Here is a 72,089-nt window from a genome sequence, read left to right on the forward strand (position 1 = left end):
GCTTCTACATCAACACCATAACCTCTCCGATGATGTGTGAGTGGTTTACCTCAGACCTTCGGGTCCATAGTTATTAGCTAGATGGCTTCCTCTCTCTTTTTGGATCTCAATACAATGTTCTCCCCCTCTCTCGTGGATATCTATTCGATGTAATCTTCTTTTGCGGTGTGTTTGTTGAGACCGATGAATTGTGGGTTTGTGATCAAGTTTATCTATGAACAATATTTGAATCTTCTCTGAATTCTTTTATGTATGATTGGTTATCTTTGAAAGTCTCTTCGAATTATCAGTTTGGTTTGGCCAACTAGATTGATCTTTCTTGCAATGGGAGAAGTGCTTAGCTTTGGGTTCAATATTGCGGTGTCCATTCCTAGTGACAGTAGGGGCAGCAAGGCACGTATTGTATTGTTGCCATCGAGGATAACAAGATGGGGTTTATATCATATTGCATGAGTTTATCCCTCTACATCATGTCATCTTGCTTAAAGCGTTACTCTGTTCTTATGAACTTAATACTCTAGATGCATGCTGGATAGCGGTCGATGTGTGGAGTAATAGTAGTAGATGCAGGCAGGAGTCGGTCTACTTGTCTTGGACGTGATGCCTATATACATGATCATACCTAGATATTCTCATAACTATGCTCAATTCTGTCAATTGCTCACCAGTAATTTGTTCACCCACCGTAAATACTTATGCTCTTAAGAGAAGCCACTAGTGAAACCTATAGCCCCCGGGTCTATTTTCCATCATATTAATCTTCCAACACTTAGTTATTTTTATTGCTTTCTATTTTACTTTGCATCTTTATAATAAAAATACCAAAAATACTATCTTATCATATCTATGAGATCTCACTCTCGTAAGTGACCGTGTAGGGATTGACAACCCCTTATCGCGTTGGTTGTGAGGATTTATTTGTTTGTGTAGGTGTGAGGGACTCGTGCGTGGCCTCTTACTCGATTGATACCTTGGTTCTCAAAAACTGAGGGAAATACTTACGCTGCTTTACTGCATCACCCTTTCCTCTTCAAGGGAAAACCAACGCAGTGCTCAAGAGGTAGCAAGAAGGATTTCTGGCGCCGTTGCCGGGGAGTCTACGCAAAAGTCAACACACCAAGTACCCATCACAAACCCTTATCTCCCGCATTACATTATTTGCCATTTGCCTCTCGTTTTCCTCTCCCCCACTTCACCCTTGCCGTTTTATTCGCCCTCTCTTTTCCATTCGCCTCTTTTTTTTTGCTTGCTTCTTGTTTGCTCGTGTGTTGGATTGCTTGCTTGTCACGATGGCTCAAGATAATACCAAATTGTGTGACTTTACCAATACCAACAACAATGATTTTCTTAGCACTCTGATTGCTCCTCTTACCAATACTGAATCTTGTGAAATTAATGCTGCTTTGTTGAATCTTGTCATGAAAGATCAATTCGCCGGCCTTCCTAGTGAAGATGCCGCTACCCATCTAAATAGCTTCGTTGATTTGTGTGATATGCAAAAGAAGAAAGATGTGGACAATGATATTGTTAAATTGAAGCTATTTCCTTTTTCGCTTAGAGATCGTGCTAAAGCTTGGTTTTCGTCTTTGCCTAAAAATAGTATTGATTCTTGGAATAAGTGCAAAGATGCTTTTATCTCTAAGTATTTTCCTCCTGCTAAGATTATCTCTCTTAGAAACGATATTATGAATTTTCAGCAACTTGATCATGAACATGTTGCACAAGCTTGGGAGAGGATGAAATTAATATTGCCCTACGCATGGTTTGAATTTGTCGATGATTATACAAAATTTCTATGCCGGATTGAATTTTGCTTCTAGAAATCTTTTAGATTCGGCCGCGGGAGGCACTTTTATGGAAATCACTTTAGAAGAAGCTACTAAAATCCTAGATAATATTATGGTTAATTATTCTCAATGGCACACTGAAAGATCTACTAATAAAAAAGTGCATGCGATAGAAGAAATTAATGTTTTGAGTGTTTCTTCTGATCCTAATGATATGCCTTTGTCTACTTTGATTGAGAATAATAATGAATCTATGGATGTGAATTTTGTTGGTAGGAATATCTTTGGTAACAACGCGTATAGAGGAAACTTTAATCCTAGGCCTTATCCTAGTAATTCCTCTAATAATTATGGTAATTCCTACAACAATTCTTATGGAAACTTTAATAAGATGCCTTCTGAATTTGAGACTAGTGTTAAGGAATTTATGAATTCGCAAAAGAATTTCAATGCTTTGCTTGAAGAAAAATTGCTTAAAGTTGATGAATTGGCTAGAACGTTGATAGATTTTCTCTTGATGTTGATTCTTTAAAACTTAGATCTATTCCTCCTAAGCATGATATCAATGAGTCTCAAAGCCATGAGAATTTCCATTGATGAGTGCAAAGAAAGAACCGCTAGGATGCGTGCTAAGAAAGAGTGCTTTGTGAAAGCGTGTTCTTCAAATTTCTATGAAAATAAAGATGAAGATCTAAAAGTTATTGATGTGTCCCCTATTAAATCTTTGTTTTGCAATATGAATCTTGATAATGAAGGGACTGAATATGATCCACCTTTACCTAGAAGGCGTTCCAGAAATTCAGAGTTTTTAGATCTTGATGCTAAAATTGATAAAAGTGGGATTGAAGAGGTCAAAACTCTAGATATTAATGAACCCACTATTTTGGATTTCAAGGAATTTAATTATGATAATTTCTCTTTGATAGATTGTATTTCCTTGTTGCAATCCGTGCTAAATTCTCCTCATGCTTATAGTCAAAATAAAGCCTTTACCAAACATATCGTTGATGCTTTGATGCAATCTTATGAAGAAAAACTTGAGTTGGAAGTTTCTATCCCTAGAAAACTTTATGATGAATGGGAACCTACTATTAAAATTAAAATTAAAGATCATGAATGCTATGCTTTGTGTGATTTGTGTGCTAGTGTTTCCACGATTCCAAAAACTTTATGCGATTTACTAGGTTTCCGTGAATTTGATGATTGCTCTCTAAACTTGCACCTTGCGGATTCCACTATTAAGAAACCTATGGGAAGAATTAATGATGTTCTTATTGTTGCAAATAGGAATTATGTGCCCGTAGATTTTATTGTTCTTGATAAAGATTGCAATCCTTCATGTCTTATTATTCTTTGTAGACCTTTCCTTAGAACGATTGGTGCAATTATTGATATGAAGGAAGGGAATATTTGATTCCAATTTCCGTTAAGGAAAGGCATGGAACACTTCCCTAGAAAGAAAATAAAATAACCTTATGAATCTATCATGAGAGCCACTTATGGATTGCCTACCAAAGATGGCAATACCTAGATCTATCCTTGCTTTTATGCCTAGCTAGGGGCGTTAAACGATAGCGCTTGTTGGGAGGCAACCCAATTTTATTTTTAGGTTTTTGCTTTTTGCTTCTGTTTAGGAATAAATATTTGATCTAGCCTCTGGTTAGATGCCTTTTTATGTTTTAATTAGTGTTTGTGCCAAGTTTAACCTATAGGATCTTCTTGGATGATAGTTATTTGATCTTGCTGAAAATTCCAGAAACTTTCTGTTCACGAAAATAATTGTTAAAAATCACCAGAACGTGATAAAATATTGATTCCAATTGCTGATGATCAATAAACAAATTGTCTAGGTCGTCCTATTGTGGTAGATGTTTTGGAGTTCCAGAAGTTTGCGTTAGTTACAGATTACTACAGACTGTTCTGTTTTTGACAGATTCTGTTTTTCGTGTGTTGTTTGCTTATTTTGATGAATCTATGGCTAGTAAAAGAGTTTATAAACCATAGAGAAGTTGTAATACAGTATGTTTAACACCAATATAAATAAATAATGAGTTCATTACAGTACCTTGGAGTGGTCTTTTGTTTTCTTTCGCTAACGGAGCTCACGAGATTTTCTGCTGAGTTTTGTGTTGTGAAGTTTTCAAGTTTTGGGTGAAAGATTTGATGGATTATGGAACAAGGAGTGGCAAGAGCCTAAGCTTGGGGATGCCCATGGCACCCACAAGATAATCTAAGGATACCTAAAAGCCAAAGCTTGGGGATGCCCCGGAAGGCATCCCCTCTTTTGTCTACTTCCATCGGTAACTTTACTTGGAGCTATATTTTTATTCACCACATGATATGTGTTTTGCTTGGAGCGTCTTGTATAATTTGAGTCTTTGTTTTTTAGTTTACCACAATCATATTTGCTGTACACACCATTTGAGAGAGACACACGTGATTCGGAAATTATTAGAATACTCTGTGTGCTTCACTTATATCTTTTGAGTTATATAGTTCTTGCTCTAGTACTTCACTTATATCTTTTAGAGCACGGTGGTGGTTTTGTTTTATAGAAACTATTATTCTCTCATGCTTCACTTAGATTATTTTGAGAGTCTTAAAAAGCATGGTAATTAGCTTAATCCTTATATGCTAGGTATTCAAGACTAGTAAAAACTCTCTTATGAGTGTGTTGAATACTAAGAAAAGTTTGATGCTTGACAATTGTTTTGAGATATGGAGGTGGTAATATTAGAGTCATGCTAGTTGACTAGTTGTGGATTTGAGGAATACTTGTGTTAAAGTTTGTGATTCCCATAGCATGCACGTATGGTGAACCGTTATGTGATGAAGTCGGAGCATGATTTCTTTATTGATTGTCTTCCTTATGAGTGGCGGTCGGGGACGAGCGATGGTCTTTTCCTACCAATCTATCCCCCTAGGAGCATGCACGTAATACTTTGCTTTGATAACTTGTAGATTTTTGCAATAAGTATATGAGTTCTTTATGACTAATGTTGAGTCCATGGATTATACACACTTTTCCTCCTTCCACCATTGCTAGCCTTTCTATTACCGCGCACTTTTCGCCGGTATCATACACCCACCATATACCTTCCTCAATACAGCCACCATACCTACCTATCATGGCATTTCCATAGCCATTCCGAGATATATTTCCATGCAACTTACCACCGTTTCGTTTACTATGACACGCTCCATCATTGTCATATTGCTTCGCATGATCATGTAGTTGACATTGTATTTGTGGTAAAGCCACCGTTCATAATTCTTTCATACATGTCACTCTTGATTCATTGCATATCCCGGTACACCGCCGGAGGCATTCACATAGAGTCATATTGTTGTTCTAAGTATTGAGTTGTAATTCTTGAGTTGTAAGAAAATAAAAGTGTGATGATCATCATTTTTAGAGCATTGTCCCAAGTGAGGAAAGGATGATGGAGACTATGATTCCCCCACAAGTCGGGATGAGACTCCGCACAAAAAAAGAGGCCATAAAAAAAGAAAAGAAGAAAAGGCCCAAATAAAAAAAGGAAAAAAGAGAGAAAAAGAGAGAAGGGGCAATGTTACTATCCTTTTACCACACTTGTGCTTCAAAGTAGAACCATTATCTTCATGATAGAGAGTCTCCTATGATATCACTTTCATATACTAGTGGGAATTTTTCATTATAGAACTTGGCTTGTATATTCCAATGACGGGCTTCCTCAAGATGCCCTAGGTCTTCGTGAGCAAGCAAGTTGGATGCACACCCACTTAGTTTCTTTTATTGAGCTTTCATATACTTATAGCTCTAGTGCATCCGTTGCATGGCAATCCCTACTCACTCACATTGATATCTATTGATGGGCATCTCCATAGCCCGTTGATACGCCTAGTTGATATGAGACTATCTTCTCCTTTTTGTCCTCTCCACAACCACCATTCTATTCCACATATAGTGCTATGTCCATGGCTCACGCTCATGTATTGCGTGAAGATTGAAAAAGTTTGAGAATGTCAAAAGTATGAAACAATTGCTTGGTTTGTCATCGGGGTTGTGCATGATTTAAATATTTTGTGTGGTGAAGATAGAGCATAGCCAGACTATATGATTTTGTAGGGATAACTTTCTTTGACCATGTTATTTTGAGAAGACATAATTGCTTAGTTAGTATGCTTGAAGTATTATTATTTTTATGTCAATATTAAACTTCTGTCTTGAATCTTTCGGATCTGAATATTCATACCACAATTAAGAAGAATTACATTGAAATTATGCCAAGTAGCATTCCACATCAAAAATTCTGTTTTTATCATTTACCTACTCAAGGACGAGCAGGAATTAAGCTTGGGGATGCTTGATACGTCTTCAACGTATCTATAATTTTTGATTGCTCCATGCTATATTATATTCTGTTTTGGACATTATTGGGCTTTATTATACACTTTTATATTATTTTTGGGACTAACCAATTAATCGGAGGCCCAGCCCAGAATTGTTGTTTTTTTTGCCTATTTCAGAGTTTCGCAGAAAAAGAATACCAAATGGAGTCCAAACGGAATGAAACCTTCGGGAACGTGATTTTTGGAACGAACGTGATCCAGAGGGCTTGGACCCTACGTCAAGACATCAACGAGGAGGGCACGAGGTAGGGGGGCACGCCTACCCCCCCAGGCACGCCCTCCACCCTCGTGGGCCCCCTGTTGCTCCACCGACGTACTCCTTCCTCCTATATATACCTACGTACCCCCAAACTACCAGATACGGAGCCAAAAACCTAATTCCACCGCCGCAACCTTCTGTACTCGTGAGATCCCATCTTGGGGCCTGTTACGGAGCTCCGCCAGAGGGGGCATCGATCACGGAGGGCTTCTACATCAACACCATAGCCTCTCCAATGATGTGTGAGTAGTTTACCTCAGACCTTCGGGTCCATAGTTATTAGCTAGATGGCTTCTTCTCTCTTTTTGGATCTCAATACAATGTTCTCCCCCTCTCTCGTGGGGCGACTCCCTCTCCGCCGGTGGCCACCCCGGCCCCGGCGGCCACCTCTCCTGCCACTGGCCACTCCGGCGGTGACAGCCACCACCTCTTCATGGAGAGTCTTCTCCATTGGGATTTCTCCCCTGGTTTGGCAATTGAATCTCAGGTACGTGACAAGTTCCAATCTACGGTGCATTTTTCACCGGCCAACCCCAGATCTGCCAAGGAATTCTTCCTCGTGGTTTCATTCTCCTCGGCCTCGTTCCCGTTGATAGAAGAATCTGTGGCTCTAGCCTTACAATCTTGTATTGGAGGAATCAGTTCGGGGTTTAGGGTTTTGAGGTTAAGTGATCGTCGCTTTCGGTTTTCTGTGGCCTCCAATAGAGTTGGTCATTTCATCTATGGGCTTAAGGATCGCATTTGGCCATATTTCATTTGTCATTTTCACCTCTTCCGTGGTGATCTCTCATGTATGGACCACTCGGATAAGAGCTGGCATGTGGATGAGCATCTTCCTGAGGTGAGGTTACAACCGATTGCTATACAATCTAAATGGCTTCGGGATCAGCAGCTGATGATTAATTCTCATTCCACAAAGCTGCCGGCGACGAGTTTGCATATCTCCTCGGCTGCCGAGAGTATTCTGTTTGGAAAGTTCAACTTCCCTATTATTTCGGATCCTGATTTGCCTATTCGGTTGGGTGATTTTGTTATCAATCAGAAGGATATCTTGCCTAGTGCTCGAACCTTTTTTCAGGGCCCGCAGTTCAGAGATTTTTATTGGCAGTCTATCTCGGATGAAAAGTTGTTTCACATTATGGATGGCTGGCAAGCTGGGTATTCGGATAATGAGGTTAAATCTATGGTTCAGATCAAGGATGTGCCTAATCAAGATTATATCGATGCCAGGTTATTGAAATGCTTGAATTGCTCTCGGCATGGTCATTTGGTTGGGGATTGCCCCGGTAAATTTTGCCAAAGATGTGTTCAGTTGGTGCACTTATGCACATGCCATATGCCACGTTCGTTGGACGAAGCATGCATATTGGGCCGGTCTAATTTCACATGTTGAGCCTGTCGACGAAATGACCACCAAGTGAACCAATGCCCTGGCCTCAAAAGATGTGACTCATGTGGTTCCTTAGGCCACACAGCCCATGGTAAACAACAGCATTGGCCCAGGTATCAATGGCAACCCATATCCGCTTATGGACCTTTTGGGTTTACTACCAAAGTGGATGGGATTTCTCCGATTTGTTCCCATAAACAAAATCGTGGAAATCGTAATGGTTTAGAAGAAAATCGGAGGGCGGTTTGGCAAGTAAAACAGAATATCTCTCCACGTGATGACGTGGGGACTTCTCATTGCATGTCGATACGCCTCCCCCTGCTTCAGCTGTCAACTCCACTGCCCGAGGGACCCAATCCTGTCCAGTCTCCCCTGTTTCCAAAACCACCTCTGCCTCTTCCAAACTTGCTCCTCCATCGCCATCCAAGAGCACTGCTTCGCCGGCGATCAACTTCGGCAACAAGATGGCGAACTTTCTTGGAGCCAACATTGAGCGTGGGCCAGATCATCGGCTTCAGAGGAGTGTCATGGTGGTGGATGACCCGCCATTGAACCATGACAGGTATGCAATCATCTCGATCCAGCCCCCTGTTCCTGACCATCAGAAGATATTTTGGCTAGAAGAGATTTGCCGCATCATTAGGGAAGATCTGGAATATCAGATTTCAGATGAGTTTGTTTACCCGTTTGGCATAGGCTGTGTTGCTTTTGAGGATATGCAAAGCCGGGATGAGGCCATTAGAGAAGGTCCACATGCTATAGATGATGATTCCTACTTCACCCTCACACCCCATGATAAAGGCATTAATATGCGGATGCCCGCTTTTCAATATGAAGTTTGGATCATGATGCTAGCTTTTCCGATGGATTGCATGACAGAACACTATGTGCACAAGGCTATCTCCAATTTTGGGAAACTGATTTTTTGGCCTAGGACTAATGAGAACAAAGCTAGGGTTCTGGTTAAGTGCCATATCAAGGATGTGGCACAGGTACCTCATAGTTTGGTGGTTTCTAGGGTGGGCATGCTTCCTGGACTGGGCCGTTCTTGGTCGGTCCCTGTTTATGTTCTTAATGGCAGAGACACTGTGCCAGGATTGGTGGACAACGAGGATGCTCCACCTCTCCTCAATGCTTCCCCACATCCCTATGAACTACCATACTATACTGTGATGCAGCAAGCCAAGATCAATGATATGGAAGCCCAGCAGGCGGCCAATGAACAACTGTGGAATGCTGCTGATCAGGTGCAAGGTGAAGTTCAGGAGAATGGTTGGGCAGCATGGCCGATAATCCCACCACCTTATACTGGTTTTAGCTTCAGAACTTTCTTTGAGTATGATGGTCCCTCTCTTATGGATGGTGTGCATCAGGAACACAATGTCGATAATCTGTCAGATGTTTGGTCTGAACCGATACCATCGCAAGATGATAACTACCCGGTTATACAGTACGCCGACGACATGATTGTGGTGTTCCCTGCCTGCTCTAGCCAAGCTCAAGTCCTCAAGGGAATTATGATGGACTACGCCACGTCTGTAGGGCTGAAGATTAACTTCCACAATCAACCCTCGTTCCGATCAACTTGGATCCGGCAACGGCGTCGGAGATGGCGGCGATCTTTGGATGTGTTGTGGGACAAATGCCTTTCACGTACTTAGGGTTGCCTATGGGGAAAACCCGCCCCATGGTAACTGATCTTATGCCCATGGTCACAGGAGTACAGAGGAAAATTCCAGCAGCAGTATCCTTGCTTGACTATGGCTCCAAGTTGACGCTTCTAAACTCAGTAGTGACCTCATTAGCGATATACGCAATGTGCTCCATCAAGCTAAACCCAAAGATCATTGAGCATCTGGAAAAACTTCGCAGATCATGCCTGTGGTTAAAGAAAACCGATGATGGTACTAAAGGTAACTCTCTGGCGGCGTGGGACATGGTCTGCAGACCAAAAAAACAAAGGAGGTTTAGGGATCATAAACCTCAATATCCAGAACCAGGGTCTCTTGTTGAAATAGCTCCACAAATTTTACAATAAGCAGGATGTTCCCTGGGTTCATCTCATCTGGAGATCGTACTACAATGGTCAAACCCCGCACGCGGTAGAACCTTGCGGCTCGTTCTGGTGGAAAGATCTCATGCAATTGTCTGATATTTACAGGGGGCTTACCAAGGCGTCTGTTGGGACAGGTGATACGATTCTATTCTGGAAGGATGAGTGGAAAGATAGCTTGCTCCAAGATACATTCCCGAGGGCTTTTTCTTTTGCCAAGGAACCAGACATATCAGTTCAATCCTTGCTGTCCTCGGTGAGACTGGGTGATGTGTTCCACCTTCCCCTCTCGGTAGAAGCCCGACTAGAAGTAACAGATCTGCAACAGACCACATCTGATGTGGCCCTGACTGAGGGGGTGGATACATGGAAATGTGTCTGGGGCGGGGATGGATTCAAAGCAACCAAATTTTATGAGCACTGCTTCAGAAACATGTAGGTGGACGAGGCCTTCTGTTGGATCTAGAAAACCAAGTGTACAATGTAGTGGAAAATGTTTGCATGGCTGATGTTGGCTGATGTTGGCTGATCGTTTGAACACCAGAAATATGCTAAGAAGGAGGCACTACAAAATCCAAAATGACGATTACACCTGTCTGTTATGTCAAAACCCACCGAAGGAAGACATTACACATCTCTTCTTCAATTGCCCTTTCAGTAGGAGATGCTGGGATAGTATAGGGATCCAGTGGCCGGTTGGTGATTGCAGGCCCACGTTGCTGCACGCTGGCAAAAACTCTTAGAGTGGGCACATGTTCGTGGAGGTATTCACGGTGGCAGCATGGGGAATTTGGAAGGAAAGGAATGACAAACACTTCAGGGGGATCCAGCCAACCTTGAGATCTTGGAAGGCCAGGTTCAAGAATGATTTTGCCTTGCTGGTCCATAGGGCTAAACAGGAGCTTGCCCCATACATCTTGTCACTAGTTGCTGCTTTGTAAAAGAGATATCTCCTTTTGTAACCTCGTCTCTCACTCCCCCCCCCTCTCACACATGTAGATGTGGACTTGTATGTAGGCTGACTGAACTGTACTGGATTGCACTAACTCTTTAACAGTTTAATATAAAGTCAGTGGGATCCTCTCCCACTGTCATCAGCTCTCAAAACCGATGAATTGTGGGTTTATGATCAAGTTTATCTATGAACAATATTTGAATCTTCTCTGAATTCTTTTATGTATGATTGGTTATCTTTGCAAGTGTCTTTGAATTATCAGTTTGGTTTGGCCTACTAGATTGTTCTTTCTTGCAATGGGAGAAGTGCTTAGCTTTGGGTTCAATCTTGCGGTGTCCTTTCCCAGTGACAGTAGGGGCAGGAAGGCACGTATTGTATTGTTGCCATCGAGGATAACAAGATGGGGTTTATATCATATTGCATGAGTTTATCCCTCTACATCATGTCATCTTGCTTAAAGCGTTACTCTGTTCTTATGAACTTAACGCTCTAGATGCATGCTGGATAGCGGTCGATGTGTGGAGTAATAGTAGTAGATGCAGGCATGAGTCGGTCTACTTGTCTCGGACGTGATGCCTATATACATGATCATACCTAGATATTCTCATAACTATGCTCAATTCTGTCAATTGCTCAACAGTAATTTGTTCACCCACCGTAAATACTTATGCTCTTAAGAGAAGCCACTAGTGAAACCTATGGCCCCCGGGTCTATTTTCCATCATATTAATCTTCCAACACTTAGTTATTTTTATTTCTTTCTATTTTACTTTGCATCTTTATCATAAAAATACCAAAAATATTATCTTATCATATCTATCAGATCTCACTCTTGTAAGTGACCATGTAGGGCTTGACAACCCCTTATCGCGTATGTTGCGAGGATTTATTTGTTTGTGTAGGTGCGAGGGACTCGTGCGTGGCCTCCTACTGGATTGATACCTTGGTTCTCAAAAACTGAGGGAACTACTTACGCTGCTTTACTGCATCACCCTTTTCTCTTCAAGGGAAAACCAACGCAGTGCTCAAGAGGTAGCAGTGGCACTTTTCCCAATTCAAGACAAGACTAGTTTCTTCACATCTCTGCAAAACTCGATCAAGGTTGCTCAAGCAATCATCAAAAGAAGTTCCATATACGGAGAAATCATCCATGAAAACCTCAACAATCTTTTCACAAAAATCAGAGAATATAGCCATCATGCATCTTTGAAAGGTAGCTGGTGCGTTACATAAACCAAAAGGCATACGTCTATAAGCAAAGGTACCGAAAGGGCAAGTAAAAGTGGTCTTTTCTTGATCCTCTTTTGACACGGGTATTTGAGAGAAACTGGAATAACCATCTAGAAAGCAAAAATGCGTATGTTTCGATAATATTTCTAGCATTTGATCAATAAAAGGTAAAGGGTAATGATCCTTTTTAGTTGCTTTATTTAATTTGTGGAAATCAATTATCATTCTATAAACTGTAACAACTTTTTGTGGGATCAATTCATCTTTATCATTAGGAACAACAGTAATACCTCGCTTCTTAGGGACACAATGGACATGACTTACCCACTGACTATCAGCAACGGGATAAATTATACCTGCCTCCAGAAGCTTTAGTATTTCTTTCCTTACCCCTTCCTTCATCTTAGGATTTAACCGTCGTTGCTGATCAACAACTGGTTTAGCGTCTTTCTCCAATTTTATTTTGTGCTGGCATAAAGTGGGACTAATGCCCTTAAGATCATCAAGAGTATATCCAATAGCAGCACGGTGCTTCTTCAGAGTTATCAATAACTTCTTTTCTTCATGCTCCGAAAGGTTAGCACTAATAATAACAGGATATATCTTCTTCTCATCAAGATAAGCACATTTAGGAGTATCAGGTAATGGTTTAATCTCAAACACGGGATCACCCTTGGGTGGAGGAGGATCCCCTAGGATTTCAACAGGCCCTTGGGTGGAGGAGGATCCCCTAGGATTTCAACAGGCAAGTTGTGTTTCAAAATAGGTCCCTATTTAAAGAATACTTCCACTACTGGAATCAGCTTCTTTGCTGTCCGCCAGCAGACGGCAAACTTTCCGGATGAAAGGGTGCCAGCAAAGGCCTTCTTTGCCATCCTCTTTTCATAAACGGACGGCAAAGGATTGTGCCGTCCGCCATCCGATGCCAGCAGACGGCAAAGACAACGGACGGCAGTGCGGTGGCATGAGAGCCATTAGGGGGTTAACGACGCTCTTTGCCGTCCGCTAGCGGACGGCAAAGATTGAAATCACTTTGCCGTCCGCTGGCAGATGGCAAAGAGCTCAGCTAGGCAGTACTGCGAAGCTGCCACGTGGCCAGCTATGTTGTCTGCTGGCAGACGGCAAAGTGATTTGAATCTTTGCCGTCCGCTGGCTGACGGCAAAGTGACCAAATTGGCAACCAGTGTTCCCAGGTTTCACAGGTAGCTGCCACGTGTCCTCTTTGTCGTCTGCTAGCAGATGGCAAAAAGCTTTGCCGTCCGCTAGCAGACGACAAAGAGGTTATATATCCCCTGTTTTTATTTGAATCCATTTAATTTCACAGGAATTCACACACAGATATACATATATATATATTTTGTTCACAGGCACACATAGATATACAAATATGATGTATCCAACACACAGATATACATATACATATCTATCTCCATCCATGACAACATACATATATACATAATAAACATAGTTCCATCCATATATACATATTACATATCACAATGTTCATCCAACACATTGTTCCATGCATCCATATAACAAGTTCCATGTTTTTCATCGATTCAAACGAAAAAAAGATAAGGGAAACAAGCACTCCATCCATGCAAGCTTCCATATAGTGAATTAAATCTGCAAAATGGAAACAAGAAAGTTAGAAAACAAGAAGACTAGAATCAGAAGAAGAAGAAGCAGAAGAAGAAGTAAGCATACTTAGGTAAAATGGAGCTAACCTAGCTAACTGTGCCATTTTTTAGTGAACTAAGCATATTATGCCATTTTTGATATAACTTAGAGCTAACTTCATTTTGGAGAAGAAGAAGAAAACTAGAAGAAGAAGAAGATCTTCTTCTTTTCTTCCTATTCCTTCTTTTCTTCCTCTTCCTGGATTTTCTTCATCTTATTATGTCATTTGTGGACTAAATAGGCTATATTATGTCATAAATGGACTAAATAGGCTACATAAGAAGAAAAATGCCATTTTTGAGCTTACCTAGCTAATTATGCCATTTTTTACCTAACTATGAGATATACTTAGAGCTAACTTCATTTTGGAGAAGAAGAAGAAGATAACTAGAAGAAGAAGAAGATCATCATCTTCTTCTTCTTTTCTTCCTATTCCTTCTTTTCTTCCTCTTCCTTGATTGTCTTCATCTTATTATGTCATTTGTGGACTAAATAGGCTAAATTATGTCATAAATGGACTAAATAGGCTAAATAAGAAGAAAAATGCCATTTTTGAGCTTACCTAGCTAATTATGCCATTCTTTTACCTAACTAAGCATATTATGCCATTTTTGATATAACTTAGAGCTAACTTCATTTTGGAGAAGAAGAAGAAGAAAAAAAAACTAGAAGAAGAAGAAGAAGATCTTGTTCTTCTTCTAGTCTTCTTCTTCTTCTTCTAGTCTTCTTCTTCTTAAGCATATTATGCCATTTTTGATATAACTTAGATCTTCTTCTCCTTCTTCTAGTCTTCTTCTTCTTCTCCTTCTTCTTCTTCTTTTCTTCCTACTCCTTCTTTCCTTCCTCTTCCTTGATTTTCTTCATCTTATTATGTCATTTGTGCACTAAATAGGCTAAATTATGTCATAAATGGACTAAACATGCTAAATAAGAAGGAAAATACCGTCATCACGGAGGTGTAGGAATGTTCGGGGCTGCGCCAGTGCCAGACGGAGGTGAAGGACCGGTCGGGGTTCCGGCATTGGCAGAAGGAGTGGTCGATGCTTGTCGGGAGCCATGCTGCACCAAAGATCATTTCCAATAATGTCTAGTTAGCAAGTTCGCAAACTGAAATGTGAATAGTAGTAAGAAACGACCATTCAAATCAAACTCACCATGGTCGCCGGAGCAATCTGGGGCATCGGCGGAGGGGCCTGACCGTTTTTCTCGTACATGGTCTGCACATTTGGTACTCACGAGTCAGTCATACTAGATAGTAATGCGAACATTACGTGCATGATTGGGCTTATTAATATGCACGAGAAACGTACCACGATGAGCTCGTATAGGGCCCGGTTAGCGCTGTCGTTGCGGTTCCTCTCCTCCTCCAACAGCTTAGCCGTCTTTTCCTGCATCTCCCTCTTCTTCTCCTCCGCCTCCCTTTGTGCCTCCCTTTTTGCCTCCTCCACAAGCGCCTTCGTCTTCAATCTCTCTTTCTCAACAATAGTCTGCAACACACCACTCCTCGTTAGCATCATCTAATCATCGACGGACGCACAAACAATGTAATGGAGGATAGGTGAGAGAGTCCGTATAACTAACCGCCATGGCGATCTCCACGGGCCGTGCATGAGGCATAATCTCAGGATTAGAGCTACTCAGGCGCTTCTTGATCTGCGGGAGAGTCTTAGGACAACGTATCAGTCCATCACCAATGGCTTGAGAGCCATGGGACCTCCCGCCACCAGATATCATCACCAGCTCCGTATCAAAAGGATCTTGGCTCGGGTTAAAGTCCTCCCCTTTCATCGCCTTCCCCTTGTCTCCGTAACACACAAGCTTGTGGTGGGAGGTCTTGTTGGTGAAGATCTCTGGATCATCTAGATCAGACTCTGTGAATGGCTTGGCCTTCTTGTACGGGGCCATATGGGCCATGCCATAGAGGTCGAACAGACCTGGCACAGGCTTCTTGTGGTGGTGCGCCTAAGAGAGAGGAACAAAATATTAGTTAAGGGCTCAAGCTAGCATGAAGAATGATATTGCTATGTAAATAAGTCATTTTGGAGCTAAGAAAGGTTATTATGCCATTTTGACCAAAGTATTAGTTATGCCATTTTCAAGGAAAATAAGCTAAGTTTAGGTCATTTTCCAGGTAACCAAGATTATTATGCCATTTTTGACCAAAGTATGCTAATTATGTCATTATTGAGCTATCCAAGGTTATTATGTCATTTTAGAGCTAACTATAGCATATTAAGTCATTTTATAGAGCTATGTAAGGTTATTATGTCATTTTAGAGCTAAATATGGCATAAATGAACTATCCAAGGTAGTTATGCCATTTTTTAACTAAGTAAGCATATTAATTAAGTCATTTTGGAAGGGATAAATGCTAGCATGAAGAATGAATTGCATGAATCATGTAGCAAACCACATACCCAGTTATCCCCGTACTCAAACAGGTTGGAGCTCCCTTGATGGTGTGGCACACCTTCCATTTGGTCACGCTTATACTTGGCCTTTTGGTGTTTGACTTTCCATTGGTCAGAGCACCACGCATCCACTAGCGCCTCCCAACAGTCCATCTTATCCACACACCATCTCGGGGCACCTAAGTGAGTAAAGGGAAATTTCAGCGCTACGCCTACGAATCAAATCAAGAAAACTAAGTTCAAGGCCTTAAGAATAGGTAATTACCTGCATGTACTTCTCCTTACTCAGAAACTTGCCGCGACACTTCTGCTTGCCCCTCCTAATACCCTTCGAGGCGTAGTAGTCTCGAACGGCCTGCACCCGAGCCTCGTGCCTTAAGTTCTGAAGTAGGCGCTTGCACTCGTTTTCGACAACCATAGACACGGCCTCCTGCTCTCCCTCTGAAACCCTGTAGAAGGTCTGCAATCAAACAAGGCAACACTGATTAGTACAATCACTAGGTAGTGTTGATTTTTAATTCCGTAAAGGAGAAATTACCCGAAACCGACGGAACACAATGTCAGCCACCGTCTCGCACAAGACACGGTCGACCCTCTCCTCCGGCGGGGCCTGGGCAACCGAGTACATCTCCCAGGTCAGTGCTAGCTGTGGAACCTGACCCTCACCGGCCAACGTGACCCACCCAGGGAAGTGCTACCGGCAAAGCACACCAAGGACCTGGCTGGGCCTATGGGCACCAGGGGGGCGTACCCAGCCCCTGCAGTATGACAAGGCCAACTCATTAGATATTAATTTGAAGGAACATGAAGGCAAAAGGTTAAAAAATAGTAAATGCACTTACTTCAACCCTTTAGGCGCAATCAACCACCTCTGGTCGGGGGTCGTCGGCACGGGCGGGAGCTTTGTACAGCCACGCTTGTAGACCTTCTTGCCCTTCTCAACCAGCTCGTCATCGTTGTAGCTATCATCTGAAAAGGTGTCCTCGCTACCATCCTCCGGGCCACTAGCCTCCGGAGTCTCGTGGGCCGAAGACTTCGTGACCGGAGTCTTCTGGGACGAAGACCCCATTACCGGAGTCTTCTGAGACAAAGACTCTGGGACCGGACTCACGTGGGGGGAAGGATCGGCGACCCGAGTCTAGTGGGGGGAAGGATCAGCGACCGGAGGCTCATGGACCGGAGTCCGAGACGGGTCCACGTCAGACGGAGCACTCCTGTGGTCGGGTGAATCAGCTGAGGATGGCGGCGAGGAAGGCGTAACAGCCTTCCTACCTCTCCCGCTGCCACGTCCACCTCTAGCAGGCTTCTTCGTCCTCCCCTGACCTCTCCCAGCGGAAGAAGAAGCGCCCGCCGCAGTTGTCTGCATACTGTCTACGAGCGCTCTCCGGAGGGGCAGGGGTGGAATAATGGAACCACCCCTCCCAGTAGCGCTCGCAGGAGGATCGGGGCGCTCTGGACCCTTGCCCACCATCCTGTCAACACCTGCAATGACAAAAAGTAAACGAAATTAGTACAACACAAAAAATTTGGATAGCTGACATGAACATAATAATATGTATATAATTTAAGTGTATCATAATCATGACCATAATAAAAATACACCCGATCAACACAAATATATATGGGGTCGGGGTGTGGTGTCGGGGTGTTGGGGTCGGGGTATCGTGCCGGGGTGTCGTGTCGGGGTCGGGGTGTCAGGGCGTCAGGGTCTGGGTCGGGGTGTGGTGTCAGGGTGTCGGGGTGTCGTGCCGGGGTGTCGTGTCGGGGTCGGGGTGTCAGGGTCTGGGTCGGGGTGTGGTGTCAGGGTGTCGGGGTGTCGGGGTCGGGGTGTCATGCCGGGGTGTCGTGTCGGGGTCGGGGTGTCAGGGTCTGGGTCGGGGTGTGGTGTCAGGGTGTCGGGTTGTCGGGGTGTCGGGGTCGGGGTGTCAGGGTCTGGGTCGGGGTGTGGTGTCAGGGTGTCGGGTTGTCGGGGTGTCGGGGTCGGGCTGTCGTGTCGGTGTCGGGGTGTCAGGGTCGGGGTCGGGGTGTGGTGTCAGGGTGTCGGGGGTCAGGGGTAAGGGTGGGTGTGGTGTCAGGGTGTCGGTGGTCGGGGTGTCAGGTGTAGGTGGTCGGGGTCGGGGTCGAGGTGTGGTGTCAGGGTGCCGGGGTGTCGTGTCGGCGTCGGGCTGCGGTGTCAGAGTGTCGGGGTCGGGGTGTGTTGTCAGGGTGTCGGTTGGTTGGGGGTTGGGGTCGGGGTCGGGGTGTGGTGTCGGGGGTCGGTGTCGGGGTGTCGTGCCGAGGTGTCGGGGGTCGGGTCGGGGTCTCTTTTTTCCTTTTCTTCTTCTCTTCTTCTTCTTCTTCTTCTTCTTCTTCTTCTTCTTCTTCTTCTTCTTCTTCTCCTCCTCCTCCTCCTCTCCTCTTTCTTCTTCTTCTTCTCCTCCTCCTCTTTCTTCTTCTTCTTCTTCTTCTTCTTCTTCTTCTTCTTCTTCTTCTTCTTCTTCTTCTTCCTCCCCCTTTCTACTTATTCTACTTTTCTTCTTCTTTTTTCATCTTTTTTCACTTTCTTTAATTATGACTATTTAACTCAAACCTAACACTAATCTAATGTAATTAAACCTAAAACTAAACCTAAACTAAATAACCTAAACTAATTAAACCTAAACTATTTAAACTAAATAACCTAAACTAACTAAACTAAATAACCTAAACTAACTAAACTAAAAAAACTTAAACTAAATAACCTAAACTAAACAGAAAAGAAAAACAGAAAAAAAGAAAAGAAAACAGGGGCAGGGGCTCAATGTGGGGGGCGGCATCGGGTCGTGAAGGGGGCGACGACGGGGCGGCGGCGAGGCAGGGTGGCGACGGGGCGGGGAGCGCCGGCGACGGACGGCGCTCCTCGGGGGGGGGGGGCGGCGACGGCCCGGTGGAGGGGGAGGCCGCGGCGGGTGGGGGCGGCGGCGGCCCGGTGGAGGGGGAGGCCGCGGCGGGACGGGGCGGGGACGGCCATGCAGGGGAGGGGCGGTGCAGCTGGACGGCCGCGGCGCGGCTGGCCGGCACGGAAGGGGCGGCGGGGGGCGCGGTCGACGTCGGGGCGCCGCAGGGGAGGGGTGTGGGGAGACGGGGCGGGGGGCGAGGGGGCGGCGGCGGGTGGTGGGGCGACGGGGCAAGGGGGGCGGCGGGTGGTCGGGGCGGCGGCGGGTGGCTGGTGGCGGGAGTGACGGCGGTTGGCGGTGGTCTCGTCGGGGAGAGAGGACAGAAAGAGAGGGAGAGAGAGGGAGGGGCGGGGTGGGGAGCCGTTAGTTAGGTTATCTCTTTGCCGTCCGCCCCCCTTTGCCGTTCGCTTTTTTGCTCTTTGCCGTCCGCTCGCGGACGGCAAAGAGGGGGCCGTTAGGTTTTTTCTGAGCAGCTCGTTAGTGGGGCCCACCTCCCTCTTTGTCGTCCGCCTGCTGGCGGCAAAGATTCTTTGCTGTCCGCCAGCAGACGGAAAAGAACTGGCTGATGGCAAAGACCTTCTTTGCCATCAGCCAGTTCTTTGCCGTCCGTTTTTTGTAAGCGGACGGCAAAGACCTTCTTTGCCGTCCGCCAGCAGACAACAAAGAATTGGCAGACGGCAAATAAGCAAATTCCAGTAGTGTTCATCTATTTCCCTTCTTTCATTCATAAACATATCATTTTCATGGTCGAGCAAATATTGTTCTAAAGGATCATTAGGAGGCACGACAATAGAAGCAAGACCAATAATTTCATCTTTACTAGGCAGTTCCACATCACGGGGTTGTCTACGAAATTTAGCAAAATTAAACTCATGAGACATATCCCTAATGTCTACTACGCAACCTTCTTCTTGTAGACGTTGTTGGGCCTCCAAGTGCAGAGGTTTGTAGGACAGTAGCAAATTTCCCTCAAGTGGATGACCTAAGGTTTATCAATCCGTGGGAGGCGTAGGATGAAGATGGTCTCTCTCAAACAACCCTGCAACCAAATAACAAAGAGTCTCTTGTGTCCCCAACACACCCAATACAATGGTAAATTGTATAGGTGCACTAGTTCGGCGAAGAGATGGTGATACGAGTGCAATATGGATGGTAGATATACGTTTTTGTAATCTGAAAATATAAAAACAGCAAGGTAACTAATGATGAAAGTGGGCACAAACGGTATTACAATGCTAGGAAACAAGGCCTAGGGTTCATACTTTCACTAGTGCAAGTTATCTCAACAATAATAACATAATTGGATCATATAACTATCCCTCAGCATGCAACAAAGAGTCACTCCAAAGTCACTAATAGCGGAGAACAAACAAAGAGATTATGGTAGGGTACGAAACCACCTCAAAGTTATCCTTTCTGATCGATCTATTCAAGAGTCCGTAGTAAAATAACACGAAGTTATTCTTTCCGTTCGATCTATCCTAGAGTTCGTACTAGAATAATACCTTAAGACACAAATCAACCAAAACCCTAATGTCACCTAGATACTCCAATGTCACCTCAAGTATCAGTGGGTATGGTTATACGATATGCATCACACAATCTCAGATTCATCTATTCAACCAACACAAAGAACTTCAAAGAGTGCCCCAAAGTTTCTACCGGGGAGTCAAGACGAAAACGTGTGCCATCCCCTATGCATAGATTCCCAAGGTCACGGAACCCGCAAGTTGATCACCAAAACATACATCAAGTGAATCAGTAGAATACCCCATTGTCACCACGGGTATCCCACGCAAGACATACATCAAGATCGTGCCAAATCAAGAACACGAGAGAGAGAGATCAAACACATAGCTACTAGTACATACCCTCAGCCCCGAGGGTGAACTACTCCCTACTCGTCATGGAGAGCACCGGGATGATGAAGATGGCCACCGGAGAGGGATTCCCCCCTCCGGCAGGGTGCCAGAACGGGTCTAGATTGGATTTTGGTGGCTACAGAGGCTTGCGGCGGCGGAACTCCCGGTCTATTGTGGTCCTCGATGTTTTTAGGGTATATGGTTATATATATAGGCGAAAGAAGTCGGTCAGGGGAGCCACGAGGGGCCCACGAGAGTGGGGGCGCGCCCAGGGGGGTAGGGCGCGCCTCCCTGCCATGTGGCTTCCTCGAAGCTTCCCTGACATCTACTCCAAGTCTCCTGGATTGCTTCCGTTCCAAAAATAACGCTCCCGAAGGTTTCATTCCGTTTGGACTCTCTTTGATATTCCTTTTCTTCGAAACACTGAAATAGGCAAGAAAACAACAATTTGGGCTAGGCCTCCGGTTAATAGGTTAGTCCCAAAAATAATATAAAAGTGTATAATAAAGCCCATAAACATCCAAAACAGATAATATAATAGAATGGAACAATAAAAAATTATAGATACGTTGGAGACGTATCAATCCCCCAAACTAATAGTAACAACATCCTTTTTGCAGTCTATCCTAGCATTAACAGTATTCAAGAAAGGTCTACCAAATATGATGGGGAAAAAGCTATCTTGTGGGGAACCAAGAACAAGAAAATCAGCAGGATATTTAACTTTCCCACACAAGACTTCAACATCTCTAACAATCCCAACTGGTGAAATAGTGTCTCTATTGGCAAGCTTAATTGTAACATCATTTTCCTCTATCTCAGCAGGTGCAATATCATGCATAATTTCTTTGTATAAGGAATGAGGTATTGCACTTGCACTAGCACCCATATCACATAAGCCATGATAACAATGATCACCTATTTTAACAGAGATAACAGGCATGCCTACAACAGGCATGCCTACAGCAGGTCTATGTTTATTTTTAGTATCAGGTCTAGCAATTCTAGCAGCTTCATTACATAAGTAAATAACATGCCCATCAATATTATCAGCCAAGAGATCTTTAACCATAGCAACACTAGGTTCAACTTTAATTTGCTCAGGGGGTTTGGGTGTCTTAATATTACTTTTGTTGACCACAGTTGAAGCTTTAGCATGATCCTTTATTCTAACAGGGAAAGGTGGTTTCTCAATAAAATCAGTAGGAACGACAGGATCATCATAAGTGATAGTCTTTTCTTCAACTTTAATAGGTGCAACTACTTTTAGTTCAATGCGAGGATTCTATTTAAACCACTTCTCCTTAGGGAGATCAACATGAGAAGCAAATGATTCACAGAAAGAAGCTACTATCTCAGAGTCAAGTCCATATTTAGTGCTAAATTCACGGAAAACATCGATATCCATAAAAGATTTAACACAATCAAACTTAGGTGTTATACCTGACTCCTTACCTTCATCGACATCCCAATCTTCAGAGTTGCGTTTAATTCTTTCCAATAAATCTCATTTGAATTCAATAGTCTTCATCATAAAAGAGCCAGTACAAGAAGTATCGAGCATGGAGTGATTATTGAGAGAAAGCCGAGCATAAATTTTTTGAATAATCATTTCTCTTGAGAGCTCATGATTGGGGCATGAATATAACATTGACTTAAGCCTCCCCCAAGCTTGAGCGATGCTTTTTCCTTCGCGAGGCCAAAAATTATATATATAATTACGATCACGATGAACAAGATGCATAGGATAAAACTTCTGATGAAATTCCAATTTCAATCAGTTGTAGTTCCATGATCCCATATCATCACATAGCCTAAACCATGTCAATGCCTCTCTCTTCAAAGATAAATGGAAGAACTTCTTCTTGATAACATCCCCGGTCATACCTGCAAGCTTAAATAATCCACAAACTTCATCCACATAGATTAGGTGCAAATCAGGATGTAATGTTCCATCTCCTGTAAAAGGATTAGCTAGCAGTTTCTCTATCATACCCGAAGGAATTTCAAAGTAAACATTTTCAGTAGGTTCAGTAGGTTGAGGAGCAACTCTTTGCTCTACTGGTCGGGGTGAAGACACCTCGAGCAAGCCCCTTAGAAGATTACTTTCCATAGTAACAAGTGACAGTAAATTTCAGCACACTCTATAAATTTTTCCTTACCAAATCCCACCTACCAAAGGCGCTTCACTCCCCGACAATGGCGCCAGAAAAGAGTCTTGATGACCCACAAGTATAGAGGATCTATCATAGTCCTTTCGATAAGTAAGAGTGTCGAACCCAACGAGGAGCAGAAGGAAATGATAAGCGGTTTTCAGCAAGGTATTCTCTGTAAGCACTGAAATTATCGGTAACAGATAGTTTTGTGATAAGGTAATTTGTAACGAGTAACAAGTAATGAAAGTAAATAAGGTGCAGCAAGATGGCCCAATCCTTTTTATAGCAAAGGACAAGCCTGGGCAAACTCTTATATAAATGAAAGCGCTCCCGAGGACACATGGGAATTATCGTCAAGCTAGTTTTCATCACGCTCATATGATTCGCGTTCGTTACTTTGATAATTTGGTATGTGGGTGGAACGGTTCTTGGGTACTTCCCTTTCTTGGACAAGTATCCCACTTATGATTAACCCCTGTTGCAAGCATCCACAACTACAAGAGAAGTATTAAGGTAAACCTAACCATAGCATGAAACATATGGATCCAAATCAGCCCCTTACGAAGCAACTCATAAACTAGGGTTTAAGCTTCTGTCACTCTAGCAACCCATCATCTACTTATTACTTCCCAATGCCTTCCTCTAGTCCCAAACAATGGTGAAGTGTCATGTAGTCGACGTTCACATAATACCACTAGAGGAAAGACAACATACATCTCATAAAAATATCGAACGATTACCAAATTCACATGACTACTTATAGCAAGACTTCTCCCATGTCCTCGGGAACAAACGTAACTACTCACAAATCATATTCATGTTCATAATCAGAGGGGTATTAATATGCATAAAGGATCTGAACATATGATCTTCTACCAAATAAACCAACTAGCATCAACTACAAGGAGTAATCAACACTACTAGCAACCCACAGGTACCAATCTGAGGCTTTGAGACAAAGATTGGATACAAGAGATGAACTAGGGTTTTAGAGGAGATGGTGCTGGTGAAGATGTTGATGGAGATTGACCCCCTCCCGATGAGAGGATCGTTGGTGATGACGATGGCAATGATTTTCCCCTCCTGAAGGGATATTTCCCCGCCATAACAGCTCCGCCGGAGCCCTAGCTTGGTTCCGCAAAGGTCCCGCCTCGTGGCGGCAGAGTTTCTTCCCGAAAGCTTGCTTATGATTTTTTCAGGGTAAAAGACTTCATATAACAGAAGATGGGCATCGGAGGCCTGCCAGGGGGCCCACGAGGCAGGGGGCGCGCCCAAGGGGGTAGGGCGCGCCCGCCACCCTCATGGCCAGGGTGTGGGCCCCCTCTGGTTGACTCTTTCTCCAGTATTTTTTATTAATTCCAAAAACTGCCTCCGTGAAGTTTCAGGACATTTGGAGCTCTGCAGAATAGGTCTATAATATTTGCTGATTTTCCAGCCGAGAATTCCAGCTGCCGGCATTCTCCCTCTTCAGGTAAACCTTGTAAAATAAGAGAGAATAGGCATAATGTAACATCCCAAAATTCTAAATTTTGGAATGTTATATTAAATAGCTAGATTTGATTGATTGTTTGATTGTGGTGTGGTTGCTTGTGTGAATTGAGTGCATTTCGAAACTTTTTGAAAGTTAAATGAGAGGGAATAAAAGGACTTTCCCAAACTTTCATTTTTGCTTTTATGATCTATGTGAATTCAAATTCTTTTCAAATACAAAACCCTAGAGAGAAGATGACATGACTTCTTCCATTTAAATAAATGAAAAGGGTTGTTTTTTAATATTTGAATTCATTTGGAAATATTTTCCAATCAGAAACTTTGTGCAACTCAATAATTTTCACGAGAGAAGATAAAATGACTTCTTCAAATTATATGAAATATGAGTTGGGAGTTTCAAAGGATCAAATTCACAGTCCTTTTGGAATTATTTTTCAATTTGGAGTTATTTGGATTTTATTCAAATTATTTTTCTCCAAAAATAAAATATATGGAAAATAGGGTAACATGATTCCCTACATCAGAAAATTGGAGATAAATAAGTTTGAAATCATTTTGGTATTTTTAAAATGATTTATTTTGGATTTTAATAGGGCAGTAGCACTGTTTGAATTATTTGTATTTGTGTGGATTTTATTTAATGCTAGGAAAATGTCCAAGTTGTAGAAAATCTTTTTTGAAAATTTCGGTATACTATATGCCTATATAATATTTTTATTTATTTCGTTTTTATTATTTTTCTTTGTCTGGAAGAATGTTAAAAAAAACTCTTCGAACAGTGCCAGGCCAAAGCCCAGCACTGCTCTCTCTCTCCTCTCTCTCCCCGTCGCCGACTGGGCCAGCCCAGTGCCTGAGCCAGGCCGCGGCCCGCCAGCCCAGCGCGCCCTCGCTCGTCCCCGAGCTCCCGCTCGGGAGTCCGCCGCCGCCGCCGACGTGCCCGAGGCGGACACGCCTCCCCACGCCCCCTCGCGCACGCCAAGCCACCGCCTCGCCTCCCCTTATAAGCCCGGCCACCCCGGCCCTCTCTCCCCTCTCCTCCCGCATCTCGCCGCCGCCTCGCCGGGATTGCCGCCGCCGAGTTTCCTCACGGGATTGCCGCCGCCGAGTTTCCTCGCCGTCGCCCCACACCTCCCCGACCACCGCAGCCACCACCCACCTCACCGCCGCGCCGCGCCGCCCTCCCCAGCTACTCCGCCGCCGCCGCCGTGCCCCGCCACCGCTGGAGCCACTTCGCCCCACTGCCGCCGGAGACACGACTTGCCGGAGCCGCCGCCGCCGTAGTAAACCCTAACCCGATCCGCCGCCGGTTTTTAACAAAAAAACCATTGCCCCGATCCGATCTGGTTTTCTCGGTTTTGTTATTTTTAAACCGGTTTAGTTTTTTTTAAGTTCGATCCATTCAATGAGCGTTCTCTGTTTAGAACTGGTTAGCGAGCGTTTGCTCGATAGTTTTTTTTATTTTATTCAGGGACCTGTTAGTAGTTTTTCTTTTCTTTTACAGATTAGTCCCTAGTCTTTAAACGACCACATCTTTTTACTCGTTTGTCCAAATCCAACGAAACCAACGCCCACTTCTTCGTTATGATCCCCTCTTTCCAGTAAAAGAACTTAAACATGTGTTTGAAAGCATAAAATTTGATTTCAAATAGATTTGTATTTGAACTTCGTTTGATCGTACTTGAGTTTTACAACTCCGATTTAGTTGATTCTTTTTTCAAATCAAAGCTCTTGACCTAAACTTTCTGATAAGGCCAAATTCAAATAATTTTGGTACTATTAGAAATTGTTTTATGTTGCAAGAGTTATTTGCTTGGTTTTGATGTTTTCCGAAGTATCTTCTTCGTTCTTTCTGATCTTTTGAGTGATTGCTTATGTGTGGTTACCATTGCTTGCTCACGATAGATTGACCGGAGTGTGACGAGTAGAACTATCAAGAGTTATGAGTGCGAATGATCTTCATCAACATTGCAGGCAAGTTCACACTTTGATCATATCCCTTTCATACCCAGTTTTTATGCATTAGTATCACCTTCAAACATTGCATGAGTAGGATTGATAACATGTGGGTATTGGGAAGTAGTAGATGAGGTAGTACCTATTACCTGTTTTATTATCAACCTTTGGGAGTTACTTCTACGTTTCCTTATTGCTATGCGATGCTAGTACACGTGGATTGGGTGAGTGTATCCATGACAGATGTGAGATTGTTAATTAATGGTTTACTTAAGGTGGCAACTTAAACACACATCTGGGTGGATTGAGGCACTTGGGTATTCTAGTGATTGCCTTTTTTCTATGGACCGCCACCCAGGCTCAAAGGGATCATGAGATTATTCATGCTAGAAACTTCCGTGTGCAGCCACATGCTATTATGGGCTCTAGCATAGTTGATTAAGTCGTGTGAACTCTTACAATGGTAGACTAGCAGATGTATGGGAAAGTAGGAGTAACTGTCTACCCATCGTAAGGTGCTAACGCTTCTGAAAGATTGTGTCCCGGTCATCCGTTTCTCAAACACCATGTAGTGCGAGAAATCCAACGGAGGAGATCGAGTCTTGTGGGGAAAAGTGCACAAACCTCTGCAGAGTGTACAATCTAATCATGGTTAGCCGTGTCCCCGGTTATGGACATCTTGAGTATCTAGTTCTTGGATTATCCCGTTGATCTCATCACGTTACTTAAATAATTTGTTGGGTTGTTAATGATTACTTTTAATTGGGATTGAGAGGGGGTTTCCTTCTCAATATTTTCAACCAACTTTGTAGTTAAATAATATATTCCTTTGCAGTAGGGAAAAATTGGCTTTTAGCAAAAACATTATAACCATAGAGGTTTTCCACCAGCCATATATGCATGTAGTGATAGCCTTTGTTCATCATTTCTCTATGGTGTGAATTTGCCAGTACATTCAATGTACTGACCCTTGTGGCTGCAACGTCTCATGTTGCAGGATATCTTACGACGAGTAAGTGATATGTTAGGGTTACGATTTCTACACTCAACTTTGCCATTGGTGTTGATGGGAATCCACAACCTTGTTACTTCCGCTATTTGGATTGAGGTAATAGTATTTCCGTTACTTTGTACATGTGATTTACCTCTGTTATAAATCCTCGAGTACTGTGTGTGTCAGCATACCGATCTAGGGATGACACTTAAGCACAGAGACTTGATCCATTCGGGTCGGGTCGCTACAAGATGGTATCAGAGCACATGTTGACTGTAGGACATGACCCTAGAAACTGGCAAGCCCATAGGAAAGACTTTTCTCTACAACTTCATTTTTCAAAAGGATCTTTTACCTCTCTTCTCTTCTGAGCTTATTCAAATATTCCCTTTTAGTGAGACCATATCCCTTTTCCCTTTTGACCACACGAAGATTCAGCTGAAGGGACCACTCCAAGAAGTACAAGATATCGGACAACCACGACCACTACGGAATGATGGATATTTTACCGTGCATCTGAATAATGGAAACTACAACGATTGAAGACTCCGAAGACTAGGAGAATTTGAAAGCCCTGAAGAATTCCCAGATTTTTTATGACCTAGGAAGGCTACCCTTATGGAACTTGGCAGATTATGGAAGTTGTCAATACCCGAGATCAGGGTGTATCGGAGAAAGACCGGAGCATGGAGAGTTAAAAACACAAAGTTCTGTCAAGGAAAACCCTAAGACCGGAGTTATCAACTATGGAATGATAGCTCATGCCAATGACAAGGGAAGAAACACGGCTATCCATGATGTTATCCCCCGCTTATGCTATTGCCACTGTGCTGAGTTAAGCATGCATTTCGTTGGAAGGATTGGATGGTAGAAGGCTGATGGAGCACCTATCAGCAAGATGAAGTTTTAATCTTAGCCGGTGTATCACCAGGATCTGGAGTATTACATCAAGAAATTTAAGATGGACCTGCAGGAAGCTATATTCGACAAAGAAGTATTTCGTGAAGAACTCAGGACCCGGAAGCTGAAAGTAGCCAAGCTGGAGGAGCAAAACCTTGAGACACTGGAGATTCGTCAGGAACTGAAGGACAGTAGGACTATGGTTAATGCCAAGGATGATGAAACCCAGAAGTTTGGGATGCAACTCCAGAATAATAAAGGACGTCATGAGAGACTTCGCATCAACAGAGATGATCTGGCAAAAGAACTTGAGAAGACAAGCATGATCGGAAGAAGCCATCGGAGAAATGAACAAGACTTGAAGAGTTTGACGATGTTGAAGATTTATTGACCTTTAGAAGACCAAACCCAGTTATATACCTACGTTAGATGCGACGTTTGTGAGCTGTCATTTGTTTGATGTTTTTCCGACAGCCACAAATAAAAATCTGTCTTTTCAAAACTATTGGTTGTGTTGTGTGGATCCCTCTCTATCTCTCTTATCTCACCCAAAACCCATGGACCCAATAGAGGATGAATGGAGATGAACTCACAATTCCGGGATCGATAAGTCAATTGGAGACGGACCGATGGATTCAGAACATGGAGGATCACATGGAGAATAACCCTATAGCCAGAAAGGATATGACCCAGCATGCTCTTGAGTGCTTTGAAAGAGGTGCCACTACCTGGTAGAGGATGGACCAAACCATCAATGGATGGCAAGGAGTAACCACTTGGAAGAAATTTAAGTGGACTTTGTTAAAGTCTTGGCTTGTGTCCCAGAAATTGAGTCCTTATGGAAAGGATATGAAGAAACCTTGTGCATACAAGATTTGTGGAGAAATAGGACACAACCATAAAGAAAATAAGGACGAATACCCTCATAATCGGAGGATTACCAAAGGAGTTAGCCGAGGATCTCAGGGAACTTCGGTTGGAGATTGTTCCGAAAGGTTTTGTTGCAGCAATGGAAGTTCAGTCTACATTGTTGGGAAAGATCCGTGAAGCTCAGAAGGATGATAAAGAGATTGCTAAGGTAAAAGAGAGGATGAGCAAAGGAAAGGCCAAAGGTTTTCGTAAGGATGAGCACGACACCTTATGGTTCAAGGACCGTGTATATGTGCCCAATAATGAAAAGATCAGGAAGTTAATACTTCAGGAGGCTCATGACTCACCATACTCGATTCGCCCTGGAAACACCAAGATGTATTTGGATTCGAAGGAGCGTTTTTGGTGGACTGGTATGAAGAAGGATATTGCGGAGTATGTAGTCGTAGGTGATGTATGCCAGAGAGTAAAGGCAGAGCATCAGAAGCCAGCAGGATTACTACAGCCTATGCCGATACCCGAATGGAAGTGGGATAAGCTTGGCATGGATTTCATTACCGGATTTTCCCAGAACCCGATCGGGATACGATTCTATCTGGGTAGTAGTTGATTCGCTTGACCAAAGTGGCTCACGTTATCCCAGTGAAAACCACCTATACAAGTGCGAAGTTGGCCAAGATATATTTGACCAGGATCGTATGTCTGCATGGAGTTCCGAGGACCATCGTATCAGATAGAGGAACACAGTTTACCTCAAAGTTTTGGAATCAGCTGCACCAGACTTTGGGTACTAGGCTAGAGTTCAATACAGCCTTTCATCCGCAGACAGATGGATAGACCGAGAGAGTCAATCAGATTCTGGAGGACATGTTGAGAGCGTGCACGCTAGATTATGGATCTAGTAGGGATGATAATCTACCTTACGCGGAGTTCTCATACAACAACAGTTACCAAGCCAGTTTGAAGATGGCCCCTTTTGAAGCTTTGTATGGGAAAAGGAGCCAGACACCGCTGATGTGGGATGAAGTTAGAGACCGTCAGTTGTTTGGACCAAATGTGATCAAGGAGTCAGAAGAGGATGTTAAGTTGATTCGAGGTAGACTGAAGGTAGCTCAGTCCAGGCAGAAGAGTTATGCAGACTCAAAGACGCAAGGAGGTAGTCTATGAAATTTGAGACAGAGCATGTCTTCGTGTGTCCCCTCTGCGAGGAATTAAACGATTTGGAGTTAAGGGAAAGTTAGCCCCGAGATTTGTAGGACTATACCGAGTTTTGCAGCGTATGGGAGAAGTGGCCAACAAGTTGGAATCACCCGAAGGACTGTCAGGAGTTCATGATGTGTTTCATGTTTCCCAGTTGAAGAAGTGCCATGCAGAGATGGCCAATATTCCCCTATAAGGACGCTTGACCCCTGGAAAAGACAATGATATTCCACGGAGTGAATCTCGGACAAAATAAGTACGAGTTTTATCTCGATATGTTGGATATCCCTGGAAGTATGAAGAGATGAAGTACTGTTGGATATAAAGGAGGTAGAATGTTGGTGATATGGATCAGTGGAAATTCCATGATGAGTCTGAGTAATCACGTCTTAGTTTGGAACCAATAGAAGGAAGAAGGACAATACAATGGGATGGCTTTAAGAATACTAGGAAGTTGGAAGTTGGAATAATCAGTTGCCCGATGATAAGTTCAAGGACTACAAGTGATGAGATGGGCCATAACCCACAGGCCCCAGGACCTGCCAAGAAGCAAGCACACTCTTGCTGAAGGAAAAACCCTGGAAGAAGATACGACTTTATTCGATAGACGATTTTATAGGAGTAATGCAAAACCTGAGAGTTGTGAAGGAACGATAGATGTTCGTTTGGCTTGCAGAATCAATGGATTTATCCGAGCCCAGTTCGTCGACAAGAGAAATTCTGCAATGATTGTGAGGATGACCGAGTGTTAGAATGCGAGATTCGCTAAACCGTATACAGGGTAATGATTTGGGTGCGGGATGGATTGATCACCATACCGACTTACTCTTATTATTCGCCTTGCTATGTGGGATGGTAAATCTGAGTGACTTACCTATAGTAGAGAGACGACGATCGAAACCCTGTTTAAACCTTAGAATGGTATAAGAATTTTTTTCCTTGTACAAGGCAGCTTTTGCCAACCGTAGGTTATACGGTGAGGATCAACCAGACCCATTTCCTGCAGGAGAAACCATAAATTGATGACCACCATGAGAGATCGATAGTTGTTTAGTTTTGGCGTCAGACCCGTCAGCTATGAAGACCCAATCTCAGAATAATTACCAAGATGAAAGGACAGAAGAACTGCAGTAAAGGTTATGCCACTACCGTTAGAGCCCAGAGAAGGAATTTTCCCGAGAATCTGAGAAGACCGACACTGTCAATAATAAGGATGGAGTTTATGAGTTTTGATGGAACCGTAACCATGCTTCTAAGGGTGGTAGCACCCCAGACCCCTTGTGATGATCGATGGATTTTGAGAAGACCCCCAAAACCTAACCTATTTCTTTCAAGCCTCTCCGAATCTCGAGGACGAGATTCATTTTAAGGGTGGTAGGTTTGTAACATCCCAAAATTCTAAATTTGGAATGTTATATTAAATAGCTAGATTTGATTGATTGTTTGATTGTGGTGTGGTTGCTTGTGTGAATTGAGTGAATTTCGAAACTTTTTGAAAGTTAAATGGGAGGGAATAAAAGGACTTTCCCAAACTTTCATTTTTTCTTTTATGATCTATGTGAATTCAAATTCTTTTCAAATACAAAACCCTAGAGAGAAGATGACATGACTTCTTCCATTTAAATAAATGAAAAGGGTTTTTTGAAAATATTTGAATTCATTTGGAAATATTTTCCAACTCAGAAACTTTATGCAACTCAATGATTTTCACAAGAGAAGATAAAATGACTTCTTCAAATTATATGAAATATGAGTTGGCAGTTTCAAAGGATCAAATTCAAAGTCCTTTTGGAATTATTTTTCAATTTGGAGTTATTTGGATTTTATTCAAATTATTTTTCTCCAAAAATAAAATATACGGAAAACAGGGTAACATGATTCCCTACATCAGAAAATTGGAGATAAATAAGTTTGAAATCATTTTGGTATTTTTAAAATGATTTTTTTTGTATTTTAATAGGGCAGTAGCACTGTTTGAATTATTTGTATGTGTGTGGATTTTATTTAATGCTAGGAAAATCTTCAAGTTGTAGAAAATCTTTTTCTGAAAATTTCGGTACACTATATGCCTATATAATATTTTTATTTATTTCGTTTTTATTATTTTTCTTTGTCTGGAAAAATGTTAAAAAAAACTCTTCGAACAGTGCCAGGCCGAAGCCCAGTACTGCTCTCTCTCCTCTCTCTCCCCGTCGCCGACTGGGCCAGCCCAGTGCCCGAGCCAGGCCGCGGCCCGCCAGCCCAGCGCGCCCTCGCTCGTCCCCGAGCTCCCGCTCGGGAGTCCGCCGCCCGTACGCCGCCGCCGCCGACATGCCCGAGGCGGACACGCCTCCCCACGCCCCCTCGCGCACGCCAAGCCACCGCCTCGCCTCCCCTTATAAGCCCGGCCACCCCGGCCCTCTCTCCCCTCTCCTCCCGCATCTCGCCGCCGCCTCGCCGGGATTGCCGCTGCCGCCGAGTTTCCTCGCCGTCGCCCCGCACCTCCCCGACCACCGCAGCCACCACCCACCTCACCGCCACGCCGCGCCGCCCTCCCCAGCTACTCCGCCGCCGCCGCCGTGCCCCGCCACCGCTGGAGCCACTTCGCCCCACCGCCGCTGGAGAGACGACTCGCCGGAGCCGCCGCCGCCGTGGTAAACCCTAACCCGATCCGCCGCCGGTTTTTAACATAAAAAGCGTTGCCCCGGTCCGATCTGGTTTTCTCGGTTTTGTTTTTGTTTTAAAAAACCGGTTTAGTTTTTTTTAAGTTCGATCTATTCAATGAGCGTTCTCTATTTAGAACAGGTTAGCGAGCGTTCGCTCGATAGTTTATTTTATTTTATTCAAGGACCTATTAGTAGATTTTTTCTTTTACAGATTAGTCCCTAGTCTTTAAACGACCACATCTTTTTACTCGTTTGTCCAAATCCAACGAAATCAATGCCCACTTCTTCGTTATGATCCCCTCTTTCCAGTAAAAGAACTTAAACACATGTTTGAAAGTTTTAAAATTTGATTTCAAATAGATTTGTATTTGAACTTCGTTTGATCGTAACTTGAGTTTTACAACTCCGATTTAGTTGATTCTTTTTGCAAATCGAAGTTCTTGACCTAAACTTTCTGATAAGGCCAAATTCAAATAATTTTGGTACTTTTAGAAATTGTTTTATGTTGCAAGAGTTATTTGCTTGGTTTTGATGTTTTTCGAAGTATCTTCTTCGTTCTTTCTGATCTTTTGAGTGATTGCTTATGTGTGGTTACCATTGCTTGCTCTCGATAGATTGACCGGAGTGTGACGAGTTGAACTATCAAGAGTTATGAGTGCGAATGATCTTCATCAACATTGCAGGCAAGTTCACACTTTGATCATATCCCTTTCATACCCAGTTTTTATGCATTAGTATCACCTTCAAACATTGCATGAGTAGGATTGATAACATGTGGGTATTGGGAAGTAGTAGATGAGGTAGTATCTATTACCTGTTTTATTATCAACCTTTGGGAGTTACTTCTACGTTTGCTTATTGCTATGCTATGCTAGTACACGTGGATTGGGTGAGTGTATCCATGACAGATGTGAGATTGTTAATTAATGGTTTACTTAAGGTGGCAACTTAAACACACATCTGGGTGGATTGAGGCACCTGGGTATTCCAGTGATTGCCTGTTTTTTTATGGACCGCCACCCAGGCTCAAAGGGATCATGAGATTATTCATGCTAGAAACTTCCGTGTGCAGCCACATGCTATTATGGGCTCTAGCATAGTTGATTAAGTCGTGTGAACTTTTACAGTGGTAGACTAGCAGATGTAGGGGAAAGTAGGTGTAACTGTCTACCCATCGTAAGGTGCTAACGCTTCTGAAAGACTGTGTCTCGGTCATCCGTTTCTCAAACACTATGTAGTGCGAGAAATCCAACGGAGGAGATCGAGTCTTGTGGGGAAAAGTGCACAAACCTCTGCAGAGTGTACAATCTAATCATGGTTAGCCGTGTCCCCGGTTATGGACATCTTGAGTATCTAGTTCTTGGATTATCCCGTTGATCTCATCACGTTACTTAAATAATTTGTTGGGTTGTTAATGATTACTTTTAATTGGGATTGAGAGGGGGTTTACCTTCTCAATATTTTCAACCAACTTTGTAGTTAAATAATATATTCCTTTGCAGTAGGGAAAAATTGACTTTTCGCAAAAACATTATAACCATAGAGCTTTTCCACCAACCATATATGCATGTAGTGATAGCCTTTGTTCATCATTTCTCTATGGTGTGAATTTGCCAGTACATTCAATGTACTGACCCTTGTGGCTGCAACGTCTCATGTTGCAGGATATCTTACGACGAGTAAGTGATACGTTAGGGTTACGATTTCTACACTCAACTTTGCCGTTGGTGTTGATGGGAATCCACAACCTTGTTACTTCCGCTATTTGGATTGAGGTAATAGTATTTCCGTTACTTTATACATGTGATTTACCTCTGTTATAAATCCTCGAGTACTGTGTGTGTCAGCATATCGATCCAGGGATGAAACTTAAGCACAGATACTTGATCCATTCGGGTCGGGTCGCTACACATAAGTATCGTGACATAACGTGTAATAACAGCCCATAATGCAATAAATATTGATATAAAAGCATGATGCAAAATGGATGTATCAATGATGAATATGAAAATAGATAAATAATATCTTCATAGTTTAATAATCGTGTGAAAATGTTCAGATTTAATTTTTAGAAAAATAGGTAAAAAGTTATAATTTATGTAGGAATCCCGAAACATAATCCAAAAATTATATACAAAACTTATTTTTGAATGGTAAGTACTTAAAAAAACAACTTATTTAATCAATATTTATCCTTTTTTTCTATTTAGGGTGTTCAGATTAGGCATGGAGTATTTTTTGCTTATACTCATTGAACAAAATATGCATACCGTAATAGCTGCACACTTCCATTTTTTAATAACAGATTTAGTATATACAAACCAAAAACCTAACCAAATACCAAAGAAGCAATCAGAAGTGTACTACTTTATCAATTCCACTTACATGTTGGCACCACCATCGAGTAGTCTTTTCCCCATCTTAGAATCCCCAACTTATACATGTGTCAACCATTGATTAATCAGTTAAGGAAGTGATTTTTTTTACAATAAAATACAAAAATTATCTTAACAGGAAATAGAGAAGTTAGTACTATCACATTCTATTTCCAGGGATTTGATTGATATAGGTTGGGGAAAAATTGAGTCGATGCTGCCAAACGAACTGAATAGCACATTCCTCCAGTCCATTGGATTTCTAGCACTTATTGGTAATGAGTCTGATTACTCCGGGAATTAATTCACTACACTTCCTAATTATTTCCTATTGTTCAAAATTGGCATCTAACACATTCCATGGAATTTATATAAATTCAGTCTATAGACGATCTGGCTTGTTGATTGTGATCATGTTACCACTGATCTTGCACAAACATAGCGTTAGTCCACATAACTTGTCAGGATGACCAAACCAAACCTTCAAGTGAATTTATTGTATTTTCTTACAAGAGATTACTTAGTACAATGCAGAGTAGTATACAATTTTTTTTCATTACATGTTAACTTTATTTCAACAGTAAATCAGCCTATTTAAACTCGATGAGTATGTTTAAGTTAGTAAGACATATACGGTAGTTCTAAGTTTTGTAAACTCATTAACAGTGTCGACATCTAGAGGTTAGGTAGGCTATGCATATGTGAAATTCGGTAAAATAATATGATAATTGTTCACTCAAAGAAAATAAGATGATAATTTATGATATGTACTTATTTTAATTTTAATACATTTTTGACGGCCATATACCGTTACCTAGTGTCGCTTAGTGGACAATAATTTAATTCCTTATTTTCCCGGCATGTAAATTATCTCAACCTCAAAAAAATTATCATATTTCCATGTACATGTATATACGTATCTATATATGTTTACAATCGTTGCATATTTTTCATCTTCTCAAATTTAAAATATGATCTTGTCAAGTTAATTACTTTACCATGATGTCCAATTAATGGAGGCCGTTCCATACATCAGAAAAATTTGAGAAGGAAGGAAAGATGCATGTTGAATAAATCTGAAAAGAAAGAATAAATGCACCCCTCAAAGCCTGGACGCGTCGTTGTCGTGCGTCAGTTCCAGGATCAATCAAAGTATGTATGCCTCATTTTCGCTTCTGGCGGCCGGAATTTTCTTCTCCTGGCCTCGTGCTAGCTTCATCTAGCTGTCTTAGTCAAGGTCAAAAGCATCGTCAATTAGCACATAATTGGGGGTCAGCTTTGGGCAGCACCACAACACAAGCCGGAAATTATTCCTTGGTGACTTGCGAGTTGCTTCTTGGCGTGGCATATATCTCACACGTGGGCAACAAAATTCAATTGTGGGGAATCATTGGGAGACGGAGACCAAGGACAATATGGCTCATGTTTTTTTGGGACAGTCTCACGTGCTTTTGAGGGACAATAAGAGATAGAGACCAAGGACTTGACGGGGCTCTCGTACGTGGGACTACAAAGGGGCTTGTTATGCATGATGAACGGCTAGAAATACATTATACTTTAATCAGATGGACATAATTTCTTAACATTCAGAATTAACGTGGAACCTCGTATGGTGCTTCCAATTAGTAAATATAAAATCTTTCATGCTTAATACCAATCTTCCTGGACCAAAGTGGTGCTATAATACAATCTGTGCATGCTATAATACATATTTCAAGAAGGCTGGTGGTGCTTTGTTCCTTCATCATGCTAGGTGTTGGTTGGTTTTCTCCTGATTTCTCAAATTAACTAGGCACCAACTTTTTCTTAATAAATGAAAATGACAAAGATTTTGTCTCGAGTTTCAGAAAGCAATTAACCTCGATTATTCGTCGAACTGCCGTTTCATATACTTGCTATTTAGTCAATTGATCAATGTTATGTTGCTCTTTATAGCATATGAATATATCTTTGCTTCCCACAATATTCTCATAAAATGTTATTGTACAACAAATGGGCAAAAGACATTATTGTCAACTCCTGTTTCGTAGAAGTTTCATAAATAAATAATTAAATGAGAACAACTCCAAACTGAGCCAAACAACAAACATGTCGCAAAGAGAAAAAATATGGATTGCCCAGAAAACCATTGAACAATGACCCGACACAGATGAACACCGGAATAATGCAGTGCACTGACTCGGTTTCAACCCGTTACTTCTGCTGTTTTAGCTGGTGACTCCGCGATTAATCTGCAACACAGGGAAAAATTGCGATGGTATTATTAGGCAATCGAAAAGTATTAAAATAAGATATCAAAATCTTGAGATTAGTCATGCTTTTATGGGTTATATATTAGTCCCAGCAGGACATGAATACCTTGAGATTAGTCATGCTTTCCCTTGACATCATATTTGCACATCTTCTTCTTGGCACAGTTGATCAGGATGTCAGCAGAATCAATACCTAGGAAACGCCGACACATCACACGTGAATACCCCGGGAAACCAAAAAGTGAAAGCATAACACTCTGAACAATGCAGAGAATGAGCATCTAAAAACACAATGCAGAGTGCAGAGCATGAGGAGAACGGCTTTTGATGTAAATGCACCTGCAAGGTACGCCCCGTGGACATATCCGTTGTACTTTTCGCTCGTGTGCTCGCCCGTGAAGTAAACCCTCCCAACGGGAGCCTGAATCACATCACAGAAAAACATCAATTTAGTATTATTGTCAGTGGAGAATGAGTGAAATGCAAGACAAATGTAGTAGATTTTTGTACCCGGATGAGGTCATATTCGTAGCGGTTGACGCCGATGGGCCAGTTGGAGAAGGAGCCCTTGAAGAACCGGTTGGACCACCACCTGGGCACGAGGATCTCGGTGGCGTCCGGCACGTCCTCCTTGGGGAACATCTTCCTGAGCACCGCCACCGCCTCCGCCATGGTCTGGTTGTCGGACTGCTGCTCGATCCGCCTCGACTCGTCGTCGGTGACCGTCACCAGCAGCACGTTGGACCCGGGGTACTGCTGCTCGAACTGCTGCCACACGGGGAAGTACCCTCTCCTGCCACTAGCGTAGAGGAAGAACTCCTTGCCTTCCCCCTCCGGCCAGAACCTCTTGGGGAACTTGAGGAAGACCTTGGTGTACACGGCCATGTCGAACTGGTAGATGGACACGATCTTCCACGACGGCAGCTGCGGCTTGAACCGTATGAGGTCCGTCTGCAGGACGCCGAGGCTGGCGGAGACGACGACGTAGTCGGCCCGGTACACCTTGTCGTCCTCCGTTTTTACCGTGACGCCGCTCGGGAAGTAGCTGATCTCCCGCACCACCGTGTTGAGCTTGAGCCTCGGGTCGGTGACGGCGCCGGACTTGCGGTCGGTCTTGAGGTACTGCCCCGCGACGTGGTACACCACGGACTCGTACCCGCGCTGGTCGGCCACGAAGTAGACGTCGTCGCCAAAGTTGCTGAACGTCGGCAGCGGCTGCGTGTTCTGCAGGCTTGTCACGCGCGGCGGCTCGGCGAACTCGAAGTCGTGCTGGTAGTAGTCGACCACCATGTCCACCGGCCTCGCCGGACCAGAAGGCATGCTGCGGCACAAGGGCGAGGTTGCACGAATCATGCACCGGAAAATAAAAATACATTTCTCTTTGGAGATCAACAAACAATTGCTTGCAAAAGGGAGAAGCAGGCGTGCGCATCTCGCCGATCCGGTCGATGCAACGGTCGGCCGGAGGACTAATTTCCATTTAAGATACTTAGCACTAGGCCTAACCGGATTATTTTACAGTTGTGAGGAAGCTTTAGGAGCAGTAAAATAGTTAGTGATGTCGCACTTGAATAATCTTGCTCTGTCACGCTCGATCAGAGGCAAGAGGTGCTAATGATGCACACACTGCTGGCGCACTGGAGGCGAAAATAGGGTTGGTGAATGGAAAAAAATAGTGATTTCTTTTAAAAATCTAAGGCACTTCTATATGAAAGTTGGCTCTTGGACAAGGCAGTGGCTGGCATTTGCTAAAATATATGAATTTGATGATGTAGCATTGCAAACTGCATGATTGTGATATGAAATTTGCTGGAATGCACTTGCTGGACTAAACTATATTGAGAAGGGAGGGTAACAATACAACAATATATATGCGATTAAGTCTTATTCAGGCACTCGTGGAGACAACTACATAGAGTAGTACTCCCTTCGTTCCAAAATAGATGACCTAACTTTGTACTAACTTTAATACAAGTTGGGTCAAAGTTAGTACAAAGTTGGGTCATCTATTTTGGAACAAAGAGATACGAGATAAGGGTGAGTATGAGCCATCAGCTGCCTTATTTTTTGCGGGTAATTGACTTCCAATACCCCTGACTAATCCTATATTTCTCTATGTACACGATCATGTAATCGATAGTATTCAAGATAACGTGACGTTTTGTTCCCATGTCTTTCATATTCCCTCGTCTGGAATACCAATCCAACCATTCACTAAATCCCTAACAAGTACTATCACAGATTTATGTTTCCAAGCTAGCACACTGGCCTAGCTACTGCAGGGAGCAATATATGAACTGTATACGTACTGGTCGTTGAGGCGTTGCATGGCCATGACAGACATGTCCTGCTGGCCGCTGTGGTGCAAGGTACCAGAGAGCTTGCTCCCGCTCTCCTCCACTTCATCCATCCTCTCGATTATATTCTCAACAACTTTCTCGTCGTAGAGGCCACCGCTGCATCCACACAAGAAAATTAACCAGCTCAGCTGTGAAACAAATGTAAATTATTTTCATAATATTTTGTTGGATCTAAGTTTAATGTAAGCCGATATTTCGGCCATTTGGCAGGAAGAAAAATCGAAGTCACTAAATTTGAGTGAAATTCGGTGATTTTGGCTATGATTGAAATATTTCTGAAACTGAAATACAAAAACCAGCGCCCGCACATACTCTTGCTTGTAGGTGTTGCTGGCGAGGTGGTCGAAGTCGGAGCGGAAGGTCCTGAGGTTGAGGCCTCCGGTGCCATTGGCCATGGTCCAGATGGGGTTCATCTCGTCGCCGTTCACCCCTTCCACCCAGTTGGCCCCCATCTCAACGTTCACCCCGGCGAACTTGGTCTTGTGGATGCGCCCGCCGATGCGGTCAGTCGCCTCAAGGATCACCAAGTCGGTGATCCCGGCCTCGGACAGCCTCTTCCCAGCCGAGATCCCTAAGACCACCAAGCACAAGAACTTGCATCCGTTACATGTGCACTCAAACCACCCTCTCGCATGCATGTATCTATGTCCATGCAAAATGCATGTATGTAGCGTATAGCTTACCGGACATGCCGGCGCCGACGATGATGACTCTGGGACCGGCGGCGGTGGCCAGGGAAGCACATTGTGCTGCTACCACGAGCGCCAGAGCTATGGCTCTGCAGGGCTTCATCTCTAGCATCCTTCTTTCTCTCCCTCTCTCACGAAGCTTGGAGACTTGCTAGTTAGCTAGCTTGTGTTGAAGGATAGTGGTCAGTCGCCAAGTGTATATAAAGAAGTGGTGCAAGACGCAACGGGGCGCGGGATCTCTCTAGCTAATAGTAGTAAAGTTATTCTTGGCCACCAACGTGGGTTGCTTGGAAGCAACATTACCTTACGACATGCTCCGGCCGGCCGAGAATACTATTGTGTGATTCGCAAAAAAAAAGAATACTATTGTGTGACTATAGCACAAACGGTTTGACTAGCACAAACCTTGGGCCTTTACCTTCAAAAAGACAAGTCCCCCGTCCCTGTCTAGCTAGAGTTCTAGACCATTCATTTTTGTGAGATTCATACGCATGTGCACTAGGAAATCATATCCTTCAGTCTGGTCTAACTTTCATTGTCAAGTCTTTTTCCGTTCTGCACAATAGCCCACTTCTTTTTGCCTATGTTTCAGTAAGTTTATGTTGACGATTAGATTATTTTTCAAAAAGTTTAAGGGGAACTTTGACATAAACACAAGAGGAAGTCAAATTATTCTGAAATGCATACAAATATGTATTATTAGATTTGACAATGATGATTGCCCCGGCGTCTGGATCACAGGATGCACACAACCCATATTATTAGATGTGAATCAAGTTACATCACCGAGTTTAAACTTGTAAAACAAATAAAAAGTGCAACACGACCACAACCCGTCGAATCCGCAATTACATAGCTCATCCACAGATTCTACGAGTGGCTCACCAGCCAAACTTGTTAAATAAACCCTGCACAACTGATTCTAGGCGGCTGCACCCAGAGGCCATAAGCGCAAGCACGTCCACATGCTGCAGTGATGACCACATACTGATGAAAGCAGAACATAATTCACTAAAAATCATATGAAACTTGCATCTATGACAAAGAATGGTTTCACCAGTTTTGTTCATTTTTCAACACATATATTTTTTTAATTTTCAAAAATCTACTGAAACACAAACCAGAACTATTATGAAACTTACATCGATAAGAATTGGTTCAGAAAATTTCATCAATGTTTCATTCCAGTTTCAAAACATTAATTTTTTTAGTTCTGAAAGCATATTCAACTTTGGTCTTGTTTGAAATATCTGTAAGAGATATATATCTAACCCTCTTCTTGCAGCTTAATAAGAGGTTTTTTACCACGCTCAGTGCACCGACTCCCGCTCAATGGTGATGACTTATTTTCTTACGCAATACCGGTGCACCATAAGCGTCTAGGCATCCTACGGACCTTAGCTTTGAGGTGCCCCTACATTGAATCAGATGTCAGCATAAATGCAACACATATTGACATACCTTGGGGTTGGAGTGGAGCATGGCGCATCAAAGCCAACCTACAAGGAGAATACATCGCAGGGAAGGCAACTAGTAAGTCAACAAATGGTATTTGTCAGTTTTGCTTCTTTTTTGTTTCAGTTGCATTCATGATTTTTCTTTACATTAAGTTCTATTGGAAATGGTTTGGGATAACCTTCAAAAGGTAATATTTTTAACAATAGGTTGGCTCCGTTATTTTATCATGATTTTGCTGCACAGCTCCAGACCTCCTTGGTATGTTTGTTGCACATATGTCATCCACTGGGCAAGTCCCTCTGAGGAACGATACCTAAGAACTATAGCATTGCTCCACCTCGGATCATGAATATCTTGATGTCACGATGAAGAAAAATGCCTGATAAATTTGTCGAGGTTCAATAGGTACATATAGGAAAGCCACATGAAGTAGGGCATCAGGGGGCTCCTGGTGAGCCCGCGCACCATGGAGCATGCCCCAACCCTAGGGCACATGGGGTCCACTAGCTCCCATGTCCTTTCCCTTTCGCAAGCCTTCATCTTCCGAAAGTTAAGATCTCATGATTTTTCTTAAATCACAAAGTTTCCTGGAACCATGGGCAGAAAAATGTAATTATGACTTTTGGCGGATAATTAGTAGGTTAGTCTAGTAAAATACTATTAAATATTGTAATAAAACAAAATAATTTTGCACGAAAACTTCAAAAGTTATAGATACCTTTGGAATGCACTAAACCAGATCTACCGAGCTGCATTCCTCTGCAACGTGAAGTACCTTCCATTAACTTCTATGGCATCGACAGTGTGCCAAAGATCGCTCTTGGCATTAGGAAGGTCGTCGGAAGATATGTGGCGGGTGCACGGGATTTGGCGCAAAGTAGTTTGTGGATGAGTCGTGCATGGTCGGCCACTCTATTACAGCAAATTGTTAGACGACCAGGTAGAGCCACTACATGTTTCCTCCTTTTTTTGACCACCATCTCCCACTGAGCTAGCTTCAACTCAATAACCTCTTCATCTTTAAATCAACATCAGAATCATCGTAAACTCCTCCGCCGTCGAGCTCATCGACACAAATCGTGAATCCAATATCACCGACTTTAACCTACATGAGTAAATATGCACAAATAGAAGCAAATGTACCTTCAAGAAATTCGTCGAACACCGTGAGGATGTCGAGCTCCTTATTGGTCTAGTAGGAGAGGGGAGGTCGGGTGTGTCCAACGGCGGGGGGAGAAGGGAGTAGGGGCTACATGCCACACCCATGGTGCTCTGGTCGGGATGACACGGGGGAGGCAGCTAGATCTTGGAACCGCAGGGAAGGAGGCGTGTCTGGGAAGGAGCACAAATGGGTAGCTAGATGGCACATGAGATGGAGTTGACATCGGCGGACAGTCTTTGTTTTACAATGACATCCTCACCAAGCTCGGGAAGGAAGGAATGGTGGCGGTAGCACACGCCTGCGTTAAGCTCCCATGGAATGACTATGGCGGTAGACAAGCGGATGACATAAGGTGTGATGATGATAGGAACATGTCTGTGGAGGCGAGTTCTGCTAGATAGCACCGTTCCGACGGTCGGATCTAGATGACCAGAATGGTGGCAGTGCAGTGAGGTGGGTGATGGCAGGAGATCAGGTGCGTCCTAAAATGTTTGTGACCCCAAAAGTTTTGTGGATATAGTTCATCATAAAAACCTTGTCCTTTCTCTAAATACAAAATAAAGGCTAGAGGCATGTTTATAAAATACAGTATAACTTTAGCCTTTTACAGACAGAGGAGGTATAGAGAATGAAGGCGGGCGGGATTTATATAATCAGCTATACTTGCACTAATTTTTTTTTGCATAAATTCTTTTGATCTATTCATCAACTGTTATGGCACTACAAAGAACCCCATAAGTAATTTTTTTACTTCCAAGTCCATAAACCACGTAGCGACTACTAGTAGCACTAGAGCGATCCGAAGACGCCCCGCTGTCATCGCCCCTCCTTCACCGGAGCCGGACAAACATTGTTGTAGTAAACAGTCATAAAGTCGTCGTACCGAGGCCCCGCTGGAACAGTGCACTAGAAGAGCAACCATCAGATGAAGAGAAGCATAGATTGAAAGAGTCCAAACTGTAAACACAGGAAGAAAGATCGGATACAAGGAGATCCACCAAAGACCACTACCGACCAAATCCCGCAAGATCCAGCAGAGACACATCTCCACACGTCCTCCGACAACGCTAGAAAAGTGGGGAGAACTTTATTCCATCTCCTCGAAGTCGCTGCTGCCTTGCCTATCTGAGTAGACACAAACCATAAGGCTACTCATAGTGGGGACTAACATATACTAGTATCATGCATATGACACTAGTATATGATACTACCTCCATAGTGCATAGTATCGTGAAGTAGTATCATAGATGGTTGTATTATTGCCATGCATGACACAAAGTAGTATAGCATTTAACATGATATGGTATCTACATATGTTACTCTAACCATCTCTCTCTTATTTAATTGTGTGCCACATAAGCATGTTTGCTAGTCCCAAGTGCATGTTACCGGTTATGTTACCCCCACTATGGCCAGCCTAACGAACCTTAAAAAACACGTAAAAATGGAGCAGGAACCCTCCAACCGGCAAGGACCAGGGTCCATCATGCCTCCATGACCCTAAGGACGCACGAGAGGAGGCAGACCGACGATGGCGCCAATGGGAGGGAGTCACCAACTTGTCCTCGAGTTCCTGGCGCCCGTTGAGCAAACCTGAGAGAAAAGTCATGTGTCTAACCCTTCAAGTTAGGACTGCTATAATGGTGTCTTTTTTGGCGCTAATCAAACTCGGATTGCTGGGGTCTCAATTTTTTGTTGACACAAAACAGTTTCATCATTTGGTATCGCTCCAGATAATTTATGGTCGTTGGAGCTGGTGGGTGCAAAAAAGAGGAGCTGCAACACGCTGTGTAGACTGAAGCCGAAGCATGCGCGTGCTTGAAAGTTGGTTCAGTGTGCCATAGACCTGGCATAAACGAGATCACAGTACAGAGACTGATGCCCCCCTGTTAAAACGGGCGATAGAGGGAAGAACGTTCGTGCTTACGACCTCTGATCAGCTAATGACGCCCTCTTTGTTTTTTTGATAGTTAATGGGTGCCCACTTCGTTGAGCTCAAACGTGTTTCTTTTTCCACTTTGTAATTAAGCATGTGAAGCTGGAGTATGCTCCACCAGGAGGTGTGCAATCATGTCTCCCTGTCTCTCTTTGGCCATGGCATGTCTCACGAGGTCGATTATGTAAGCCTGGGGGAAGATCTTGTCTTCTAAGAATTAAACCTAGTTGGATTCGATGCTAACTTTGCTCTATGTTTATTGTTTGCTTTTGCCTCAAAAAAGCTACTAAGTGCTTGCATTTATGAGGCCTCATCAAGTATGTCAGAAAAGATGTGTGACCTTCACTGCTAAATTTGTGATTTAAGCTTGCGGGGAAAGAGTCGGTTTGGTCATGAGCTACCAGCACCGACGATAGCCGACGCGGCGAAGCACGCTGACTCTCACCTACGCCCATAGGTAACCCATGTCATGAGTCACGTTGTAACTGATGGGTAAAGATAGGTTCGACACATGTACATACAGACGGGTCCTTCGTCCCAAATATTCCACAGCCTACTAGCTAGTCAAGGTAAGCATCGACAAAGAGAACCTTTAATAACCAGTTGTTAGCTTGTTTAATCACCCGTGATCAGTTGACGTACAGATCTGGGCAACTAAATTTGGAAACCTGAAACTTGGAGCGCCTTGCGAGGAAAATCATGTGCGAGAGGACAATGAATCCCTCTTTTCCTGTCACGTGTGTGTGTGTGTGTGTGTGTGTGGACAATTATGATCGCCATGCTTCCTTGCTGTGCATGGTCCGAAATGTATCCCAAATGTATGAGTATTGATAGTCTTGAGTTGGTCATGAGGTAATAATGGCACAAAATATATCCCACGTATAGGTGACTTTTGATAGTGTCTAGTGAATGAGGGCGTAATTGAAAAAAAAAACACCTGGCCCTGCGTCGTCCTCCTTTGGTGACACGGATGGCGCCTCTTGCCCCCCATTTCGACGCCCTTCGCCTCGTCGCGGCTGGTCGATGTTGGCAGGTAAAGCCCCTGCAATAGGCAGCGGTGGTGTTCCCCCTTTCTCCCTTCTCTTCCTCTCACTCCTGAAAGGATCAAGATGGACCTAGAGAGGGGAGCGGGGGGGGGGGGGGGGGGGGGGCGTGTTGAACTCAAACTATTCCGAAATACATAAAAACCGATATGAAGTAACGAAACCATTGTAGAAAATAATGAAATAGCTCAAGTGGGTCTCGAACCACTATGACATCTAAACATGTATGGATACTAAATGAAACCTTGGAAGCAGAACATAAGTTAACAAAAGTCATATGAAACATGCATCTATGAAAAAGAATGGTTTCATAAAGTTACGTTCAAGTTTTGTAATTTTCAAAAATCTACTGAAACACAAACAAAAACTATATGAAACTTACATCGATAAGAACTGGTTCAGAAAATTCCGTCAATGTTTCATTCCAGTTTCAAAACATATATTTTTTGTAGTTCTGAAACACATTCAACTTTGATCTTAAACCGCACTCAGTGCACCGGCTCCTGCTCAATGGCGAGCACTTATTTTCTTACAGAATGACGATGCACCATAAGCGTCTTTGAGTCCTAGCGACCTTTGCTTTGAGGTGCTCCTACATTCTGTCAGATGTGAGAATAAATGCAACACGGATCGACATACCTTGGGATCCTAGTGAAGCATGGAGCGTCAACACCAAGCTATATGGTTACAAGGAGAACACATCACAGTGGAGGCAACCTTTAAGTCAACAAATATTATTCATCAGTTTTGCGTCTTTTTTGTTTTACTTGCATTTGTGGTTTCTTTTTGCATGAAGTTGTTTTGGAATTGTTTTCGGATAACCTTCAAAAGTCAATTTTGTAAACAATTGGTTGACTCGGTTTTTTATCATGATTTTGCTGCACACCTCCTTGTTGTTTAGTTGCACATCTCCTTGTATTTTTGTTGCACATGTGTCATCTACTGGAAATAAAGGGGATGCTACCAAGTTCTATACATCTAGGAAGACAACCGAGCACTGCTACATAATACAAGTGTACCCGATGTTATCTCAACTGGTAACAAGCTGTCTCACTAACACTCATACCATCTGTGGCCATGCGAGTTCATTTCCCTTAATGTCATATGGGCAGGGGTATGGACAGGTGCGCTCATACTAGGACTCATAACAACCAAGGCCACACATATCCTTATTTCCATAGTGAAAGACATGCAATGGTACAAGCATGCGCGCTTAAACCGGCACCCTTACGCGCCCAAACTAAAAAAAGGCAAGTTATCCCAAACACCAAACGATAGTATGATAATGTTTGCTTGTTAATAATTTGCAACACTTTTGATCTGGGAAACAAAGAATGTTTGAGGGACCAGGCACTTGCAAGAACTCCCTTAACCAACACTATACCACCCCTCGTTCGATAACTCAGGGTCTCTAGGGGAAAAGGCCGATACTAATGGGTCCTGTCCGGATCATATCTAAGTGAACTTTAAACCTCTTGAATATCAAGATTAAAATCTTTATTCCTCACGATTGGTTCTTGCTCGAGGAAGATCAAGGTTTAATCTTAGGGAGGTTGATGGGTTTATTTTGTACTCATGTTTTTCATGAGCTTAACCATAATATTCTTGGGTTTTATCTCATAATATTCCATTGACCCTTTTTGTGTTTTTTTGTGTTTGTAGGTATTTCTAGGTGGTTTCTATCTTTCATAGCCTATCAGGTTGATTGGAGCCAATTTCAGAGTAATATGGATATTAATTAGCGGCTGTATTTTATACAATCGAAAGTAATATCCTCAAGATTATCTCAAGTGAAATTTTCATGACCATGAAATGATTAACTATTACCTAATTTTTTGTTTTCCTTTGTCTCGTGTTTCATCGGTTTCTATAGGTGGTTTCTGTCTCCCATGGACTTATGACGAATATTGCAGCTGATTTCGGTGTAAAAAAATATAGCTATATTTTATACATTCAAAAGGAAAAACCTCAAGATCATCTCAAATGAAGAAGTCAGCGTCGAGAAAATGTCAATTGCCAGTTTTAGTTTGTTTTATTTTCTTTGTATTTTGTAGGTGTCTCGGTGGTTTTATTTCGCACGGGGTTATCAAGATGATTGGAGGCAGTTTAGGAGTATCCGGAGAAAAACATGGAGCTGTATTTGGTAAATTCAGAAGGAAACATGGTGTATAAAATGCAACTAAAGAAATTAAATATTCATAAGGTAAAATTAATGTAAAGAAGGACCATAGATTACCTCCGTGTAACAGCACCATAAGTTCCTTGATGACCCAATAACAAATAAATTGGATGATAGTTGTTGGGCCATCAAGTGCAAAGGTTTCTAGCTAGGAAGCAAGCTTCCGGCCGTAAAGAAACCAAGGTTACAAATCCAAAAATATGACACCCAAGCCTTTGTCAAGTAGCACTGCAATACTATTAAAAATCTACTTGTGTCCACAACACTTCTAGTTAGGTTTCCAATCTAACTAGTTTTGGTAGTTCCAACACATAACTAGTGCATAATGTGGTATGAAATCTTTTGTATTTTTAAGTAACTAGAAACTAAGAGTTCATATAAAAGTGATTTGGAGAATTTTATCACAGAGTCAACTGGACGAGAGTGCATAGGTTCAGAAGTAGCATCTCGCATGGAAGCAATAACACATAAAAATAAGCATACACATGTGTAATTTGTAAATCAAGCAATCATGGAAAATCATGGCATAAGTTAATTAGGATTGCATTCTATATGCAGTACGTCCATAATTTAAGTAGATTGACACACATAAAACCTAATGTGGCTAATACTCCACCCAAGGTAATCAAATCCGCATATACACCAAAAGTATTAATTAATAAATATATCATTGCTTAGAACATCATGAGCTTGATGACACATCATTGAAATTCGTATTCCTGTTGTACATATGACAAAAAGTAAAGCAATATTTTTATCCTTAGTGAGGCAAAACAGTCCACACTTTTCCTCCCTTACTATCTCGAAAAATACGCGGCAAATATGGATCTACTACATCTAATGCACACGACTACATATATTGTTCATTTGTTTAAACGGACTAAAATGGGTAGATTAATATAACAGAGAGCAATATACATCTATAAATTACACCTTGCAACCATCAAAAGCTGAATCATAAAGTAACCATTCATTCATCACATATCAAAATATTCACCGCAAAAATAAAGTATAGATGATCACAATTATTTAGGGTAGCTCATGTGATATAATTATCAAAGCATGAAATTGATCTTGCTACATAGCTACTACTCCATCCATTCCATAATGTAGTGTGTATCGATTTTTTGAAAAGTCAAACATTATAAACTTATACCATGTTTATAGACAAAAATATGTTGCTCCATCCGTTTCTTTTCCAGCGCTAAATCAAACTGGGATTGCTGGGTCCTCTTTTCTTTTTTGACAGAAAAGAGCTTCAACATTTGGGATATTTTATGGGTATTGGAGCTGGTCGGTGCAAAAGGTGGAGGTGTAACGCGCTGTTTGGGCTGAAGCCCAAGCATGCATGCTTGAAAGTTCGTTGAGTGTGCCATGGACCTGGCATCAACGAGATCAGACTGGTTCTCGATCCCCTGTTAAAACGGGCGCTAGAGGGGAGTATATACGTGACGACTTTTAGCAAATGATTGTGCTTTTTTTTCCCCACTTGTTTGTAAATGTCCAGCTGGAGTATGCTCCACGAGGGCGTGTGCAATCATGTCTCCCTGTCGGTCTTTGGCCAAGGCATGCATGCATGTCTCACGAGGTCGATTGAGTAAGCTCCGGGGAAGATAATGTTTTCAAGAATTATAAACCCTAGTGGGATTAGATGATGATTTGATCGATGTTTATTGCAAGTCGTTTGCTTTCATCCAAAAAAAGGCTAGTGGCGCTTGCATTTATGAGGTGTCGTATCATCATACATGTCAAAAAAGATGTGTGGCCTTGACTGCTAAATCTGTGTTTTAAGTTTGCGTAGAAATGGTTTGTTTGCAACTTTGCATTGGTCATGAGGTACCAGCGCCGACGATAGCCAACGTGGCTAAGCACGGCGACTCACCTACTCCATTAGGTAATTAACCATGGCATGATGCAAGTTATATATACTACTGGGTAAATATAGGATCGACACGTGTAGGTACATACGGGTCCTTCGTCCCAAATATTCTCCAGCCTAGCCAGTCAAGGTAAGCATCAACAAAGAGCAACTTTATTAACCAGTTGGTAGCTTGTTTGGAGTGAGCAGTTGATGTGTAGATCTGGGCGACTACATTTAGAAAGCTGAAACATGGAGCGGCTTGCCAGGAAAATCATGTGCAAGTGGACAATGGACCCCTCTTTTCCCGCATGCGGACGCACGTGTTGCTTGGTGTGCACATCTTTTTTAACACAATACACTGATCTCTATAAACGCACGCAAGACTGAGGAATTCATCACAGACGCCTTTGTAGTCGGCGAGAATATCTTATACCACTGAATGCACATCGGCGGAGGACCTGAAATAAATCAAGAAAAAGGCAGCCACCAATACAAAGTCTAGGACTTAAATCCTGATGAGTTGATTCCACCACAAAGAACCTAACAATCTGAGCAACACTCAGTTGCTCTTGATGTGCATAATTGTGGTTGCCATGGATGTGCATGGTACAACATGCACATGCGTTTCGATTGTGTTGAGTGGGTCATGAGGGAAAAAAAACCTCCCCCCTCCAGCAAGCGCCGTGCAGGGGTGGGTGGGGACGGGGGAGGACCCAAGCCGTCTTGCCGTTGTTGGCTGAAGCCCGGTCGGCTGCGGCGGGGCTTCCTCTCCTTTCATTCGGTGGAGGGAGGTGTAGACTGGTGGCAATGCACTGCCGTGGGGGGCGGCGGCCTGGTGGCGGGCACTGGCGGTGGGGTCGCGAGCATTGGTTGATGGCGTGGTGGCTACGTGGCTGTGGCGTCTGTGCGGACTGGTGGCACTCTGTTGTATATAGCAGCTTGGGGCCTGCGGCCAGAGGCTGGCATGACTCCTCTCTCTGCGGGCGGTTGGATTTGGGGTAGCGATCGGAGCTTCAGATGAAAACCCTTGTGGACTCAAAAGCAGCGATGCTTTGCTCTATTATCCCTTGCAGTGGCGGAGACAGGACCCAGGCCGGGGGGCCTGGGCCCGTGGCGTTAGAAAAAAAATTATTCCTTGAATGTAGCATGTTGTGCACTGTTCTACATTGCAGTGACACTGTACTAAGCCTGGGGCCCGGGGCTTGGCCCAATCGTGGCTCCGCGGTATTACGAAGAGAAAACAAAGGAAACAACCCAAAAAACATGCCGTGACAATCTGCCATCGGCTTGCAGGACCAAGCTGGTTGTGTATCTTCAACACTGGGCTGACTAACTAGTACTCCTACATGGGGTAGTCTGCTAAGTTGGTTGGCTCCAAGTTTCAAGACTATTTTTTCACATTGCTGGCCTTGAGTAGGTCCGCCAGTGCGCAGACTGCCGTTCCAAGCAACGGTCACTGGACCCCTTCAAGAGTTTTTAGAGAAAAAAAAATGGAGATTCACTTGAACTCGAGAACCAAAATTCATTTCCTCTCTGAAGTCCTGCTCCTTTCCTTATTTATTGGCACGTTAGCTCGGCCAGATAAGATCTACACCTATGTATGGCTATGTCACATGCACGCCTGCAAAGAAAGCATAATCCATTGTGATTTGGAACAGGCACAATCGCAAGACTATCTTGTGATAATATAATTAAGGGCCGGACCAACTAGCGTAATTTAAACCCACTGGAGTGCAACGACAAAGCTGAACAGCACCGTCTCCTTGTTTAGAACAATATCTACAACACCCCACGTCGTCACGTTGCTATAATACGGTTATATGCTAGGTCATACACCCTCAAAAAGAAAAGAAAAATGGTTCTAGTTTGCTGGGAAGAGACGAAAATCCAGACTGTATTTTCTTAATCTAATGGCCTGGTCTCCAGGTGTAGTTAAACCCAGTCGAATGCATTTAAGGACTAAGCAGCACATACAATGTTTATTTACTTATGAAAGAAGTACAAATTTATACGCCCTGTACCTAAACCGATTATGTTTGATGCCACTTGACTACGACTAAGCAATGTATATTAGTTAACTTCATAATGCTAATCTCTACTATTAAAGGGGAGTTGGTGATTGTACAGTGGGACGTCCAACTACCCCACCCCCATCATGCATTAATTCAATCAAATCAAATCAAAATTTACTAAAAATGTCAACTAAATCATAAAAATTCCTGTCTTCCCTTATCCTTACCCAAATTAAATCAAATCTTACCAAGTCTCAACACTAGTAGAAAACAGGGCTTTCGTTCGGGCCTGGCCAGCCCATTAGTCCCGGTTCCGCACGAACCGGGACCCATGGGGTGCATTAGTCCCGGTTCGTGAGCCCAGGGGGCCGGCCGGGCCACGTGGGTCACTAGTCCCGGTTCGTCTGGAACTTTTGGTCCCGGTTCAACGCACGAACCAGGACCAATGCGCCTCGCCCCTGGCCCATGACCATTAGTCCCGGTTTGTGCCACAAACTGGGACTAAAGGGTTGGTCCTCGTTGCGGCCAGAGTTTAGTCCCACCTCGCCAACCGAAGGGCGCTCACACCGGTTTATAAGCCCTTCCCTCTCTGCCTTGTTGAGCTCCTCTCAAAATGAAAATAGATGCCCTTATACAGGGATTTTGACCAAAATTCATAGTGAGTTTCTCTGAAATTCATAGAAATTTATTATGAATTTAGGTTGAATTTTCTCTATAGGCGCATCTATGCTCATTTTTTTATGTTGTGGTTGGCGATCTTTACAGACTTTTTGTGTGTTGAATATGCACCATTAAAAATCAGTCTCTGCTTTGAATTGTTCATTTTGAACACACAAAAAGTCTGGAGTTCAAATAAGTTCAAGAAATGAAATCCCTCTGTAACAGATGAGTTTTCGTCCGAAACCCTGATACTTCGAAAGAGATTGTCCGTTTTGTTCACGAAGTGCAACCACCTTTTGCCGGGACCCTCTCAACTTTCTTGTACATGCTATATGGATGAAATGATGATACCATGCCAACTTTCAACCTTTTCAAAGTTCATTTGAAATGCTTTTCAATTTTAGGGTCTTATAGCTCAAAATAATTAGTAAATGCATGAAAAATAACAAATGAAGTCAGAAAGGATTAAAAAATGATGATGTGGCTTTGAATGGTGCATTTTGAACACACAAAAAGTCAGGAGTTCAAATAAGTTTTAAAGAATGAAATCCCTTTGTAACAGACGAGTTTCCGTATGAAATCCAGATATTTGAAAGAGATTGTCCGTTTTGTACACGAAGTGCATCCAGTTTTTGCCGTAACCCTGTCAACTTTCTTGCACATGCTATGTGGATGAAATGATGATACGATGCCAACTTTCAACCTTTTCAGAGTTCATTTGAAATGCTTTTCAATTTTAGGGTCTTATAGCTCAAAATAATTAGTAAATGCATGAAAAATAACAAATGAAGTCAGAAATGATTGAAAAATGATGATGTGGCTTTGAATGGTGCATTTTGAACACACAAAAAGTCAGGAGTTCAAATAAGTTTTAAAAAATGAAATCCCTTTGTAACAGACGAGTTTCCGTATGAAATCCTAATACTTTGAAAGAGATTGTCCGTTTTGTACACGAAGTGCATCCAGTTTTTGCCGTAACCCTCTCAACTTTCTTGCACATGCTATGTGGATGAAATGACGATACCACGCCAACTTTCAACCTTTTCAGAGTTCATTTGAAATGCTTTTCAATTTTAGGGTCTTATAGCTCAAAATAATTAGTAAATGCATGAAAAATAACAAATGAAGTCAGAAAGGATTGAAAAATGATGATGTGGCTTTGAATGGTGCATTTTGAACACACAAAAAGTCAGGAGTTCAAATAAGTTTCAAAAAATGAAATCCCTTTGTAACAGACGAGTTTCCGTACGAAATCCTGATATTTGAAACAGATTGTTAGTTTTGTACACGAAGTGCATCCAGTTTTTGCCGTAACCCTCTCAACTTTCTTGCACATGCTATGTGGATGAAATGATGATACCATGCCAACTTTCAACCTTTTCAGAGTTCATTTGAAATGCTTTTCAATTTTAGGGTCTTATAGCTCAAAATAATTAGTAAATGCATGAAAAATAACAAATGAAGTCAGAAATGATTGAAAAATGATGATGTGGCTTTGAATGGTGCATTTTGAAGACACAAAAGTCAGGAGTTCAAATATGTTTCAAAAAATGAAATCCCTTTGTAACAGACGAGTTTCCGTATGAAATCCTGATACTTTGGAAGAGATTGTCCGTTTTGTACACGAAGTGCGTGCAGTTTTTGCCGTAACCCTCTCAACTTTCGTGCACATGCTATGTGGATGAAATGATGATACCATGCCAACTTTCAACCTTTTCGGAGTTCAGTTGAAATGCTTTTCAATTTTAGGGTCTTATAACTCAAAATAATTAGTAAATGCATGAAAAATAACAAATGAAGTCACAAAGGATTGAAAAATGATGATGTGGCTTTGAATGGTGCATTTTGAACACACAAAAAGTCAGGAGTTCAAATAAGTTTTAAAAAATGAAATCCCTTTGTAACAGACGAGTTTCCGTATGAAATCCTGATATTTGAAAGACATTGTCCGTTTTGTACACGAAGTGCATCCAATTTTTGCCGTAACCTTGTCAACTTTCTTGCACATGCTATGTGGATGAAATGATTATACCATTCCAACTTTCAACCTTTTCAGAGTTCATTTGAAATGCTTTTCAATTTTAGGGTCTTATAGCTCAAAATAATTAGTAAATGCATGAAAAATAACAAATGAAGTCAGAAATGATTGAAAACTGATGATGTGGCTTTGAATGGTGCATTTGGAACACACAAAAAGTCAGGAGTTCAAATAAGTTTTAAAAAAAGAAATCCCTTTGTAACAGACGAGTTTCCGTATGAAATCCTGATACTTTGAAAGAGATTGTCCGTTTTGTACACGAAGTGTGTCCAGTTTTTGCCGTAACCCTCTCAACTTTCTTGCACATGCTATGTGGATGAAATGATGATACCATGCCAACTTTCAACCTTTTCAGAGTTCATTTGAAATGCTTTTCAATTTTAGGGTCTTATAGCTCAAAATAATTAGTAAATGCATGAAAAATAACAAATGAAGTCAGAAAGGATTGAAAAATGATGATGTGGCTTTGAATGGTGCATTTTGAACACACAAAAAGTCAGGAGTTGAAATAAGTTTTAAAAAATGAAATCCCTTTGTAACAGACGAGTTTCCGTATGAAATCCTGATACTTTGAAAGTGATTGTCCGTTTGTACACGAAGTGCATCCAGATTTTGCCGTAACCCTCTCAACCCTCTTGCACATGCTATGTGGATGAAATGATGATACCATGCCAACTTTCAACCTTTTCAGAGTTCATTTGAAATGTTTTTCAATTTTAGGGTCTTATAGCTCAAAATAATTAGTAAATGCATGAAAAATAACAAATGAAGTCAGAAAGGATTGAAAAATGATGATGTGGCTTTGAATGGTGCATTTTGAACCCAGAAAAAGTCAGGAGTCCAAATAAGTTTTAAAAAATGAAATCCCTTTGTAACAGACGAGTTTCCGTATGAAATCCTGATATTTGAAAGAGATTGTTAGTTTTGTACACGAACTGCATGCAGTTTTTGCCGTAACCCTCTCAACTTTCTTGCACATGCTATGTGGATGAAATGATGATACCATGCCAACTTTCAACCTTTTAAGAGTTCATTTGAAATGCTCTTCAAATTTAGGGTCTTATAGCTCAAAATAATTAGTAAATGCATGAAAAATAACAAATGAAGTCAGAAAGGATTGAAAAATGATGATGTGGCTTTGAATGGTGCATTTTGAACAGACAAAATCAGGAGTTCAAATATGTTTCAAAAAATGAAATCCCTTTGTAACAGACGAGTTTCCGTATGAAATCCTGATACTTTGAAAGAGATTGTCCGTTTTGTACACGAAGTGCGTCCAGTTTTTGCCGTAACCCTCTCAAGTTTCTTGCACATGCTATGTGGATGAAATGACGATACCACGCCAACTTTCAACCTTTTCAGAGTTCATTTGAAATGCTTTTCTATTTTAGGGTCTTATAGCTCAAAATAATTAGTAAATGCATGAAAAATAACAAATGAAGTCAGAAAGGATTGAAAAATGATGATGTGGCTTTGAATGGTGCATTTTGAACACACAAAAAGTCAGGAGTTCAAATAAGTTTTAAAAAATGAAATCCCTTTGTAACAGACGAGTTTCCGTATGAAATCCTGATATTTGAAACAGATTGTTAGTTTTGTACACGAAGTGCATCCAGTTTTTGCCGTAACCCTCTCAACTTTCTTGCAAATGCTATGTGGATGAAATGATGATACCATGCCAACTTTCAACCTTTTCAGAGTTCATTTGAAATGCTTTTGAATTTTAGGGTCTTATAGCTCAAAATAATTAGTAAATGCATGAAAAATAACAAATGAAGTCAGAAATGATTGAAAAATGATGATGTGGCTTTGAATGGTGCATTTTGAACACACAAAAAGTCAAGAGTTCAAATATGTTTCAAAAAATGAAATCCCTTTGTAACAGACGAGTTTCCGTATGAAATCCTGATACTTTGGAAGAGATTATCCGTTTTGTACACGAAGTGCGTGCAGTTTTTGCCGTAACCCTCTCAACTTTCGTGCACATGCTATGTGGATGAAATGATGATACCATGCCAACTTTCAACCTTTTCAGAGTTCATTTGAAATGCTCTTCAATTTTAGGGTCTTATAGCTCAAAATAATTAGTAAATGCATGAAAAATAACAAATGAAGTCAGAAAGGATTGTAAAATGATGATGTGGCTTTGAATGGTGCATTTTGAACACACAAAAAGTCAGGAGTCCAAATAAGTTTTAAAAAATGAAATCCCTTTGTAACAGACGAGTTTCCGTATGAAATCCTGATATTTGAAAGAGATTGTCCGTTTTGTACACGAAGTGCATCCAATTTTTGCCGTAACCCTGTCAACTTTCTTGCACATGCTATGTGGATGAAATGATGATACCATTCCAACTTTCAACCTTTTCAGAGTTCATTTGAAATGCTTTTCAATTTTAGGGTCTTATAGCTCAAAATAATTAGTAAATGCATGAAAAATAACAAATGAAGTCAGAAATGATTGAAAACTGATGATGTGGCTTTGAATGGTGCATTTGGAACACACAAAAAGTCTGGAGTTCAAATAAGTTTTAAAAAATGAAATCCCTTTGTAACAGACGAGTTTCCGTATGAAATCCTGATACTTTGAAAGAGATTGTCCGTTTTGTACACGAAGTGTGTCCAGTTTTTACCGTAACCCTCTCAACTTTCTTGCACATGCTATGTGGATGAAATGATGATACCATGCCAACTTTCAACCTTTTCAGAGTTCATTTGAAATGCTTTTCAATTTTAGGGTCTTATAGCTCAAAATAATTAGTAAATGCATGAAAAATAACAAATGAAGTCAGAAAGGATTGAAAAATGATGATGTGGCTTTGAATGGTGCATTTTGAACACACAAAAAGTCAGGGGTTCAAATAAGTTTTAAAAAATGAAATCCCTTTGTAACAGACGAGTTTCCGTATGAAATCCTGATATTTGAAAGAGATTGTTAGTTTTGTACACGAAGTGCATGCAGTTTTTGCCGTAACCCTCTCAACTTTCTTGCACATGCTATGTGGATGAAATGATGATACCATGCCAACTTTCAACCTTTTCAGAGTTCATTTGAAATGCTCTTCAATTTTAGGGTCTTATAGCTCAAAATAATTAGTAAATGCATGAAAAATAACAAATGAAGTAAGAAATGATTGAAAAATGATGATGTGGATTTTAATGGTGCACTTAGAACACACAAAAAGTCAGGAGTTCAAATAAGTTTTAAAAAATGAAATCCCTTTGTAACAGACGAGTTTCCGTATGAAATCCTGATACTTTGAAAGAGATTGTCCGTTTTGTACACGAAGTGCGTCCAGTTTTTGCCGTAACCCTCTCAAATTTCTTGCACATGCTATGTGGATGAAATGATGATACCATGCCAACTTTCAACCTTTTCAGAGTTCATTTGAAATGCTTTTCAATTTTAGGGTCTTATAGCTCAAAATAATTAGTAAATGCATGAAAAATAACAAATGAAGTCAGAAAGGATTGAAAAATGATGATGTGGCTTTGAATGGTGCATTTTGAACACACAAAAAGTCAGGAGTTCAAATAAGTTTTAAAAAATGAAATCCCTTTGTAACAGACGAGTTTCCGTATGAAATCCTGATACTTTGAAAGTGATTGTTCGTTTTGTACACGAAGTGCATCCAGATTTTGCCGTAACCCTCTCAACTTTCTTGCACATGCTATGTGGATGAAATGATGATACCATGCCAACTTTCAACCTTTTCAGAGTTCATTTGAAATGCTTTTCAATTTTAGGGTCTTATAGCTCAAAATAATTAGTAAATGCATGAAAAATAACAAATGAAGTCAGAAAGGATTGAAAAATGATGATGTGGCTTTGAATGGTGCATTTTGAACACACAAAAAGTCAGGAGTTCAAATAAGTTTTAAAAAATGAAATCCCTTTGTAACAGACGAGTTTCCGTATGAAATCCTGATATTTGAAAGAGATTGTTAGTTTTGTACACGAAGTGCATGCAGTTTTTCCCGTAACCCTCTCAACTTTCTTGCACATGCTATGTGGACGAAATGATGATACCATGCTAACTTTCAACCTTTTCAGAGTTCATTTGAAATGCTCTTCAATTTTAGGGTCTTATAGCTCAAAATAATTAGTAAATGCATGAAAAATAACAAATGAAGTCAGAAAGGATTGAAAAATGATGATGTGGCTTTGAATGGTGCATTTTGAACACACAAAAAGTCAGGAGTTGAAATAAGTTTTAAAAAATGAAATCCCTTTGTAACAGACGAGTTTCCGTATGAAATCCTGATATTTGAAACAGATTGTTAGTTTTGTACACGAAGTGCATCCAGTTTTTGCCGTAACCCTCTCAACTTTCTTGCACATGCTATGTGGATGAAATGATGATACCATGCCAACTTTCAACCTTTTCAGAGTTCATTTGAAATGCTTTTCAATTTTAGGGTCTTATAGCTCAAAATAATTAGTAAATGCATGAAAATAACAAATGAAGTAAGAAATGATTGAAAAATGATGATGTGGCTTTGAATGGTGCATTTTGAACACACAAAAAGTCAGGAGTCCAAATAAGTTTTAAAAAATGAAATCCCTTTGTAATAGACGAGTTTCCGTATGAAATCCTGATACTTTGAAAGAGATTGTCCGTTTTGTACGCGAAGTGCGTCCAGTTTTTGCCGTAACCCTCTCAACTTTCTTGCACATGCTATGTGGATGAAATGACGATACCACGCCAACTTTCAACCTTTTCAGAGTTCATTTGAAATGCTTTTCAATTTTAGGGTCTTATAGCTCAAAATAATTAGTAAATGCATGAAAAATAACAAATGAAGTCAGAAAGGATTGAAAAATGATGATGTGGCTTTGAATGGTGCATTTTGAACACACAAAAAGTCAGGAGTTCAAATAAGTTTTAAAAAACGAAATCCCTTTGTAACAGACGAGTTTCCGTATGAAATCCTGATATTTGAAACAGATTGTTAGTTTTGTACACGAAGTGCATCCAGTTTTTGCCGTAACCCTCTCAACTTTCTTGCACATGCTATGTGGATGAAATGATGATACCATGCCAACTTTCAACCTTTTCAGAGTTCATTTGAAATGCTTTTGAATTTTAGGGTCTTATAGCTCAAAATAATTAGTAAATGCATGAAAAATAACAAATGAAGTCAGAAATGATTGAAAAATGATGATGTGGCTTTGAATGGTGCATTTTGAACACACAAAAAGTCAAGAGTTCAAATATGTTTCAAAAAATGAAATCCCTTTGTAACAGACGAGTTTCCGTATGAAATCCTGATATTTGAAAGACATTGTCCGTTTTGTACACGAAGTGCATCCAATTTTTGCCGTAACCTTGTCAACTTTCTTGCACATGCTATGTGGATGAAATGATTATACCATTCCAACTTTCGACCTTTTCAGAGTTCATTTGAAATGCTTTTCAATTTTAGGGTCTTATAGCTCAAAATAATTAGTAAATGCATGAAAAATAACAAATGAAGTCAGAAAGGATTGAAAAATGATGATGTGGCTTTGAATGGTGCATTTTGAACACACAAAAAGTCAGGAGTTCAAATAAGTTTTAAAAAATGAAATCCCTTTGTAACAGACGAGTTTCCGTATGAAATCCTGATACTTTGAAAGTGATTGTTCGTTTTGTACACGAAGTGCATCCAGATTTTGCCGTAACCCTCTCAACTTTCTTGCACATGCTATGTGGATGAAATGATGATACCATGCCAACTTTCAACCTTTTCAGAGTTCATTTGAAATGCTTTTCAATTTTAGGGTCTTATAGCTCAAAATAATTAGTAAATGCATGAAAAATAACAAATGAAGTCAGAAAGGATTGAAAAATGATGATGTGGCTTTGAATGGTGCATTTTGAACACACAAAAAGTCAGGAGTTCAAATAAGTTTTAAAAAATGAAATCCCTTTGTAACAGACGAGTTTCCGTATGAAATCCTGATATTTGAAAGAGATTGTTAGTTTTGTACACGAAGTGCATGCAGTTTTTCCCGTAACCCTCTCAACTTTCTTGCACATGCTATGTGGACGAAATGATGATACCATGCTAACTTTCAACCTTTTCAGAGTTCATTTGAAATGCTCTTCAATTTTAGGGTCTTATAGCTCAAAATAATTAGTAAATGCATGAAAAATAACAAATGAAGTCAGAAAGGATTGAAAAATGATGATGTGGCTTTGAATGGTGCATTTTGAACACACAAAAAGTCAGGAGTTGAAATAAGTTTTAAAAAATGAAATCCCTTTGTAACAGACGAGTTTCCGTATGAAATCCTGATATTTGAAACAGATTGTTAGTTTTGTACACGAAGTGCATCCAGTTTTTGCCGTAACCCTCTCAACTTTCTTGCACATGCTATGTGGATGAAATGATGATACCATGCCAACTTTCAACCTTTTCAGAGTTCATTTGAAATGCTTTTCAATTTTAGGGTCTTATAGCTCAAAATAATTAGTAAATGCATGAAAATAACAAATGAAGTAAGAAATGATTGAAAAATGATGATGTGGCTTTGAATGGTGCATTTTGAACACACAAAAAGTCAGGAGTCCAAATAAGTTTTAAAAAATGAAATCCCTTTGTAATAGACGAGTTTCCGTATGAAATCCTGATACTTTGAAAGAGATTGTCCGTTTTGTACGCGAAGTGCGTCCAGTTTTTGCCGTAACCCTCTCAACTTTCTTGCACATGCTATGTGGATGAAATGACGATACCACGCCAACTTTCAACCTTTTCAGAGTTCATTTGAAATGCTTTTCAATTTTAGGGTCTTATAGCTCAAAATAATTAGTAAATGCATGAAAAATAACAAATGAAGTCAGAAAGGATTGAAAAATGATGATGTGGCTTTGAATGGTGCATTTTGAACACACAAAAAGTCAGGAGTTCAAATAAGTTTTAAAAAACGAAATCCCTTTGTAACAGACGAGTTTCCGTATGAAATCCTGATATTTGAAACAGATTGTTAGTTTTGTACACGAAGTGCATCCAGTTTTTGCCGTAACCCTCTCAACTTTCTTGCACATGCTATGTGGATGAAATGATGATACCATGCCAACTTTCAACCTTTTCAGAGTTCATTTGAAATGCTTTTGAATTTTAGGGTCTTATAGCTCAAAATAATTAGTAAATGCATGAAAAATAACAAATGAAGTCAGAAATGATTGAAAAATGATGATGTGGCTTTGAATGGTGCATTTTGAACACACAAAAAGTCAAGAGTTCAAATATGTTTCAAAAAATGAAATCCCTTTGTAACAGACGAGTTTCCGTATGAAATCCTGATACTTTGGAAGAGACTATCCGTTTTGTACACGAAGTGCGTGCAGTTTTTGCCGTAACCCTCTCAACTTTCGTGCACATGCTATGTGGATGAAATGATGATACCATGCCAACTTTCAACCTTTTCAGAGTTCAGTTGAAATGCTTTTCAATTTTAGGGTCTTATAGCTCAAAATAATTAGTAAATGCATGAAAAATAACAAATGAAGTCACAAAGGATTGAAAAATGATGATGTGGCTTTGAATGGTGCATTTTGAACACACAAAAAGTCAGGAGTTCAAATAAGTTTTAAAAAATGAAATCCCTTTGTAACAGACGAGTTTCCGTATGAAATCCTGATATTTGAAAGAGATTGTCCGTTTTGTACACGAAGTGCATCCAATTTTTGCCGTAACCCTGTCAACTTTCTTGCACATGCTATGTGGATGAAATGATGATACCATTCCAACTTTCAACCTTTTCAGAGTTCATTTGAAATGCTTTTCAATTTTAGGGTCTTATAGCTCAAAATAATTAGTAAATGCATGAAAAATAACAAATGAAGTCAGAAATGATTGAAAACTGATGATGTGGCTTTGAATGGTGCATTTGGAACACACAAAAAGTCAGGAGTTCAAATAAGTTTTAAAAAATGAAATCCCTTTGTAACAGACGAGTTTCCGTATGAAATCCTGATACTTTGAAAGAGATTGTCCGTTTTGTACACGAAGTGTGTCCAGTTTTTGCCGTAACCCTCTCAACTTTCTTGCACATGCTATGTGGATGAAATGATGATACCATGCCAACTTTCAACCTTTTCAGAGTTCATTTGAAATGCTTTTCAATTTTAGGGTCTTATAGCTCAAAATAATTAGTAAATGCATGAAAAATAACAAATGAAGTCAGAAAGGATTGAAAAATGATGATGTGGCTTTGAATGGTGCATTTTGAACACACAAAAAGTCAGGGGTTCAAATAAGTTTTAAAAACTGAAATCCCTTTGTAACAGACGAGTTTCCGTATGAAATCCTGATATTTGAAAGAGATTGTTAGTTTTGTACACGAAGTGCATGCAGTTTTTGCCGTAACCCTCTCAACTTTCTTGCACATGCTATGTGGATGAAATGATGATACCATGCCAACTTTCAACCTTTTCAGAGTTCATTTGAAATGCTCTTCAATTTTAGGGTCTTATAGCTCAAAATAATTAGTAAATGCATGAAAAATAACAAATGAAGTAAGAAATGATTGAAAAATGATGATGTGGCTTTGAATGGTGCATTTAGAACACACAAAAAGTCAGGAGTTCAAATAAGTTTTAAAAAATGAAATCCCTTTGTAACAGACGAGTTTCCGTATGAAATCCTGATACTTTGAAAGAGATTGTCCGTTTTGTACACGAAGTGCGTCCAGTTTTTGCCGTAACCCTCTCAACTTTCTTGCACATGCTATGTGGATGAAATGATGATACCATGCCAACTTTCAACCTTTTCAGAGTTCATTTGAAATGCTTTTCAATTTTAGGGTCTTATAGCTCAAAATAATTAGTAAATGCATGAAAAATAACAAATGAAGTCAGAAAGGATTGAAAAATGATGATGTGGCTTTGAATGGTGCATTTTGAACACACAAAAAGTCAGGAGTTCAAATAAGTTTAAAAAAATGAAATCCCTTTGTAACAGACGAGTTTCCGTATGAAATCCTGATACTTTGAAAGTGATTGTCCGTTTTGTACACGAAGTGCATCCAGATTTTGCCGTAACCCTCTCAACTTTCTTGCACATGCTATGTGGATGAAATGATGATACCTTGCCAACTTTCAACCTTTTCAGAGTTCATTTGAAATGCTTTTCAATTTTAGGGTCTTATAGCTCAAAATAATTAGTAAATGCATGAAAAATAACAAATGAAGTCAGAAAGGATTGAAAAATGATGATATGGCTCTGAATAGTGCATTTTGAACACACAAAAAGTCAGGAGTTCAAATAAGTTTTAAAAAATGAAATCCCATTGTAACAGACGAGTTTCCGTATGAAATCCTGATATTTGAAAGAGATTGTTAGTTTTGTACACGAAGTGCATGCAGTTTTTCCCGTAACCCTCTCAACTTTCTTGCACATGCTATGTGGACGAAATGATGATACCATGCCAACTTTCGACCTTTTCAGAGTTCATTTGAAATGCTCTTCAATTTTAGGGTCTTATAGCTCAAAATAATTAGTAAATGCATGAAAAATAACAAATGAAGTCAGAAAGGATTGAAAAATGATGATGTGGCTTTGAATGGTGCATTTTGAACACACAAAAAGTCAGGAGTTCAAATATGTTTCAAAAAATGAAATCCCTTTGTAACAGACGAGTTTCCGTATGAAATCCTGATATTTGAAAGAGATTGTCCGTTTTGTACACGAAGTGCGTCCAGTTTTTGCCGTAACCCTCTCAACTTTCTTGCACATGCTATGTGGATGAAATGATGATACCATGCCAACTTTCAACCTTTTCAGAGTTCAGTTGAAATGCTTTTCAATTTTAGGGTCTTATAGCTCAAAATAATTAGTAAAATGCATGAAAATAACAAATGAAGTAAGAAATGATTGAAAAATGATGATGTGGCTTTGAATGGTGCATTTTGAACACACAAAAAGTCAGGAGTTCAAATAAGTTTTAAAAAATGAAATCCCTTTGTAACAGACGAGTTTCCCTATGAAATCCTGATACTTTGAAAGAGATTGTCCGTTTTGTACACGAAGTGCGTCCAGTTTTTGCCGTAACCCTCTCAAATTTCTTGCACATGCTATGTGGATGAAATGATGATACCATGCCAACTTTCAACCTTTTCAGAGTTCATTTGAAATGCTTTTCAATTTTTGGGTCTTATAGCTCAAAATAATTAGTAAATGCATGAAAAATAACAAATGAAGTCAGAAAGGATTGTAAAATGATGATGTGGCTTTGAATGGTGCATTTTGAACACACAAAAAGTCAGGAGTCCAAATAAGTTTTAAAAAATGAAATCCCTTTGTAACAGACGAGTTTCCGTATGAAATCCTGATATTTCAAAGAGATTGTTCGTTTTGTACACGAAGTGCATCCAGTTTTTGCCGTAACCCTCTCAACTTTCTTGCACATTCTATGTGGATGAAATGATGATACCATGCCAACTTTCAACCTTTTCAGAGTTCATTTGAATTGCTTTTCAATTTTAGGGTCTTATAGCTCAAAATAATTAGTAAATGCATGAAAAATAACAAATGAAGTCAGAAAGGATTGAAAAATCATGATGTAGCTTTGAATGGTGCATTTTGAACACACAAAAAGTCAGGAGTTCAAATAAGTTTTAAAAAAATGAAATCCCTTTGTAACAGACGAGTTTCCGTATGAAATCCTGATATTTGAAAGAGATTGTCCGTTTTGTACACGAAGTGCTTGCAGTTTTTGCCGTAACCCTCTCAACTTTCTTGCACATGCTATGTGGATGAAATGATGATACCATGCCAACTTTCAACCTTTTCAGAGTTCATTTGAAATGCTTTTCAATTTTGGGTCTTATAGCTCAAAATAATTAGTAAATGCATGAAAAATAACAAATGAAGTCAGAAAGGATTGAAAAATGATGATGTGGCTTTGAATGGTGCATTTTGAACACACAAAAAGTCAGGAGTTCAAATAAGTTTTAAAAAATGAAATCCCTTTGTAACAGACGAGTTTCCGTATGAAATCCTGATATTTGAAAGAGATTGTCCGTTTTGTACACGAAGTGCGTCCAGTTTTTGCCGTAACCCTCTCAACTTTCTTGCACATGCTATGTGGATGAAATGATGATACCATGCCAACTTTCAACCTTTTCAGAGTTCATTTGAAATGCTTTTCAATTTTAGGGTCTTATAGCTCAAAATAATTAGTAAATGCATGAACAATTACAAATGAAGTCAGAAAGGATTGAAAAATGATGATGTGGCTTTGAATGGTGCATTTTGAACACACAAAAAGTCAGGAGTTCAAATAAGTTTAAAAAAATGAAATCCCTTTGTAACAGACGAGTTTCCGTATGAAATCCTGATACTTTGGAAGAGATTGTCCGTTTTGTACACGAAGTGCGTCCAGTTTTTGCCGTAACCCTCTCAACTTTCTTGCACATGCTATGTGGATGAAATGATGATACCATGCCAACTTTCAACCTTTTCAGAGTTCATTTGAAATGCTTTTCAATTTTAGGGTCTTATAGCTCAAAATAACTAGTAAATGCATGAAAAATAACAAATGAAGTCAGAAAGGATTGAAAAATGATGATGTGGGTTTGAATGGTGCATTTTGAACACACAAAAAGTCAGGAGTTCAAATAAGTTTTAAAAAATGAAATCCCTTTGTAACAGACGAGTTTCCGTATGAAATCCTGATATTTGAAACAGATTGTTAGTTTTGTACACGAAGTGCGTCCAGTTTTTGCCGTAACCCTCTCAACTTTCTTGCACATGCTATGTGGATGAAATGATGATACCATGCCAACTTTCAACCTTTTCAGAGTTCAGTTGAAATGCTTTTCAATTTTAGGGTCTTATAGCTCAAAATAATTAGTAAATGCATGAAAAATAACAAATGAAGTCAGAAAGGATTGAAAAATGATGATGTGGCTTTGAATGGTGCATTTTGAACACACAAAAAGTCAGGAGTTCAAATAAGTTTTAAAAAATGAAATCCCTTTGTAACAGACGAGTTTCCGTATGAAATCCTGATATTTGAAAGAGATTGTTAGTTTTGTACACGAAGTGCTTGCAGTTTTTGCCGTAACCCTCTCAACTTTCTTGCACATGCTATGTGGATGAAATGATGATACCATGCCAACTTTCAACCTTTTCAGAGTTCATTTGAAATGCTTTTCAATTTTAGGGTCTTATAGCTCAAAATAATTAGTAAATGCATGAAAAATAACAAATGAAGTCAGAAAGGATTGAAAAATGATGATGTGGCTTTGAATGGTGCATTTTGAACACACAAAAAGTCAGGAGTCCAAATAAGTTTTAAAAAATGAAATCCCTTTGTAACAGACGAGTTTCCGTATGAAATCCTGATACTTTGAAAGAGATTGTCCGTTTTGTACACGAAGTGCGTCCAGTTTTTGCCATAACCCTCTCAAATTTCTTGCACATGCTATGTGGATGAAATGATGATACCATGCCAACTTTCAACCTTTTCAGAGTTCATTTGAAATGCTTTTCAATTTTAGGGTCTTATAGCTCAAAATAATTAGTAAATGCATGAAAATAACAAATGAAGTCAGAAAGGATTAAAAATGATGATGTGGCTTTGAATGGTGCATTTTGAACCCAGAAAAAGTCAGGAGTCCAAATAAGTTTTAAAAAATGAAATCCCTTTGTAACAGACGAGTTTCCGTATGAAATCCTGATACTTTGAAAGAGATTGTCCGTTTTGTACACGAAGTGCGTCCAGTTTTTGCCGTAACCCTCTCAACTTTCTTGCACATGCTATGTGGATGAAATGATGATACCATGCCAACTTTCAACCTTTTCAGAGTTCAGTTGAAATGCTTTTCAATTTTAGGGTCTTATAGCTCAAAATAATTAGTAAATGCATGAAAAATAACAAATGAAGTCAGAAAGGATTGTAAAATGATGATGTGGCTTTGAATGGTGCATTTTGAACACACAAAAAGTCAGGAGTCCAAATAAGTTTTAAAAAAATGAAATCCCTTTGTAACAGACGAGTTTCCGTATGAAATCCTGATACTTTGAAAGAGATTGTCCGTTTTGTACACGAAGTGCGTCCAGTTTTTGCCGTAACCCTCTCAACTTTCTTGCACATGCTATGTGGATGAAATGATGATACCATGCCAACTTTCAACCTTTTCAGAGTTCATTTGAAATGCTTTTCAATTTTAGGGTCTTATAGCTCAAAATAATTAGTAAATGCATGAAAAATAACAAATGAAGTCAGAAAGGATTGAAAAATGATGATGTGGCTTTGAATGGTGCATTTTGAACACACAAAAAGTGAGGAGTTCAAATAAGTTTTAAAAAATGAAATCCCTTTGTAACAGACGAGTTTCCGTATGAAATCCTGATACTTTGAAAGAGATTGTCCGTTTTGTACACGAAGTGCGTCCAGTTTTTGCCGTAACCCTCTCAACTTTCTTGCATATGCTATGTGGATGAAATGATGATACCATGCCAACTTTCAACCTTTTCAGAGTTCATTTGAAATGCTTTTCAATTTTAGGGTCTTATAGCTCAAAATAATTAGTAAATGCATGAAAAATAACAAATGAAGTCAGAAAGGATTGAAAAATGATGATGTGGCTTTGAATGGTGCATTTTGAACACACAAAAAGTCAGGAGTTCAAATATGTTTCAAAAAATGAAATCCCTTTGTAACAGACGAGTTTCCGTATGAAATCCTGATATTTGAAAGAGATTGTCCGTTTTGTACACGAAGTGCGTCCAGTTTTTGCCGTAACCCTCTCAACTTTCTTGCACATGCTATGTGGATGAAATGATGATACCATGCCAACTTTCAACCTTTTCAGAGTTCAGTTGAAATGCTTTTCAATTTTAGGGTCTTATAGCTCAAAATAATTAGTAAAATGCATGAAAATAACAAATGAAGTAAGAAATGATTGAAAAATGATGATGTGGCTTTGAATGGTGCATTTTGAACACACAAAAAGTCAGGAGTTCAAATAAGTTTTAAAAAACGAAATCCCTTTGTAACAGACGAGTTTTCGTATGAAATCCTGATATTTGAAAGAGATTGTCCGTTTTGTACACGAAGTGCGTCCAGTTTTTGCCGTAACCCTCTCAACTTTCTTGCACATTATATGTGGATGAAATGATGATACCATGCCAACTTTCAACCTTTTCAGAGTTCATTTGAAATGCTTTTCAATTTTAGGGTCTTATAGCTCAAAATAATTAGTAAATGCATGAAAATAACAAATGAAGTAAGAAATGATTGAAAAATGATGATGTGGCTTTGAATGGTGCATTTTGAACACACAAAAAGTGAGGAGTTCAAATAAGTTTTAAAAAATGAAATCCCTTTGTAACAGACGAGTTTCCGTATGAAATCCTGATACTTTGAAAGAGATTGTCCGTTTTGTACACGAAGTGCGTCCAGTTTTTGCCGTAACCCTCTCAACTTTCTTGCACATGCTATGTGGATGAAATGATGATACCATGCCAACTTTCAACCTTTTCAGAGTTCATTTGAAATGCTTTTCAATTTTAGGGTCTTATAGCTCAAAATAATTAGTAAATGCATGAAAAATAACAAATGAAGTCAGAAAGGATTGAAAAATGATGATGTGGCTTTGAATGGTGCATTTTGAACACACAAAAAGTCAGGAGTTCAAATAAGTTTTAAAAAATGAAATCCCTTTGTAACAGACGAGTTTCCGTATGAAATCCTGATATTTGAAAGTGATTGTCCGTTTTGTACACGAAGTGCATCCAGATTTTGCCGTAACCCTCTCAACTTTCTTGCACATGCTATGTGGATGAAATGATGATACCATGCCAACTTTCAACCTTTTCAGAGTTCATTTGAAATGCTTTTCAATTTTGGGTCTTATAGCTCAAAATAATTAGTAAATGCATGAAAAATAACAAATGAAGTCAGAAAGGATTGAAAAATGATGATGTGGCTTTGAATGGTGCATTTTGAACACACAAAAAGTGAGGAGTTCAAATAAGTTTTAAAAAATGAAATCCCTTTGTAACAGACGAGTTTCCGTATGAAATCCTGATATTTGAAAGAGATTGTCCGTTTTGTACACGAAGTGCGTCCAGTTTTTGCCGTAACCCTCTCAACTTTCTTGCACATGCTATGTGGATGAAATGATGATAGCATGCCAACTTTCAACCTTTTCAGAGTTCATTTGAAATGCTTTTCAATTTTAGGGTCTTATAGCTCAAAATAATTAGTAAATGCATGAAAAATAACAAATGAAGTCACAAAGGATTGTAAAATGATGATGTGGCATTGAATGGTGCATTTTGAACACACAAAAAGTCAGGAGTCCAAATAAGTTTAAAAAAATGAAATCCCTTTGTAACAGACGAGTTTCCGTATGAAATCCTGATACTTTGGAAGAGATTGTCCGTTATGTACACGAAGTGCGTCCAGTTTTTGCCGTAACCCTCTCAACTTTCATGCACATGCTATGTGGATGAAATGATGATACCATGCCAACCTTCAACCTTTTCAGAGTTCATTTGAAATGCTTTTCAATTTTAGGGTCTTATAGCTCAAAATAACTAGTAAATGCATGAAAAATAACAAATGAAGTCAGAAAGGATTGAAAAATGATGATGTGGCTTTGAATGGTGCATTTTGAACACACAAAAAGTCAGGAGTTCAAATAAGTTTAAAAAAATGAAATCCCTTTGTAACAGACGAGTTTCCGTATGAAATCCTGATATTTGAAACAGATTGTTAGTTTTGTACACGAAGTGCATCCAGTTTTTGCCGTAACCCTCTCAACTTTCTTGCACATGCTATGTGGATGAAATGATGATACCATGCCAACTTTCAACCTTTTCAGAGGTCAGTTGAAATGCTTTTCAATTTTAGGGTCTTATAGCTCAAAATAATTATTAAATGCATGAAAAATAACAAATGAAGTCAGAAAGGATTGAAAAATGATGATGTGGCTTTGAATGGTGCATTTTGAACACACAAAAAGTCAGGAGTTCAAATAAGTTTTAAAAAATGAATTCCCTTTGTAACAGACGAGTTTCCGTATGAAATACTGATATTTGAAAGAGATTGTCCGTTTTGTACACGAAGTGCGTCCAGTTTTTGCCGTAACCCTCTCAACTTTCTTGCACATGCTATGTGGATGAAATGATGATACCATGCCAACTTTCAACCTTTTCAGAGTTCATTTGAAATGCTTTTCAATTTTAGGGTCTTATAGCTCAAAATAATTAGTAAATGCATGAAAAATAACAAATGAAGTCAGAAAGGATTGTAAAATGATGATGTGGCTTTGAATGGTGCATTTTGAACACACAAAAAGTGAGGAGTCCAAATAAGTTTTAAAAAATGAAATCCCTTTGTAACAGACGAGTTTCCGTATGAAATCCTGATACTTTGGAAGAGATTGTCCGTTATGTACACGAAGTGCGTCCAGTTTTTGCCGTAACCCTCTCAACTTTCATGCACATGCTATGTGGATGAAATGATGATACCATGCCAACCTTCAACCTTTTCAGAGTTCATTTGAAATGCTTTTCAATTTTAGGGTCTTATAGCTCAAAATAACTAGTAAATGCATGAAAAATAACAAATGAAGTCAGAAAGGATTGAAAAATGATGATGTGGCTTTGAATGGTGCATTTTGAACACACAAAAAGTCAGGAGTTCAAATAAGTTTAAAAAAATGAAATCCCTTTGTAACAGACGAGTTTCCGTATGAAATCCTGATATTTGAAACAGATTGTTAGTTTTGTACACGAAGTGCATCCAGTTTTTGCCGTAACCCTCTCAACTTTCTTGCACATGCTATGTGGATGAAATGATGATACCATGCCAACTTTCAACCTTTTCAGAGGTCAGTTGAAATGCTTTTCAATTTTAGGGTCTTATAGCTCAAAATAATTAGTAAATGCATGAAAAATAACAAATGAAGTCAGAAAG

At 40.8% G+C, this 72,089-nt stretch overlaps 1 protein-coding gene across 1 annotated transcript; it reads right to left on the reverse strand.

The window, feature by feature from the left end:
* Positions 1-37,467: 37,467 nt before the first annotated feature.
* Positions 37,468-41,069, reverse strand: LOC109747506 (polyamine oxidase 1). Its single transcript, XM_020306554.3, has 7 exons — positions 40,814-41,069; positions 40,443-40,701; positions 40,080-40,226; positions 38,281-39,091; positions 38,110-38,191; positions 37,877-37,963; positions 37,468-37,749 (listed from the first exon to the last, which is right to left on the reverse strand). The coding sequence occupies exons 1-6, from the start codon at positions 40,929-40,931 to the stop codon at positions 37,884-37,886; spliced, it is 1,497 nt and encodes a 498-aa protein (XP_020162143.1). The 5' UTR covers positions 40,932-41,069; the 3' UTR covers positions 37,468-37,749; positions 37,877-37,883.
* Positions 41,070-72,089: the final 31,020 nt, after the last annotated feature.

The sequence above is a fragment of the Aegilops tauschii genome, chromosome 7, assembly GCF_002575655.3.
Source record: "Aegilops tauschii subsp. strangulata cultivar AL8/78 chromosome 7, Aet v6.0, whole genome shotgun sequence".
Classification (NCBI taxonomy): Eukaryota; Viridiplantae; Streptophyta; class Magnoliopsida; order Poales; family Poaceae; genus Aegilops; species Aegilops tauschii.

What these genes read in the sequence shown, in the direction of transcription:
- LOC109747506 (XM_020306554.3), bottom strand. Translation starts at nt 40,931, where the DNA reads ATGCTAGAGATGAAGCCCTGCAGAGCCATAGCTCTGGCGCTCGTGGTA. An exon ending in ATGCAACGCCTCAACGACCA is followed by an intron (nt 39,092 to 40,079) that starts GTACGTATACAG and finishes CTTGTGCCGCAG; the next exon opens with CATGCCTTCTGGTCCGGCGA. An exon ending in CCACGGGGCGTACCTTGCAG is followed by an intron (nt 37,964 to 38,109) that starts GTGCATTTACAT and finishes GGCGTTTCCTAG; the next exon opens with GTATTGATTCTGCTGACATC.